Source organism: Primulina huaijiensis, chromosome 7 (genome assembly GCF_012295235.1).
Source record: "Primulina huaijiensis isolate GDHJ02 chromosome 7, ASM1229523v2, whole genome shotgun sequence".
Classification (NCBI taxonomy): Eukaryota; Viridiplantae; Streptophyta; class Magnoliopsida; order Lamiales; family Gesneriaceae; genus Primulina; species Primulina huaijiensis.
The window spans coordinates 9167829-9233177 of record NC_133312.1 but is presented as its reverse complement, the minus strand read 5'-3'; the positions used below and the strand labels follow the sequence as shown (position 1 = coordinate 9233177).

Here is a 65349-nt window from a genome sequence, read left to right as displayed (position 1 = left end):
TGTTTTACTTTTAGTTAAACAATATTGCATAAACCAAGAATAAATCCTCGAGCCTTGACAAAATTTATAATTTGTAAACTTCGTTCTTGCATTTGGTAATCTATAAATTAATAAATTTAAACTTAAAATAACCTCTCTGTGGATCGATCTCGTACTTACGAAATATATTACTTGCAGACAACCTACACTTGGGTGAATTATAATTTAAGTAGTAGCACACGCTTCAGGCATTTTACGACATCATGACTTTGTTCAATTTGTTTCTTTGGAATTATAATTCGAGCAGGAGCATTTACAGCATGTATATATGATATAGTTACCCTTTTTGTGTCTGCAAATTAATCTGGTATTTTATTTGCTATTCTTTGCAAGTGCACAATTTGCTGTACATCTTTTTCACATTGTTTTGTTCTTGGATCCAGATGTAACAATGATGATACATACCATGTAATTTCCTTTTCGGTATGTTTCTGTTCTCCCCCTAACATTGGGAAGATTTCCTCATTAAAATGACAATCAGCAAAACGTGCTGTGAACACGTCGCCTGTCTGAGTTCAAAATATCGAATGATTGATGGACTATCATAACCGATATAAATTCCAATCTTTCTTTGAGGTCCCATTTTCTTTCGTTGCGGTGGTGCAATAGGCACATGCACCATAAATCCAAAAATTCTCAGATGAAAAATTTCTGGTTCTTTACCAAATGCAAGCTGCAATGGGGAGTATTTATGATATGCACTTGGTCTAATGCGAATTAATGTAGCAGCATGTAAAATTGTATGTGGGGCCTCTTTAATTTTAACAAACAACTCGGGTTCTGCCTGAATCATAAATACTCTTACAGGTTGAGTATCTACCACAAAATCCAAACCAGAAAGACAACATTCTTCTACTAGATCAGATACACTGCTAGTGATCAAAGACATATTACATACTTTTCTGCTCAAAGCATCGGCTGCTGCATTAGACTTGCCTGGATAATATTTTATTTCGCAATCATAGTCTTTCAACAAATCTAGCCAACGTCTCTGTCTCATGTTCAGCTCAGCTTGTGAAAAGAGGTATTTCAAACTCTTATGATCAGTGAATATTTCAAATGTCTCCCCATACAAGTAGTGACGCCAAATCTTTAAAGCAAAAACCACTGCTGCTAGTTCCAAGTCATGCACTGGGTATCTAGACTCATGTGGCTTCAACTGTCGTGAAGCATAGGCAACAACACGTCCATGCTGCATTAATACACAACCCAGTCCTTGATGTGAAGCATCAGTGTGCACTGTAAATCCTCCTACACCTGATGGAATAGTCAGAACTGGAGCACTAGTCAATCTCTTCTTAAGTTCAACAAAACTATCCTCACATGCTTGTGACCAAATAAATGGTGCATTCTTTTGTGTCAGCTGGGTAATTGGCCTCGCAATCTGTGAGAATCCTTTAATAAATCTGCGATAATATCCTGCCAAACCCATAAAACTACGTACCTCAGGAACTGATGTCGGTCTAGACCAATTGATGACTGCCTCAACTTTACTCGGATCAACTGATATACCTGCACTTGAAATCACATGTCCAAGGAAAACCACTCTATCCAACCAAAACTCGCATTTGGATAATTTAGCATACAACTTTTCAGTTCTCAAAATCTGCAAAACAGCCCTCAAGTGCTTGACATGCTCAATTTCAGATTTTGAATAAATAAGAATATCATCAATGAAGATCACAACAAATTGATCTATATACCGTTGAAAAACACTGTTCATCAAATCCATAAATACCGCAGGTGCATTGGTCAACCCAAAAGGTATAACCAAAAATTCAAATTGCCCATACCTGGTACGAAAAGCAGTCTTAGGCACATCTATCTCTCTGACTCTTAACTGATGATATCCGGATCTTAAATCAATCTTAGAATATACTGAAGAACCCTGCAACTGGTCAAAGAGATCATCAATCCTTGGCAAAGGATATTTATTCTTTACTTTGGCTTTATTCAACTGTCTATAATCAACACAAAGCCTCATAGACCCATCTTTCTTCTTTACGAATAAAACCGGAGCACCCCAAGGTGAAACACTTGGTCTTATATATCCTTTAGCCAATAGATCCTCAAGTTTTTCCTTTAGTTCCTTCAGTTCAATTTGCGCCATCCTATAAAGAGCTCTAGAAATAGGCTGTGTACCTGGCATCAACTCAATGTTGAAATCAACCTCTCGAACTGGAGGAAATCCTGGAATTTCATCTGAAAATACATCTGAAAATTCACTAACAATTGGAATATCTGCCAATTTAGGTACTGACCTTGAAATATCAATTGCATAAACCAAGAAACATTCTGCTCCTTTCTGCAACAAACGAGTCATGGACATAACAGATATCAAGGGAATCTTAGCTCGAGAACCCTTACCATAGAATGTCCAGTGATCTATCATATCAGGTCTGAATTTAACAATCTTCTGAAAACAATCTACAGTAGCCATGTATCTTGTCAACATGTCAATACCAAGTATGCAGTCAAAATCAGACATCTCCAACACAATACAATCAAGCTCAATGACATTATCCTCATAACGAAATTCACAACCACTTATCATTTCTGCTGACCTCATCACTTTGCCCAGTGGAGTAGAAATAGATAATGTAGATGATAATGGCATAGAATGCAGTGAATGCAATGAGACAAAGTGCTCAGCTATGAAAGTATGTGATGCACCAGTATCCATCAAAACATAAGCAGGATAACCTGAGAGAAAACAATTACCTGCAATGACATTATCTGGAGCATTATGTGCCTCATCCTCCGTGAGTGCAAAAACTCGACCCTGTTGTCTAGGTGGCTGTCCTACCCTGTGGCTACCACTCTGTTTGTTCTGATCTGATCGGTTTGACTGCTGATAGGAATGAACTGTAGGGTTCTGACGATTCTGGTGAGGTGTCTGTCTCGATGATCCCCCACTCTGAGACATATCACTGCCACGGTTAGGACACACTCGAGCATAGTGTCCCACCTGGTTACACAAGTGGCAAGCTCCCGAGATTCCTCTACACTGATCGGTATAATGTCTACCACCACACTGACCACAAGTCGGACTTGAATAACCAGTGCTCTGAACTGAACCAGACTGTCTCGATCCACTAAAACTCGAAAAATTACTGCCATGCCTCTTAAATTGCTTGCCTCTAGCCCGAAACTGCTCTCTTATGTTGCCACTGTTACCGCCGTTATTACCCTGTCTGAACTGCTGTCTATAATGTGGCTGTTGGGGTCGTTGCATATACTGAGAACCTCTCTGCCTAATAATTCCGGTTTCAGCTCCCTTGGCTCGATCAAGAGCCTCAGCAAAAGTTTTAGGCCTTCCAGTATTAACCAGGGTAAAGATATCAGAATTAAGACCATTTATGAAGTGATCGGCCTTAGCTTCTTCATCAGATGCTACATGAGGAGCAAATCTCAGTAAATTCGAGAACTTAGCAACATAGTCCTCAATATTCAAATTTCCCTGCTTTAAATTTGCAAACTCGGCTCCCCTATCTTTCCTGTAAGAGGTAGGAAAGAAACGCTGATAAAATTCAGATTTAAAGATATCCCAGGTAACAATCGTACCTCGACTCTCTAAAGCTTTCTTGGTCATGATCCACCAACTTTTAGCAACATCCAATAACTGATGAACAACTAACTTGATTCTACGATCATCTGGATACTCAAGAGATTCAAATAATTGGTCCATATTCTCCAACCAGTTCTCACAGTCTAATGCATTCTCCGTACCCTTCAACATCGGTGGGTGCAAAGACTGAAATCTGGCTAACAGTATCTCCATCGGAGTCGGAGTTATATCCATCTGAGTATGAGTAGCACTGCCCTGATCTTGTGCCACTGGTACGTTCTGTCTATGTCTACCACGACCTCTACCTCGAGTAGCCATGTCTGATATACAATAGATCAACCACAGATAAAATCACAAAATCACAATCATCTCAATCTTGTATCAATCATCTCTGGCTCTCGAGACTCAACAATCTCAAAAATCTCGAATAAAGCTCAACAATATAATTTCTCAATTTAAATCATGTATTTCACATTATGGCACAATGAAAATGCTAACAAATATATCACATGATCAAGCAATTCGAACTGACTCGATCTACCCTGTTCCCAAATATCTTACGCTCTGATACCACCTAATGTGGGGCCCCGGGTCCGATATCTAATACTAATAATTATAATTGTCACACACCAAATGATTGAGTAAAATACATAATTTGTTGTTCACAAACTTACATAAACATCGTCAAAATAATTTAATTGTCTCAAATGTTTGAAATATAAATTTTCAACATGCCAACATGAAGTAGTGAACCAAAGAAATCCAAACATCATCACATAGCTCCTAAGACCCGAGAATCCCACTCTAACTCGTATCTCCTCGCCTTGAGCTGGACTCTGGCATCCCAAGCCTCGCCTCACCTACCGTCAAGCACATGAAAACAAGAGGTACCGGACATGCCGGTGAGTATAAACCCAGTATGATACAATCAATCACAAATGAGAGTTAAATTTTCAAATATTTCATATAAATTCATAAAGATGCAATATAATGCAATGCATGATCAGAAGCTGTGGGCTATCAATAAATCTCAAGATCAAGTGAATCATCTGGTCATAGGGTACCCAAGGGAATAGAATCACCCAGCAACATCCACCGACTCATCCGCTCGGGGTGGGGTGCTGTGTTCTACAATCCCAGGACTATGGTGCGCCTATAGAGAGTGTTCAGGCCATAGCAGCGACCTCCGCATACACTATGCCAACTCAACTATAGCCCCATACGTCCAACAAATCAATATATCAAGGCGACCTCCGCCATATCAAATCTGAATCAACAAGTGGCTCAATATGCAATGTCATGATGCAAATCAATATCATCATTTCGATATCATAATCAACTCATCTCAATACAACAATCATCATCAAATCACCAATAGTTCATCAAGCCATAGAGTTTTCAATTTAAAATAAAAATGATACTTTTACCTCGTATGTTATCGACCGTAACATACCTTTCCAATATTACCAAATGAAGATCGAAATGTGTAGATGAGAAGTCTTGAACCTTTGAATTCTACTATAACTCAAGGACTTTGATCATCTATCAAAACAGAGTAATTTCTGTTCAAAATTCATAATTAGTTCAATACTGCTTTGAATCAAGATCCGTAAATTTCTTAACCTTAATATGCCATAAAAACATTCATTGAATCATTTCATCAAACACATAGCATGCGTGCTAAAGAAATTAGCTCCTATACTTTGCCATTGGCTTCAATTCCATTTTAAATTCAAACCAACACAATTTCAACATCTCCAACATCTCAAATATCAACACAAATATCAATTCTAAACTTCATCCCATTTCCAAACTTGAATAAAAATATAACATACTTACACCATCTTGAAGATCTTGGAGAGAGGATCACAAATCTAACTTCATTTCATAATTTTCTTGAACAAATCTCCCATAGATTGAAGAAGAAATTAGAAGATGAAAGGAAAAATGAAGAACCCTAGCTCTAAACCGATGGAGTAGGAAAAAGAGAAGAGAAAATGATACAAAAATCATTCCCCAATCAAATATATACCATCCAAACCTCAAAACATGTTTTTTGTACAAGTGCTGGGCGCCATGGCGCGTGATTTTGGCGCAGCCGCGCGCCCCTTGCTGCCCAAACACCAAAATTTCAGCACTGCACGCGCTAGGGCGCCGGATCCTGCGCAGGGGCGCACAGTATTCTGCCAAGAACGCATTTTTAACTTCAGAATTTGCGAAAGTGGTAAACTACAAAGTTGTAGCCCTATGTCTTGGCTTGCATCTCCAATTAGTCTCATGTCATTTGAAGATCTGAGTAAAAAGTTATGCTAAATCTCCCAACATGTGTCATTGTAAGAACGACGATACGCACGACACACTTCGGGGTGCTTTTGGCTCGTCTTCTCTAATGATTTGAACAAAACTCAAAACATGAAAGTTATAGCGTTATGTCATATCTTTCTATTGGAAGTAGCCTCACATCAATTGGATCAATATACAAAACATTATGCTAAAAAACCACAATTACTGCCACATTTTTCATACCGTTTCTGCACTTCCATCACCTATTTAGCTCAAATTCAACCTTTGATTCTACCCATCAATTATCTATTCCATTCTATAACATTCATTACCATTTATACCATAACATAAAGTCATAAACCATCACAACTAATGCCACAATATTTCAAAATTCGGGCATTACATTGTATGTGCCCATATAGAAATAGGGAGCTTTGTTTTCATAATCATTGGTCTAGCAATCATTTGCAGACGTTTAATCATCGATTCAGCAAATCCATTCTTTGTATGTACATGAGCAACATGATGCTCAACGATGATTCCCATAGACATATAATAATCATTGAAAGTCAGGGAAGTAAATTCACCAGCATTATCAAGTCTAATTTTCTTGATTGTATAATCGGGAAATTGATTCCTCAATTTTATTATTTGAGCAAGTAATATTGCAAATGCAACATTTCGAGTTGACAATAAACATAAATGTGACCATCTGTTGGAGGCATCAATCAATACCTTAAAGTATCTGAATGGTCCACATGGTAGATGAATTGGTCCAAAAATATCACCCTGAATATGTTCAAGAAACATTGGTGAGTCAGTTTGGATTTTGGCTGGTGATTGTCTTATAATAAGTTTTCCAAGAGAACATGCTTTACATTGAAACTTATTATTCTGAAAGATCTTCTGGTCTTTCAGCGGATGACTATGTGTATTTTCTATAATTCTTCGCTTCATTGTTGAACCAGGATGTCCTAATCGATCAAGTCAATTGGTTAATATTGAAGAATTATCAACTACCATGTTTGATTCAATGAGACTTATATGTGTATAATGTAATCCAGTAGGGAGGATTGGTAGTTTTTCAATCACATATTTCTTTCCTGATTTATATGTGATAAGACACATATATTTCTCATTCCCTTCATTCATTGTTTGAGTATCATACTCATGGGAATATATTTCATTAAAATTCAACAAATTTCTTTTCGATTGTGGTGAATACAAAGCATCATTGATAAAAAATTTTGTACCATTAGTTAACAAAAAATGTGCTTTACCACATCCTTTAATCAAGTCTACAGGACCTGATATTGTATTCACCATTGTTTTTGTTGGTTTTACTTCCAAGAAATATCTTTTATTTCGAAGGATAGTGTGCGTTGTACCAGTATCAGGTTTGCAAACTTCAGCTTTGTTCATAGCATTTTCCATATTTGAACTTCAAAAAAAAATTGCAATGAAATAAAATTACTGACAATATTTTTATAGAAATAAAATAAAATACAATACATATGTAAAAATATAGCACACGATAAAACATTATCATATGAGTACATGAAAAAAATAAAATATTTTACATATCTATTCCACCAGCAAATTGATCATTATCCGAGAAATCAATCAGAAAATCTCCAGCATCAAAATGAGTTGAACCACTCAAAGGTTCACTGTGTTCAATAAAGTTGGTCTCCTTTTCTTTCCCCTTTATTGATTCTTTATAAAGTTTACAAAGGTGCTCAGGGCTCGACAAATACAGGACCAATGTCCTGGAGTACCACATCTGAAACAAGAACTTTCAAATCTTTTTGAGTTATTTTCATTAGCACTCATATTCTCATGATGCCTTTTCAGTGGATGGTTTGGGACGCTCTTTTGAGATGAGTTATGTGAGTAACTATCTCGATTATTTTCAAAACCACGGTCGCGTCCACGACCACGACCACGTCCACGTTCACGTCCACGTCCACGACCACGACCTCGATTTTGTCCTCGACCAAAATCTTGTCTATAACTTTGATTTTGGTTTCCAGGTTTAAATTCATTTTTGCTTACAGCATTTACTTATGAAAATGCTGTTGACCCAGTAGGTCGGGACTGATGATTTCTCATTAATAGCTCGTTGTTCTTTTCCGCCACAAGAAGACATGCGATGAGTTCATAATATCTCGCAAATCCACGCACTCTATATTGTTGTTGTAGAGTTATATTTGATGCGTGAAACGTGAAAAATGTTTTTTCAAGCATTTCTGATTCTGTTACCTCATGTCCACAAAATTTTAATTGTGAGATTATTCGATACATCGCCGAATTGTAATCATTTACTTTCTTAAAATCTTAGAATCTCAACATATTCCATTCATCACGGGCGGTCGGAAGTATAACTTCCTTTATATGTTCAAATCTTTCTTTTAATCCTTTCCACAGAGCCATGTGATCTTTTTCGATGAGATATTCACATTTCAAACCTTCATCAAGATGTCGGCGCAAAAATATTATAGCTTTTGATTTTTCTTGTGATGAAGATATACCATTTTTTTTAATAGTCTCGCTTAGACCCAATGACTCAAGATGCATTTCTACATCGAGAGTCCATGTCATATAATTTTTCCCCGTAATGTCGAGTGCAACAAATTCGAGCTTTGTCAAGTTTGACATGGTGGTACTAAAAAAAATTATGATGCATTTTATTAGTTAATGAATATTGCAATACAAAGTAATGGATAAACAACAAATACAAGCATTCGTAAAAATAAAGAAAACACATGAGGAGGATATTCTCCGATAAGTACAATATTCGTGAGTATTATAACCAAAATAATTAAAAATAACTTTGTGAAAGCCATCTTCTTTTTTCTTCAAAAATTTGATGAAGAATAATTTTAGAGAAGAAGAGAAAGTTGGAGTGATTGAATATGTTTGTGAGATCATATTTATAGGGCAAAAACTAGCCGTTTTGTTACCGTTTATGACCGTTGGTGTACAAGAAAATAAATATATGTATTTGTATAATTTTATGGTAATAATATGGTGTATACAATATTAGTCATGTTTAAATAATTATGTATATCATATCACATTATTATAATGAGGTGTCATAAGATATTTTGTTTAAAAATCTTATAGACTTTTATACTTGTCGTATCCCTTACCGGGAGTGTGGAATGTCGTCTTAACATCCTATCAGGATTTATAACAAGTTTTTGAAAAATTTATTTTATTATAAAATTATATTATATATTAAGTATATACACAATAAATAAATAAACAGTAAAATAAATATTATTACTTTTGTTACCTTTTTCTTCTGTTTTGGATCTTGGAAAAATATGGAAGACTTTTAGAACTTCGTGCTGATAACGTGTTGTGAAAAAGTAAAAATTTATGATAAAAAGTAAAAATCTCAAACTTTCAAAATTATCACACTACATACTTTATAATATTTTTCTCTCAACTCAATTGTGATTTTCTTCAAAAATGAGATATCTATTTATAGAAAATATTTACAAATAATCCAAAAATAAATTACATCATTACCTTCATCATCACACACAAATTTCAATATTCAACACCTAATTTTACCTAATTTTCAACATTCAAATATTCAACATTCAAAATTCAAATATTCAATATTAAAATATTAATTTTCAACAGGTACGATAATAATAGGATAATATTATTAACAATATATCAAAAAAGTATACTTAAGACGTGGAGTATCGAGATTGAGAGTTGAATTGATTAAGTAATTAGATAGCCGTATTTATGGGAAAAAAAATTAATTAATTAAATTAATTATCGTATCAAACAAAACCGGATTAAATCAGATTCGGATTCTCTTTCAATCAATCCAATCAGATTTAATATTAGTGTCAGACTTGGTTCAAGCCAAAGCGATTATATCGGTTCGAATTAAACCGAATAAAAACAGACCAGTTGCTACATTTATTTTGTAATAGGTATTATCCTTATATTACATATATATATTCTATAACTAATTTAAAACATTTTAAATTAAAATTNATAGATTCACGATTAAAAAAAAATACAAGAAATATTGAATACGAAATGTAAATGTCAAGAAATGAAATATAAAATATTATATTTTGTGGCGTAATTTAATAATTTAAGAGCATATTTAATGTATTTTTTTTAAATGATAAATTAATATTATAGCGATTCTTTTATTAAAAAAATTTATATTTGGTTACAATGAATTTTTAGTAGCGTTATTACTTTGGTTTACTTAGAATGTACATGTTTTTATAGCGATTCTTTTATTAAAAAAATTTATATTTGGTTACAATGAATTTTTAGTAGCGTTATTACTTTGGTTTATTTAGAATGTACATGTTTTGTATGTGATAACTTGTTGGCCTAGTTCCAGCTTATTAATGTTTCCCAGTAGTACTTTTTAACTTCACGTTTGTCTTTAAACTCATTCAATAATCTGAAACGAGGGGAGCAGCCTAATTCCGCTTGGAAGTTGGACCCTTGAATGATTCAATAGCCAAGTTTTCTCTAAAATAATCTTTTTATTGCCAATAATTTTTTGATCCAATCCCAATAGCTATCCCTGTCACAAGCCATTGGTAAAATGTCAAGTTTATATATANTGTGTAGATAATTTTATCGTGTGCAGAATTATGAAGTTCGAAATTAAGATGGTATTGATTACGTTGCAACTTGAAATTTTGGGATGAATAAATATATCACAATCCAAGAAATTTAATAAAGAATTTCGAATATAAGCAGATAAAGATTGAAAATTTGAGTTGATTTTGAGAATTATGATTAATAAACTGGTTTTCGGCTTATACTATGCTACGAGGCTGGTTGTTTTCAATTGTGTGATTGTTAAACGACACCGATGTCAAATCTCGAGTTTCGGAGCGTGACATTTAAGTGGTATCAGAGCTGCCAGGTTCATAATCCGAGTGGAGGAATCAATTTTCGAAAAAAAAATCGCGAAATTCCTTCGTTTAGGCCTCCGAAACCCCGTTCTTGCCGTTTTAGGAAAGTTTCGTAACCCCTATAACTTTTCATAGGAAACTCCGAATTCGATTCCGTCAACTGTTTTGGAATCCTCTCAACATATGCTTTGAATCCATATGTCTATCTCAAAACTTTCCATTTTTGGAAATTTTCGAAAATTTTTAATTTTTCGGTACCCTACTCTATTTGTTCCTGATATTTTATTCTGTCACATTCTGAGCATTTCCTTTTTTTTGTTTTTTTGTTTTTTTTCAGGAAATGGCTCCACAGTTCCGCACCCGTGCCCAAGCTGCCATCCACATGAAGCAGCTTGCCCTTGATAATCAGTCGCGCCTAATAAAGCGACTTAGAGCCAGGTTAGGCGAGAGAAAACGGGAGATTACGGCCCTAACCACAGAAAAAGAGGAAATACAGGCCCAGCTGAACAACGCAATCTATCAGGGAGAGCTGGTGAGAGGAGATAGCATGGATTTGAGGGATGACATCGAGCATGGCCTGTATCGAGAGAGGAAGCTGCAAGAAGATGTCGAGCGGTACCGTAAAAAGTTGGAGGAAGAAAAGCAGCTAAATACCAGGAGCAAGAAAAGACTGGAGAATTTAAGCGAGGCTATGAGCAGCCTTGCAAATGTGAGCCAGCATCTGACTCAGCAGGTTAACACTCTGAAGAACAAGAGCAAACAGGATAAGGCAGATCATGAGCAGAGCCAGCAGCATACCAGTGATCTGTTGGACGAGGCAGAGGCAGATATTCAGGAGTTAAAGACGCAGGTGGCACAACTTAATGCCGAGAATGCCCAGCTCACTCAGATGGTAGAGCTACTTCAGGAAGGAGAGCTGGATGAGGAGCCGAAAGAGGAAGAGCCTATAGAGATAGAGGAGCTTACAGCAGCCATTGGAGATGGGGAGATAGAAGATTAGACTAGTTAATGACTTTTTCTTGTTCTAGGAGTTATTTTTTTTTCATTGTTGCTACGTTTTTTTTTTCAAAATTCAGCACATTGATTTATTTTCTTTAGATTGGTCATGTCCATTTTAATTCTTTTGAGAAATCAATAAAATATTTTATTTGTTCCATTGATTTCAATTTATTTCCGCACAATCTGTTGCATGAACTCTACTCGTACAAAAAATTCTTAGAACTTGTAATTGTAGGAAATGGCCGGCAGACCCCCGAGACAGAACCGCAACCCGTGTTATGCTAATACCGACCGTGAAGGCAGACAGGAGGATGGACAGGGAAATGGAACCATGCCTGCAGTCAACCTAAGTCGAGCTGATCTTATGGCCATAGCCACCATTGTGGCGACAACACTGCAAGGGTTGGGAAACCAGAACGCCAATCAGCCACCACCACCTCCACCACCAAATGAAATCAAGTTCCACTATGAGTCACTCCTTAAGAACAGGTGTCCAACCTTCAGTGGAGATGCAGACCCTGAAATCAGCTAGAGCTAGCTGAAAAGTGTAGAGACTCAGCATTGACTATTGGAAGTTCCCGAGGCACTGAGAGTGGACGTGACTATGCCTTTCTTGGAGGATAGAGCAGGTAATTGGTGGGAAGCAATCTCGCCAGCCATGACAGCTACAGGACCAATCACATGGCAGCAATTTCGAGAAGCTTTTCTGAAACAGTATTATCCAGCCGAAGTCAGACTGCAGAAATTGAGTGAGTTTGAAAATCTCACTCAAACTCCGGATATGTCAGTTGTAGAATACACCTCCCAGTTCAATGCCCTTGGATCTTATGCTCCGGCAATCATGGCGGAGGAAGTTTTGAAATTACATCGCTTCAAAAAGGGATTGAACAGCAGGATCCAATCAGCTCTAGCAGTCTACCAACCCGCCAACTTTTCAGACCTGATGGGCGCAGCTATCCGAGCTGAAACCGACATCCGCCGAAGAGAGGGAGAAAATAAGAACAAGCGTCCTCATATCTGTCAGTCTTCTCAGAGTGGTCAGAAGCTCAGGAAGCCCAATCAATCAGGCGGACCTGCTTCAGGGCAACCCTCAACGGCCAACTATCAAGGACCCAAGCTGTGCCCAACGTGCCATTTCAAACACACAGGGGAGTGCCGAAGAACTAGTGGTGTATGCTTCGGATGTGGGAAAGCGGGGCACCGAATTGCCGAATGTCCTACTACTGCAAACCAAGCAGCCGGGCCCAACAAGGGAACTGGGACAAATACAGGAGCTAACCTTAACAAGCCAAAGGAAAGCAAACCTAACGCCATGGTCTTTGCTATGACTCAAGAAGTGGCCGACGACGCCAATGAAGTTGTGTGAGGTACCATCCTAATTCAAAAAGTACCTGCTTACACGTTATTTGATTGTGATGCTACGCATTCCTTTATGTCTAAAAGATTTGCTAAGAAATTAGGACTTAAGCCCGAATCACTAGCCGAACCTTTTCGAATAGCCACACCTGCAAGTAAGACCATCGAAACTCATGATATTCACAGGGACTGTATGATCAGTATCGGTAATCAGACTTTCAGCGCAGACTTAATACAATTAATTTTGGCCAACTTCGACATCATTCTAGGAATGGATTGGTTAGCCAAAAATAATGCAATGGTGGACTGTAAAGGGAAAAGAGTTAAACTCCGAACCCCGAATCAGGAAGAGATCGTGTATCACGGTAAATCCAAGGAACGAAAATCACTCCTTTCCGCTTCCCAAGCATGGAGGGCCATGAAATCCGGAGAAGACTTCTACCTAGCAATGATCAGCGAAGTGCAAGGAGAAGTCGAACTGAGAATAGAAGACATCCCAATAGTATGTGAGTTCCCGGATGTTTTTCCAGAACAACTCCCAGGGACAGTCCCAGACCGCGAAGTTGAGTTCGAAATTAATCTGGTTCCTGGTGCAGCACCAATTTCTAAAGCACCTTACTGGATGGCGCCAGCTGAACTCAAGGAGCTAAAAGAGCAACTCCAAGAATTGCTGGACAAAAAACAAATTCGACCTAGTGTGTCTCCATGGGGAGCGCCAGTACTCTTTGTAAAGAAGAAAGATGGGAGTATGAGATTGTGCATTGACTATAGGGAACTGAACAAGATCACTATTAAGAACAAGTACCCTCTACCAAGGATAGACGACCTATTTGATCAGCTGAAGGGAGCCGCAGTCTTTTCTAAATTGGATCTGAAGACAGGATACCACCAATTGAAAGTCAGGGCTGAAGATATCCCCAAAACAGCTTTTCGAACAAGATATGGGCATTATGAGTTCACAGTGATGCCTTTTGGGCTGAACAATGCGCCTGCAGCCTTCATGGACTTAATGAATAGAGTGTTCAAGCCATTCCTAGATCAGTTTATAGTGGTATTTATTGACGACATCCTCGTCTATGCTTCCAATGAGAAAGATCACGAAAAGCACCTCCGCCTTACACTGCAGACGTTGAGAGAGAATGAGCTCTATGCTAAGTTTAAGAAATATGAGTTCTGGCTAAAGAGTGTATCCTTTTTAGGACATGTGATCTCTGAAGCAGGGGTATCAGTGGACCCCAAGAAGGTCGAGGCAATTACAGAGTGGCGAAAGCCTAAGAACGCCACCGACATCAGGAGCTTCCTTGGACTGGCAGGTTATCAATCGCCATACCACTGACTAAACTCACTCAGAAGAATTCTAAGTTCGTCTGGGACGAAGGTTGCGAGAAAAGTTTTCAGACATTAAAAGAAAAGCTCGCATCCACGCCAGTACTCATCCTACCCACTGAAGATAAGGAATTCACCATCTACAGTGACGCATCTAAGGAAGGCTTGGGATGCATACTCATGCAAGAGGGAAGAGTGATCGCCTACGCATCAAGGCAGTTGAAACCGCACGAGCAGAACTACCCTACGCATGACCTGGAGCTTGCAGCAGTTGTCTTTGCCTTAAAAATTTGAAGGCACTACCTCTATGGCGCCAAGTGCGAAATTTTCAAAGATCACCAGAGCCTCAAGTACTTGTTCACCCAAAAGGAACTTAACATGAGGCAAAGACGATGGATCGAACTCCTGAAGGATTACGACCTGACTATTAATTACCATCCGAGTAAAGCGAACAAGGTGGCCGATGCTCTGAGTCGGAAAAAAGAGAGCAAGATCACTCTGGCCTCACTCTCCGCGAGGCTATGTCTGCAAGAGACCGTCAAGTTAAACCAGGACCGAGACCCTGAGCTAAAGAAACTTAAGGAACAAGTTGAAAGTGGGAAGTCTCAAGATCTACAAATCGATGACAAAGGAGTCTTATGGATGAAAGGATGACTGTGTGTACCAGACTGCGATAACCTTCGCCAAGAAATACTGTCAGAAGCACACAAGTCCAAATTTTCAGTCCATCCAGGGAGTACAAAAATGTACAGAGATCTTAAGAGCAATTTTTGGTGGAATGGAATGAAAAGGGACGTGGCAGAATTTGTCGCTAAATGCCAAGTGTGTCAACAGGTCAAAGCAGAGCACCAACGACCTGGAGGATTATTGTAGCCGTTGGAGATACCTGAATGGAAATGGGAACATATCTCCATGGACTTTGTGGTAGGGTTACCGAAGTCGAGGCAAGGTCAGGACGTAATATGGGTAATTGTTGATAGGCTTACAAAATCCGCACACTTCCTACCCGTCCGGATGAACTACAATCTGGACAAGTTGGCCACACTGTATATGGACAATGTTGTACGACTTCATGGAGTACTAGTGAGCATCCTGTCTGACAGAGATTCAAGATTCGTCTCACGTTTCTGCAACATCTTTCAGGGGGCCATGGGAACGAAAGTGACTCTTAGTACGGCCTATCATCCACAAACCGATGGCCAAACCAAGAGAACAATTCAAACCCTGGAAGACATGCTGCGAGCCTGCACCCTAGAATTCAGTAGCAACTGGAGCAATCATCTACACTTGATCGAGTTTGCCTATAATAACAGCTATCACAGCAGTATTGGGATGGCCCCATACGAAGCTCTGTATGGGAGGAAATGCCGATCACCCTTATATTGGGATGAAGTGGTAGAAAAAGCAATAGTAGGACCCGAGCTCGTACAGATAACAATAGACAAGGTTACAGTAGGCCGAGAGAAACTCAAGGCAGCTCAAGATCGACAAAAGAGTTGGGCAGACCTGAAAAGAAGGCCAGTAGAATTCAACATTGGCGAGAAGGCTTACGTAAAAGTCTCGCCTATGAAAGGAGTGGTCCGATTCAGTAAAGCTGGGAAGCTGAACCCTCGTTATGTGGGACTCTTTGAGATTTTGGAAAAAGTGGGCACGCTAGCATACAGATTAGCACTGCCACCAAGCATGTCTAGAATTCACAACGTTTTCCACGTGTCCCAACTACGGAAATACATCTCGGACCCAAGCCACATGTTGGAAGCAGAACCGCTCATGATCGAAAGTAACTTGGGAGAAGAACTGAAGTACAAAGAAGTTCCCATTAGAATTGTGGATACCAAGGACCAAGTACTAAGGCGACGAGTCATTCCCTACGTCAAGGTGCAATGGTCTAACCACACAGAAAGAGAAGCCACGTGGGAGCTAGAAAAAAGGATGAGGGACCAATACCCGTACCTCTTCATAGACTAAGCCAACCCAAGTTTCGAGGACGAAACTTCCCATAAGGAGGGAGGGATGTAAAACCCGGGATTTTGTACAATCGTGATCATATCTTTTATTAATGTGATTATACTAGGATGGTGTAATCTTGGATATTAATATTTAAATAATTCAGAATATAAAATTTTTAAGGTTATCTAAGTTGTGTAGATAATTTTATCGTGTGCAGAATTATGAAGCTCGAAATTAAGATGGTATTGATTACGTTGCAACTTGAAATTTTGGGATGAATAAATATATCACAATCCAAGAAATTTAATAAAGAATTTCGAATATAAGCAGATAAAGATTGAAAATTTGAGTTGATTTTGAGANTGAAAAATCGATCTCTAATCCATGCCAATAGACTGATTAGCGACCTATTCGATCATTGACAGAAAACGCAACCTGATTGATTCTCCTAAGAGAACTTTCTCCATATTAGAGTATCAGGGATGGAGCCAACCCAAAGGCTAGAGTGGGCCCTGGCCCGAGGTTTATTTTTTTGAAAATATATTTAATTTAATTTTTTTATATCTATAATAAAATTTATTTAACTTAGCCCATGCTTAAAAATATTATTAAATATAAAGTGCAGCCTAGTAATAAAATTACTAGACTAAATTTAACTTGATTTAAATTAACAATTCAACGAGTACATTTAATATAGATAAAGTTTCTCAAAAACCAAAATAAAAAAGTCTATTTTCTCAAAATCCAGTAAATTATGTTAAAATATTTCTTTTATCCTAAGTTTTTGTAATTGACAAAATAATATCAAGTTTTTTCAGGAAATCAGCAGCTATTATATGTTTTTTAGGTTTCCAACCGCTGAGACAAAGTTCAGATGCTATAGTGTATCATTCTTTAGAAGTGGCTGATCATATAAGTTCTGATCGAGCATATTAAATGAAGACCGTTATTATCCAATTGCATTCAAAAAAGAGCAAATCACCAAGGATACAATTTTTTTTCCGACCGTTCTGAAGATTACCATTTTTAGCATGAATAACACTACTTCACCAACTCCTGATGTGACATAATGTTTCCCAAGGTGACCTAATCCAGAATACATTACATATGCTATTTGAGCTAAATCAGAAAAAGACAAGGGGGCATTTAATGAAATTTACTACAGTATACAATTTTGATAGAGACAAGTATAGTTGAGAAGCAAATCAGACCGTTGGAGTTTTTCAACTATATATATGAATGTAGATTTAGAAGAAGAACTCTCGCACATCTTTCAATCTACACTATCACAAAATTTCTGAGAACACTTAAATGATCAGATTTCAAGTTGTTAACTTAGCACTAGCCTATCAGAACATATCAGATCATTCAAGGATCTTTTGGTTCTACTTAACCAACTCATGTCGTTACAAGCTAACTGTTAGTTATTTGTTTAGTTGTCTGGTGAACCAAAAGTTCTTGAACAACTAGATTTGCAAAGTGAACAATAAGAGTTTCAACTTAGGTATTTGTTAAGCCCTAGTTGAAATGAGTTGTTACAAATAATTGTAAAACTTGATCAGCTCTCTGATAGAAATGATCAGACAAAAGATAACAAATTCATAGTGTCATGCGGAATTTTTAGAATATCAAAGATGAATCCCAAAGAATCTCTAAATGACATTGATGAAAGATTCAGTAGTATCATCATTGAGTTTGGATCTCTTGGAAAAGAGTACACCAACAGGAAAGTAGGCTTGAAAGTTATGAGAGTCCTTCCAAGAAAATGAGATGTAAAGACAATTGTTATGAGAGAATTGAAGGTTCTAACAAGTTGGAACTACATAACTTTTCTGCTAACTTAAAGGCATACAAGTTTGAAATGAAACCAGAAGCGGAGAGGAATCTACTTCTAACCATCCAAAGAAAGCTCTTACATTCACCACTATTGAACCCATCCAAAAGAAGACTTGTGAACTACTAAAAAATGATGCAATGTCATTGTTTGTCAAGACGTTTTCCAAGTTCATGAAGAAGAACCACAATATTTCAGAACCCTAATCGGAATTATAAGGAGTCGCCATCTTGTAACATGGTGTGCTTCAACTGTTAGAAGACTGGTCACATCATTGTTGATTTTCCTGAGCCAAATAAATATGATTATAAAAATAAAGGGTAGAAAAGAAATGACAAGAAGTGTCGCAAGAACCATACGACAGTGGTGTCTGAAGAGAGTAAAAGTAAGTGGAAAAATTTTAGTTTTGATTCAGAGAATGAATCCAGTGACAGTGATGTTGAACAAGTTCAGCGTCTCATGTCCGATGTTGATATGGACATGAATACTGATGAGGTATTCGATTTTTACTAAGATGAATTTACATGAGCATATTTTGTTAAAGCAATACATGAAATGGATGAGGATTAATTGATGCTTTACCAAAATTATGTATTAAACGATTTCTCGAATTAATAAATCTAATTGAATCTAATAGTCCAATCATTCTTAACTGAATTTAAATAGATTCAACCTCATAAAGTCGCTGTGAAATTCAAGTTTTTCAACCTAAAGTCGCACACTGAAATCGAATACTATTTCTANAGAATTTCGAATATAAGCAGATAAAGATTGAAAATTTGAGTTGATTTTGAGAATTATGATTAATAAACTGGTTTTCGGTTTATACTATGCTACGAGGCTGGTTGTTTTCAATTGTGTGATTGTTAAACGACGCCGATGTCAAATCNATTTAACTTAGCCCATGCTTAAAAATATTATTAAATATAAAGTGCAGCCTAGTAATAAAATTACTAGACTAAATTTAACTTGATTTAAATTAACAATTCAACGAGTACATTTAATATAGATAAAGTTTCTCAAAAACCAAAATAAAAAAGTCTATTTTCTCAAAATCCAGTAAATTATGTTAAAATATTTCTTTTATCCTAAGTTTTTGTAATTGACAAAATAATATCAAGTTTTTTCAGGAAATCAGCAGCTATTATATGTTTTTTAGGTTTCCAACCGCTGAGACAAAGTTCAGATGCTATAGTGTATCATTCTTTAGAAGTGGCTGATCATATAAGTTCTGATCGAGCATATTAAATGAAGACCGTTATTATCCAATTGCATTCAAAAAAGAGCAAATCACCAAGGATACAATTTTTTTTCCGACCGTTCTGAAGATTACCATTTTTAGCATGAATAACACTACTTCACCAACTCCTGATGTGACATAATGTTTCCCAAGGTGACCTAATCCAGAATACATTACATATGCTATTTGAGCTAAATCAGAAAAAGACAAGGGGGCATTTAATGAAATTTACTACAGTATACAATTTTGATAGAGACAAGTATAGTTGAGAAGCAAATCAGACCGTTGGAGTTTTTCAACTATATATATGAATGTAGATTTAGAAGAAGAACTCTCGCACATCTTTCAATCTACACTATCACAAAATTTCTGAGAACACTTAAATGATCAGATTTCAAGTTGTTAACTTAGCACTAGCCTATCAGAACATATCAGATCATTCAAGGATCTTTTGGTTCTACTTAACCAACTCATGTCGTTACAAGCTAACTGTTAGTTATTTGTTTAGTTGTCTGGTGAACCAAAAGTTCTTGAACAACTAGATTTGCAAAGTGAACAATAAGAGTTTCAACTTAGGTATTTGTTAAGCCCTAGTTGAAATGAGTTGTTACAAATAATTGTAAAACTTGATCAGCTCTCTGATAGAAATGATCAGACAAAAGATAACAAATTCATAGTGTCATGCGGAATTTTTAGAATATCAAAGATGAATCCCAAAGAATCTCTAAATGACATTGATGAAAGATTCAGTAGTATCATCATTGAGTTTGGATCTCTTGGAAAAGAGTACACCAACAGGAAAGTAGGCTTGAAAGTTATGAGAGTCCTTCCAAGAAAATGAGATGTAAAGACAATTGTTATGAGAGAATTGAAGGTTCTAACAAGTTGGAACTACATAACTTTTCTGCTAACTTAAAGGCATACAAGTTTGAAATGAAACCAGAAGCGGAGAGGAATCTACTTCTAACCATCCAAAGAAAGCTCTTACATTCACCACTATTGAACCCATCCAAAAGAAGACTTGTGAACTACTAAAAAATGATGCAATGTCATTGTTTGTCAAGACGTTTTCCAAGTTCATGAAGAAGAACCACAATATTTCAGAACCCTAATCGGAATTATAAGGAGTCGCCATCTTGTAACATGGTGTGCTTCAACTGTTAGAAGACTGGTCACATCATTGTTGATTTTCCTGAGCCAAATAAATATGATTATAAAAATAAAGGGTAGAAAAGAAATGACAAGAAGTGTCGCAAGAACCATACGACAGTGGTGTCTGAAGAGAGTAAAAGTAAGTGGAAAAATTTTAGTTTTGATTCAGAGAATGAATCCAGTGACAGTGATGTTGAACAAGTTCAGCGTCTCATGTCCGATGTTGATATGGACATGAATACTGATGAGGTATTCGATTTTTACTAAGATGAATTTACATGAGCATATTTTGTTAAAGCAATACATGAAATGGATGAGGATTAATTGATGCTTTACCAAAATTATGTATTAAACGATTTCTCGAATTAATAAATCTAATTGAATCTAATAGTCCAATCATTCTTAACTGAATTTAAATAGATTCAACCTCATAAAGTCGCTGTGAAATTCAAGTTTTTCAACCTAAAGTCGCACACTGAAATCGAATACTATTTCTAGTCAATTTAACCATGTGCTGATTGATGTATGAAGCAAATATTAATCTATCGCCTTCCAGTTTTAAATTAACCAACGAATATTCAATTTAATTGGTCAGATTAAAAGAAAACATGATAAACGACATCAATCAATGAATAAAAATAAATAATAGAATTGAATCAAACTCAAAAAATCAAAAATAATTTGTCTCGGTCCTTTCGTGGCCTTAGTCTAAAAAAATCTATTCCATAAATTTAAAACAAAAGTGCAAATCTATGTTTAAATTCAATAAAAAAATACATAATTAAGAAGGAATGAAAAGAATTCTCAATGATTTGGCGTGCGTTGAGGAATTCCTCCAGCTTCTGCCTTTTATCTTCCTCCCTTCAATTCTTCTTCCTCACTGTTGCTGCTTCACTGTAGCCTTCTGTTCCTCCCTTTTGTTCTGCACTTCTGTCTTATCTTCCTTCATCTGCTTTCTTTTATGCTCCTTTTATCTTTCTTCTCGTATGTGCTTCCGTCTTCTGTGCCCTTTGTTCCTCTGCTTCACACCTTTTTTTATCCTCTTCAATCGGCCTCACCCTCAAATCTTTTTAAGCCCATGTCAAGTTAAAAAATGTAGATAAGATTGTAGATGTTTTATTTTCAAGTGTGAGGCTTTATCTTCATCAAGATTGATATCCAATGGATGAGCCCATCAAGATTAGGCCCAAACTGCCGGCCCATCTCTACGGCCCACAGATGAAGGGCCCATGAGCAGCCCAGGTATTCTCCTATAAATACCAAGTTTGAGCGTATGATTATTCATTCACTATATTGTTTTCAACAGCACCCTTAGCTGCTCCCTCATATATCCTCAGTCTCTGACTTGAGCGTCGGAGGGGCTACGCCAGGACATCCTCCTGGCCCCCTTCTAACGGTCTTATTTGTGATTTCAGGCTCAGGACAATTTCAAACCTGCGTCTGGATTAGTGACCCTCGTCGGAATCGGACTCTGAATTTCCCGTGAGTATCACTTGGCGCCGTCTGTGGGAAATCTTGAGTTGAGACGTAGAGATGGTAGGCAAGAAATGAAGTAGAAGAGCTACCTCAGCATCATCGCGTCCTCAGAGGGAACCCGAATCATCTCATGTGGAGACGAGACAGGAACAACCTCGTCAAGAGACAAGAACCGAGCAGCCCCTTCACGAGACAAGGGTCGAACAAACCCGTCCTAATGAGAACGTGGGGAACTTGACCCTGGAACAGCTGGGCCAATTTATCGCCCGGACAGTGGATGAGGCCATGAAAAGGAATCAAGAGTCTGTGTTTGTGGAGGAACAGGCAGCCCGTCAGGAGCGTGAGGAAGATGTTGAGGGCCACCAGAGCAGGGTTGAAGAGCCACAGCCCCACCAAAGGGGGGAGATTAGTGAGATGGGAGAAATGTGGAAGGAAATACAGATGTTGAGGCAGCAGTGGGGAAGCAGAGCGCCGGCACCCAAGAGAGGAAGTCTTTTTTCACTATCCATTTTAGAAGAAGGGCTTCCTCCAAATTTTCGACAGTCGAATGTGGGTGAGTACGATGGACATACTGACCCCGAGGAACACTTGGGGAGGTTTGAGAATGCGGCCCTGTTACATCAATATTCAGATGGGGTCAAGTGCGGGGTGTTTCTGGGCACGTTGGTGAGGTCAGCCCAGCAATGGTTTAACACCTTGCAGCCCAACTCCATACGATCTTTCGAGGATTTTTCCGCTGCTTTCTTGCACAGATTCGCTAGCAGCAAAAAACACCAAAAAAACTATTTGAGCCTGTTTGTGGTGAAACAACAAGAAGCTGAAACTTTGCGAGAGTTTGTCCAGCGTTTCAACAAACGCAGCATTGGAGATACCAGCGGCCACTCCTGACATCATGATAAGTGCCTTTACCCAGGGACTTAGAGGAGGAGAGTTCTTTAAATCGTTAGTGAAGAAACCTCCATCAAGTTATGATGATCTGTTATCTCGGGCATAAAAATATGTAAATCTCGAACATCCCCAACGGCATAAGAGGAAGGAGCAGCGACCTGAGAGAAGTAGAGTTGAGGGAGCGGAAAGAGGAAGTAGGAAGAGAGGCGCGGCCGAGAGGGAGGATGATAAGGCTAGGGGCAGAGGCCAATTCTCATCCCATGTTCCTCTGGATGGGAGTCGGGACAAGGTGATGGAAGTGAGGGAGTCCGGGGGGAGGTGGGAGAAGTCGCAAAGGGTTGAGTGCAGTGCTAGATTGCCTTCGCGGGATAAACGAGAAGGATCCTCATCCAGGAGTCGACAGAGGTCTCGCTCGTCCCCTAGGCGTGGTCAAGGCCTTCCATGGATAAATCAGAGGATCGGGGAGCAGAGAGGGGAAGGTCGATGTCAAGGTGTCCCTCAGGAGCCCGTCGAACCGAGGAGGGGAATGAATGAGGATAACCACCCTACGAGAGGAATGATTCATATGATCTCGGGAGGTGCTACTGATGGAGACTCGGGGCGAGCTCGGAAGGCACGTGGGATAATGCTGGAGAACTTTGAGATATCTAGGGGTGCAGACTTACCACAAGACCCCGCCCTCAGCTTTGGGCCGGAAGACCTCCGAGGTGTTGTGACTCCACATAACGATGCCTTGGTGGTAACGGCCACCATTGCCAATTATGATGTGGCGAGGATATTTATTGATAATGGAAGCTCCGTGAACGTCTTGTTTAAAAGCACGTTGGATCAAATGAAGGTGGAGGGATTTGAGTTTGAGCCGGTCTCCACCCCGCTGTATGGGTTTGCAGAACACGCCATCCTGCCTTTGGGTCTGATGTTCATCCCTCTATCTTTGGGACACGAACCTCTGCGTATAACAAAGATGATGACATTTACCGTGGTGGACACCCCAGCCGCTTACAATGGAATTCTGGGGCGACCAGCCCTAAAGGATTTGAGAGCAGTAGCGTCCATATACCAACCGAAGCTGAAGTTTCCTGTGGGGAAGGGGGTTGGAGTCTTGTGCGGGGACCAGAAGGTCGCGCGTCGGTGTTATGAAAGAATCGTGAAAGAAGAAGAAAAGAGAGGTCGTGAGCATTCGCATGGAAGCTTAAGCTCAGTCTTACAGTTGTAGAGTCATTCGGAGAAGCTTCTAAGTGGGTAACTTTGTCCTGTGGAGGTACAAGAGGAGCAGAGTGGAAAGTTGGAGAATGCGCTGGGTAAGGCTCTAAAGAGGCCCGGGAACGCTTACCACCTTAGAGAATATTAATCTTGACTTTATTTTTGGTGTATTTCGTTTCTGAATTTGTCTTACGTTATCAGTTGAAATTTAATAAAGCCGAGTTTTTATATTAAGTTCGTGAATGTTGTATTATGAGGATAATATGAATTAAATTTTACCTACTTAGGCTGATCCTAGTAGAGGAGTCAGGGGGGGGAAGGTTGAAGCTTGATTTTTCCTGCTAAGGCATCGCCTAGCAGAAAAGCAGAGTTGGGGGGAGAGAAATTTTATTTTCCTGCTAAGGCATCGCCTAGCAGAGGAGCAGAGTGGAGAGGGAGAATTAAATTTTATTTTCCTACTAAGGCATCGCCTAGTAGAGGAGTAAGAGGGTGGAGGGGTTGAATTTTTATTTTCCTGCCAAGGCATCGCCTAGCAGAGGAGTTAGAGGATGGGGTGTGGAATTTTTACTTTCCTGCTAAGGTGTCACCTAGCAGAGGAGTTAGAGGGTGGAGGTGTTGAATCTTATTTTCCTACTAACGCATTGCCTAGTAGAGAAGCAAAGGGCAGGAGAAAATTTTCATTTTCCTACTAAGGCATGGCCTAATAGAGGAGCAGAGGGCAGGAGAAAATTTTCATTTTCCTACTAAGGCATCGCTTAGTAGAGGAGCAGCTTGCAGGAGAAAAATTAAATTTTCCTACTAAGGCATCGCCTAGTAGAGGAGCTAGCGGGTGGAGGGGTTGAATTTTTATTTTCCTGCTAAGGCATCGCCTAGCAGAGGAGTTAGAGGATGGGGTGTGGAATTTTTAATTTCCTGCTAAGGTGTCACCTAGCAGAGGAGTTAGAGGGTGGAGGTGTTGGATCTTATTTTCCTACTAAGGCATCGTCTAGTAGAGGAGCAGAGTGCAGGAGAAAATTTTCATTTTCCTACTAAGGCATGGCCTAGTAGAGGAGCAGAGGGCAGGAGAAAATTTTCATTTTCCTACTAAGGCATCGCCTAGGAGAGGAGTTAGAGGGTGGAGGGGTGGAATTTTTATTTTCCTGCTAAGACATCGCCTAGCAGAGGAGTGAGAGGATGGGGTGTGGAATTTTTACTTTCCTGCTAAGGTGTCACCTAGCAGAGGAGTTAAAGGGTGGATGTGTTGAAATTTTATTTTCCTGCTAAGGTGTCAACTAGCAGAGGAGTTAGAAGGTGGAGGTGTTGAATTTTTATTTTCCTGCTAAGGTGTCACCTAGCAGAGGAGTTAGAGGGTGGAGGCGTTGAATTTTTATTTTTCTGTTAGAACATCGCCTAGCCGAGGAGCTAGAGGGTGAGGGCGTCGAATTTTTACTTGCTTGCTTAAGGTATGCCTACCAGAAGAGAAGGAGAGTTGGATATTTTATTAGCCATTGTGGTTTAATAACATCAAAGATAAATTCATGAGAAGCAGCAAATTCAAATGCAAAATACTCAAGGTTGCATAAAACGAGTTTCATACATGCCAAAAGTGCGCGAAATGAAATAACCAAGTGTAAACATTGCAAAAGTCGCATAATCTTACGGAATGTAAAGCAGTGCAGAAAGGTGTGCTGGCTGGGGGCTCGTGGGTGAGCGTGCGCTCGGTGGGCTGGCAAGGCACTGGGGCGTGCTGCTGGGTGCTCGGGGGCGAGCGTGGCAGGGGGCAGGAAAGGGCGTGGTGCGCTGGGCGAGCAGGAGATGGCGTGTGCTCGGGCGGGCGTGGTGTGGTGCGCCAGACAAGCAGGAGATGGAGGGGCGCTTGGGAGAGCGTGGCGCGCTTGGGCGAGCGTGGTAGCACGGCGTGGGGCGAGCGTGGCGAGAGGATGAGGGGCGAGCAGCAAAAGCCGAGCGTGCTGGGCGAGTGCTCGGCAGGCGATGGGCGAGCATGCTAGCACGGCGTGGGGCGAGTTGGTTGTGCGGCACTCGGGCGAGTGCTCGGCAGGCGATGGGCGCTGTCGAGGCTGGTGGCAGGGCGTGCGCACGACCTGGGCGAGCGGTGGGCGAGCTCGTGGCAAGGGGTCTGCGCGGCTGGGCGAGCGCTGGGCGTTTGTGTGCGCGCCGGGCGAGCGTGGCTGTCAGGGCGTGGCAGGCGAGCTCGGGGCAGAGCGTGCTAGCGAGGTCGAACAAGCTGATGGCAGGGGCGAGCTCGGGGCAGGGCGAGTGCGCGGCCGAGCGAGCTGATGGCAGGGGCGAGCTCGGGGCAGGGCGAGCTCGTGGCAGGGGATCCGCGCGGCTGGGAGAGCTGATGGCAGGGGCGAGGGCGCGCGCTGGCAGGGGCGAGTGCCGGGCTGGGGCGAGGCGCAGCGCGGGACAGGGGCGAGGCGAGGCGAGGCGCTCGGGCGAGAGCGGGGCGGCGCGAGATGGTGGCTGGGCGAGGCGTGGGCGACGGCTCGAGTGAGGCGTGGGCGGGGGAGAGATGTTAAATGAAATTGGAAAGAAAATTACGTAGAGGAGAAGTGAAATTGAAGTAGGGGAGGACCTCTATTTTTAGGGGAGCTCAGACCAAATCTTACCATTCAGGATGAGATTGCGATTTGATTTGAGACTGACGAACGGCAGAATGAAAGTGCACGTCCTCACCCTTGCGATTGATTATTTCTGGAGAGCTTTTGGAGGCGTTGCCCCCAAACCCCCACGACCTGACCGGGCAAGTCGATCCCCGTAATTTTTGCAGCGGCAAACATTGTGCGTTAACGACAAACAAAATTAATTTCTCTGGCACGGTATGTCCTCATCGCCGATAAACTAAGGACAACACAATTAATCGAACTTTGACCCTACGATTCAGTTCGACTCGGGAGGGGGAGACTAGTGATACCCCATGGATGAGCCCATCAAGATCAGGCCCAAACTGCCGGCCCATCTCTACGGCCCACATGTGAAGGGCCCCTGAGCAACCCAGGTATTCTCCTATAAATACCAGGTTTGAGCGTATGATTATTCATTCACTATATTGTTTTCAGCAGCACCCTTAGCTGCTCCCCCATATATCCTCAGTCTCTGACTTGAGCGTCGGAGGGGCTACGCCAGGACACCCTCCTGGCCCCCTTCTAATGGTCTTATTTGTGATTTCAGGCTCAGGACAATTTCAAACCTGCGTCTGGATTAGTGACCCTCGCCGGAATCGGACTCTGAATTTCCCGTGAGTATCAAAGATCCACAAATATTTTTTCAAAAATTTCAATATCATCAAAGAATAAAATATAAAAATATTTTATTTCCTTTCTTTTTATATTTTTTCCTTTGAAGTCTTGTAAATTTATCTTTATCTCCCAATGAAACACTTTTTCACTTTTATTCAAATCCACAATTATTAATTCAAATAATCACACAATTAGGGATAAAAATTCTAGATAAGCACAAATAAATCCATAAATCTCTATCAGATTTAGTCTTATCAATCACCCCCCACACTTAGCCTTTGTTCGTCCTCGGAAAAATCAGAAAATAAAAATATAAACTGAAGAATATTCAATCATTCACTAAAATTGAATTTCATCATCCCCCATCTAACATTTTCAACTTTCTTCTCCTTTCATTCATCTTCCCTTTTTTCTCTTCCTTAAGCTTTTTTCAATCATCAACAACATTCTTTTTTAGTTTTTTCAATCAACACATCATACAATATTCCTTCCTCCTTTCTTTTTTAATTNATTTATTTCTCTCAATTAAGGTAAAAGAATAGTGCATGAGCTAAAATTCGGTAGTTGATGTGAGATTTTGAAGGAATAAGAATGGGAGTTAATTGTATGTCTTTGACACACTCCAATCGATTTGCTAGGCTCAAAAGGGGATACTAGGGATATGAATGATGCATTGGGTAGGCTTGAAAGGCTCAACCAGTCCAAAGATCGCCTAAATCATCTCTAAGTCATTCTCCTCCGTATTTTCGTCTCGTATGATAATCTGACAAGTTCTAGATTGTTTCTTTTTTTTTATGAGCTCACCTCTTGTGAATTCACAATTAATTCATATAAGTATGACTTAAAGTGAATAAATGATGTCTCAAAATATGATACAAAACTAGTTTGTGCTCAAATCCTTCATCTACAACTACAGCTTATCTCAATCAATTTTAGGAGTAATTCATTCTCTTGAGTAATAAAAAATCTAGAGAGTCAAATTAGTGTGTCATGTAATCACAAGTGCAGTTTCTCAAAGAATAACCAGAAAAATTTTTATGCTCGAAGATTACACAATAAAGCACATGCTAAGTGTGGTGACGTGAAACAAAACACTAGTCCCCCCACACTTTAGATTTACAATGCTCTCGGTGTCATGTCATTCAAAAAGAATATAAAACTTGAGTATAGAATAGTAACAGAACACTTCACTGGCAGTGTTGCTTTAAGATCCATGAAGTGCAACATGAAGATCGTAGAATTCCTCGATGATTGTAATACTTTATTTCAACAGTTTAAGCTTTCTAGCATCTGAATCATCTTTCTTCATTACAATATTCCCTACACACACCAAAATCACAGAGGATTAACATAACAAAATGAAAAAGTAAAAATAAAAAATGGAATGACAAGAATTAAAATAAATCACTGGGTTGCCTCACAGCAAGCGTTAAATTTATTGTCTATAGCTAGACAACTCCTTTTATAAATTAGGCCGGATCGTGCAAAGGAGTACTCGGCTCCTTTTGCTCCACAATTCCTTCATGAAAAATTTACAATCGATGTCCATTCACCTTAAAGGGATTTCTAGAATATCCACGGATTTCTACAACACAAATGGAAAAACATCAGTAACAGTAAAAGGCCCAGACCATTTGGAACGAAATTTACCTGGCATGAGTTTCAAACGAGAATTATAAAGAAAAACTTTTTGTCCAGAATCAAATTCCTTATTCACAATCATTGCATCATGCCACTTCTTTGTCTTTTCCTTGTAGATTTTTGCATTCTCATATGCATCAAGACGAAATTCTTCCAGCTCATTGAGTTTTAGAAGACGCCGATAACTTGTAGCTTGCACATCAAAGTTCAAAAATTTAGTAGCTTATAATGCCCTATGCTCTAGTTCAACAGGAAGGTGACAAGCTTTTCCATAGACCAAACAAAAAAAGAAAGTTTCTATAGGGGTTTTGAATGCTGTTCTATATGCCCACAATGCATCATCCAACTTACTAGTCCATTCTTTTCTCGAAGATCCAACGGTCTTCTCAAGAATTTTCTTAATCTCCCTATTTGACACTTCTACTTGACCACTAGTTTGAAGATGATAAGGTGTTTCCACCTTGTGCATGACCCCATACTTAGTCAAAAGAGATTAAAAATGGCGATTACAAAAATGTGTTCCCCCGTTGCTAATAATGGCTCTAGGTGTGTCAAATCTTGTAAAAATATTTTTCTTTAATAATTGGATCACCACCTTAGAGTCATTGGTTGTACAAGCACTTGCTTCCACCCACTTTGATATGTAATCCACAGCTACCAAAATATATTTATTTCCTAAGGAATCTGGAAAATGCCCCGTGAAATCAATTCCCCACTCATCAAACAATTCAAAGACTAAAATATTATTCAATGGCATTTCGAGTCTCCTTGAAATATTACCAACACGTTGGCATTAATTGCAATTCAGAACATAAGTGTGTGCATCCTTGAACAGTGTAGGACAATAGAATCCAGCTTGAAGAATTTTTGTGGCCGTTTTACTTGCACCAAAATGTCCTCTAGTTGGACCACTCTGACAATGAGCAAGTATAGAACTTACCTCCTCCGCTGGAATACATCTACGAATAATGCCATCTGCAAAAATTCTAAACAAAAGAAAATCTTCCCAAAGATAATATTTTAAATCCGAAAAGAACAACTTTTTCTAATGATATGTAAGATGAGAAGGAATAAATTTGCATGACAAATAATTGACAAAATCAGGATACTATGGTAAATTAGAGATTATATAAAGTTTATCGCCAAGAAATTCATCTCTAATTACATTTTTTACCTTCATCGTGCTTCTCCAATCTCGATAGATGATCAACAACTTGGTTTTGAGTCCCCTTGCGATCCACGATCGCTATGTCAAATTCTTGGAGTAGAAGGATCCATCTTATCAATCTTGGCTTGACATCCTTCTTGTTTATGAGATACTTCAAAGCGTAATGATCCGTGTGGACTATCACTTTACTCTTTACAAGGTATGACCGAAACTTGTGCACAACAAACACAACAAACAAAAAATATTTTCTGTAGTAGCATAGTTCAATTAAGCTCCTGAAAGTGTCATGCATGTATAGTAGATTACATGCAAGAATTTGTCCCTCTCTTGCCCCAAAACAGCCCCTAAAGCAATATCACTTGCGTCACACATGAGTTCAAAAGGTAGATTCCAATATGGTGCGACAATGATCGAGGTGGTAGTCAAATTTTGCTTTAATACCTGAAAGCTTGTAAAAAATCCTTAGAAAAAAACAAACGGAACATCTTTCATTAGCAGATTAGTTAAAGGCTTAGCAATACTTGACAAATCCTTGATAAATCGCCTATAAAAACCTGCATGCCCAATAAAACTACAAATTCCCTTGACATTAGTAGGGGGAGGAAACTTTTCTATGATATCTACTTTAACTCTATCCACTTCAATCCCTTTTTCAGAATTTTGTGACCAAGGACAATTCATTCCCTTACCATGAAATGACATTTCTCCCAGTTACGTACAAGATTCGTTTCTTTGCATCTCTTTAGGACTTTTGACAAATTAATCAAACAAGAGTCGAAAGAAGAACCAAAAAACAGAAAAATTATCCATGAAGGCCTCAATATACTTTTCAACCATATCATGAAATATCGCCATCATACAATGTTGAAAAATAACATGAGTATTACACAAACCAAACAACATTATTTTATAAGCAAAAGTACATAAGGACACATAAAAGTTGTCTTATCTTGATCTTCGGGGTTTATGGGGATTTGCATATATCCAGAATAACCATCTAGAAAACAATAAAAAGCATGACCTACCAAACGCTCTAGCATTTGATCAACAAACGGTAAGGGAAAGTGGTCCTTTCTTGTGGAATAATTCAATTTGCGATAGTCAATACAAACACGCCACCCAGTCACAGCTCTATTAGGGATTAACTCGTTATTTTCATTTTGAACAACAGTGATCGCCCTTTCTTATGAATAACATGCACATGACTTATCCACTTGCTATCGGATATAGGAAAGATCATACTTGCATCACGGAGTTTGATTACCTCCTTTTTTATGACATCATGCATAGCTGGATTTAGTCTCCTTTGGGGTTGAGTAGCGAGGGAAGGCTCTTTTTCCATTAAAATTTTGTGCATGCACATGGATGGACTAACCCCCTTGATGTCAGCTATGCTCCATCCAGTGGCGCATATATGGTCGCTCAGCACTCTCACGAGCTTATATTCTTCATCATCTGTCAAGGAAGAAGAAACAATTACCGAAAGTTTATCTTTTTCTTTCAAAAATAAATATTTTAAATGAGGAGGAAGTGGTTTGAGTTCGAGAAATGGGGGTTCTTCTATGGAAGGTTTAAGTGATTTTGGAATATGTCCAAGCTCCCCAATCTTCAAATTTACCGACCTTGGCAGAGGCTTTGATACCTCCAAGTAGTTCATACACTCTTCCACCTCTTCTCTGTTTGATTCCATGCACTTTGGGTTCACAAAAAGCATCTACAGTGGGTCTTCAATAAAAATATCATGTAGACTACACTCAACAATGTCATCAATAGCATCTGTTTTATAACAATTAGAAGATCCAACAGGATATTTCATACTACGAAAAAAACGAAAAGTTACATTCTCATTATTCAACCTTAAAACTAACTCACATTTTGTACATCTATGAGAGCTCTTCCAGTGAAAAGACGACCTAAAATTAGGGGGATCTCACGATCCTCTTCCATGTCTAGCACAACAAAGTCAACTGAAAATATAAATTTATCAATTTTAACCAAAACATCCTTTATAACCCCTAGGATATTTAATAGATCTATCAGCAAGTTGAGAGGAAATAGTGGTTGGTTTAACTTCTCTAATCCATAATTTCTCAAAACAAGAATAAGGTATAAGATTAATGCTAGCACCAATATCACAAAATGCCTTGTTAAACTTAGAATTTCCTATAGTGCAAGGAATGGAGAAACTACTTGGATCCTTAAGCTTTGGAGGTAATTTATTTTTAAAAATAACTGAACACTCCTCAGAAAGATTAACAGTTTCAAAATCAACAGGTTTCCTCTTTTTAGTCAAAATATCTTTCAAGAATTTAGCATAAGAAGGCATTTGAGCCAAAGCCTCTGCAAAAAGAATATTTATGTGAAATTTCTTAAAAACTTCAAGAAATTTTGAAAATTGATGATCCAATTGCAGTTGCCTTTCTCTTTGAGGAAAATGAAGTGTATTAATATCAATATTATCATTAGAATCAAACTCTTTACCTTTCTTACCTGTCTTCCGTGTAGTGGTGGCGAGTGTTCTGTTCCTTAGCATCTTTTGTATTTGATTTCACTCATCCATCATTATTTTCCTCCACATCTGTAGATTTCTGCTTCTTTGGTTCCTCTTCCTCGGCCTTGATCACTGTAATCATTGCATTCACTCCTTTCGGATTTTTCTCAGTATCACTTGGTAATGTTCCAAGGGGTCGATTTGCTAATTGGTTGGCTATTTGACCCATTTGAGCTTCCAATATTTGCAAGATTGCACCAAGATTTTGTAGCCTCGTCTCCATCCTCACAGCGTGTTTCATTAAAAAATCCTCATAAATTGGTCTTCGATCTCCTTGCTTGAATCCAAGAGATGCTGGTGGTACCAATAATCATTGTTGTTTCACTTGTTGAGGATAAACAGGAGGAATATGTGTTGGATTAAGGGAATTCTCATTTCTCAATATTCTTCCAAGATAAATTAGGGTGATTCTTCCATCTTGGATTGTACGTGGAACTGTATGGATTGGATTGTTGTCTCCATTGATTCCACACGAAATTCACTGCTTCTTCATCAAAATTAGGTTGTTCCTCGATGACTATTCCTTGAAATTGATTTGCTTGATTCAGTTGTAGCTTAGAGAATTTATGGGTCAACCCATCAATCTTAGCAGTAATTGCATTCAATACATTCATTTCAATGACTCCAGCCTTCTTTTCTCATTTAATGTCTAGCGAACCTGCACTATTTTAATCAATATTTGAATTATTTCCAAGGCAACTTGTGGAGTCTTCCTGTAACGTCTGAAAAACCAACTTACGTAAACCGCATGCATGCAAATTATTTTAATTTCTTAATTGTTTTATTTAATTGACTTTAAATGTTAGCATGATATTTATTATATGAATGATTGCATGATTAAATGATTATATGACATGATTACATGAAATTTGAAGATTTTCCCGAATAATCTATAATAGGCAGAGGAAAGGAGACCAGGGGCGTCCAAGACAAGAATATGTATTTTTCTTTAAATAATGGCAAGGCTTCCTAATATGATTTAAAAATGATTTAATTTCCTAAAAATGCTGGAATTCGAATTATTTTACAAGTCGAGCTCGATTTTTCCCGGGAAGTCGGTTTTAGGCAAACAAAGAGTTTTAAAAGATGAAAAATATTATTTTTGGGAAACTAATTTTACAAACTTTTATGTTCTAATTAAATATTTGTTATTAGGCCCAATTTAATTTTTTAAAGAAGACCCAACCCTTAAACTTGCAAGCCCAAAACTCAAGCCCATTAGCATGTGATTAAATCTATAAATAGGACTCCTAGGTCTTTTTAAACACCAAAATTCCTTTTTAATTCAGCCGAAAACACACTCACACACACCATGTAGAGCCCAAAACCAGTACACGTAAAACCCATGCATTTATTTAATTATTAAATAATTTATTTAAATTTAAAATGAGTTTTAGACATGCATGATTTATTTAAATGCATTATTTTCAATTATTTATGTTTGGGTGATGCATGTTAAATGTTTTTCGAGTTTCATGTTTCTGGCGATTATTCGAGGCGGGATCGAGGAAAAGACCGGCGACGATTTTTGGCAAAATTTTTATTGTGGTATTTTATTTTAAGTTAAGGATGGGGCATTTTAATTAATTTATGAGGTGTTAGTATTTTAAATCCTAATTTAATTATTAAGTAATTTTATGATTTTAAACTTTTAAATATATGGTACTTGGACATTTTATTGTGTTAATTAGGGGATTTGTAAAGTTAAGGATTTGGTTAAATTTTTTTTATTAAGTTGTTAATTATCTATTTTGCAATTTTCCCCCTAATTAAACTCACTCACCCACATTTACTCCCTAACACACGCACACACCCACTAAAACACACAACACACACATACACAAGTTATTTTCAATTGTTTTTCAAAAAAAAAACCTAGGGTTCTCCTTCCCAAGAGCAGCCGCCCACTCCTCTGTATAATTCACAGCAATTTTTGTGAGTTTATCTCAATATAATCGAGCCACGTTCGTCGCGGATCAAGCCTCGCTCCGTTTCCGCTTCGGTATCGCCGGTTCGGTAAAATTTTCATATTCAAAGGCACGTATATTCTATTTCTTTCTGCATCGATCATGTCATAGTACGTGTTGCGTTGTTTTATGCGTAAAAATACATGTATGATGTGCAAGGTTTGGGCAGAAACATGTTGGATCGATTTTGAAACGTTTTTAGATCTAAATTTTCCAAATTTACTGTTCTTTTGACAACTGCGATTTTTCGGTCGTGATTTTGTGAAATTTTTCAACATATAAAACGTAGAACTTTTTGATACCTTCTATTTGACAGTAAATTCAAATTATTTGGATAAAAATTGAGTGAGTTATTGTGTTTTTCGTGGGACTGCTCAAACTGCGTTTTTTTGAAAATTATGTATTGATGCATTCTTGAAGTTTTATTGTTGCAGGCTTCGTTGGGGATCGACGGGTGGTCGTTGCTGCGTATAGGTATGCTTAGTATGATGTTGGGTTGGTATTTGGATTACCGGTTAGCGTCGATAGGCGCTTGAATTCATGAGAAGTCAAAGGAAGCGATTTGGTGCCAATTGCCGTGTTTTTGAATTGTATGTGTCGTAGGTTGCACGTTGTTGCTTTGGTGTGTTTGTACGAGTTTTGTTCAATGTTAGGGTATGCTAGGATGGGTCTCGAGGTGTCGGTTCATGGTCCATAAATCGAGTCTAGAATGATAAGCATCGCAGCATTGAAATTTCGTGGGTTACAAGTCTCGCAGGCACACGGACTAGGACTGCTAGGGTCCGTGCCTTCATTTTCTTCTTGGTGTCATTTTTGTGAGCCAACACGGACCCCCACACGGACCAAGGCACGGGGTCCGTGCCTTTTTTTTCTTCGAAGTACCATTTTCCAGTGCCTACACAGACCTCTAGACGGACCCTAGCACGGGGTCCGTGTCCTTTCTTCTTTTCGGTAGGTCTTGTAGCGAACCTACACGGACTCGTAGCCGGATCTTGGTACGGGGTCCGTGTACCACCTGTTTTATGAAAAATGTATTGTGTTCTTGGGAGTTTCACGTCATGGTTTAGTACGATGATTTAAATGAGGTCAAGTCCCGAGTATTTTAGAAGGTCTTAAGTTATTTATTGAATTGGGTGGTGAGAGCGTATAACTACGTCTAAGTTATGCAAGCTAAGTATGTAAACTCATGTTAGTATGTTGCAGCAGCAGCCCAAAAAGAGATCCAACGAATCCCTCAACGCCAAGTAAGTATGTTCGACGTGCCAAAGAAATTACTTTTAAGTTTTTGGAGGTATGCTAAATGTCTTGTGACCAAACTATGAAAGGGTTTGGAAGCGGGAGAACGTGTCCGAGAACCTCTCCAACTATGAATGGGTTTGGAAGTCGGTGAACGTGGCCGAGGACCTCTCCACCCCGTTAAAGCATGAACGGGTTTAGATCAGGATTGGAAAGCATTAAATCATGAACGGGGACCAATCCGCCCGTTAAAGCATGAACGGGGATCTCATGTATGTGGCAGTGGATTCGTCCCAGTCAGCCCAGTACTGTGGTGTAGTCTGATCAGGCGATTATGTTATGGGTCACTTGCTTTGAAACATGCCTCTACGCAAAATTATGTTATGTATGCTCATGTATGTACGAAGCAATCATGTTTATGAAAGTTCTACGTTGATGGCACGTCTATGTACGTATGTACGTTCAAGTTTTGATGTATGTTCAATTTCAGTATGTACGCCATATTTTAACGTTGCATGTGGTTTTATTATGCATTACTCGTTACTTGCAGTTTATACGTGTTGAGTCTTTAGACTCACTAGACTTGATCGATGCAGGTGAGGATGATTTTGAGGAGACTAGGGGTGGGGACCAAGGAGCTGGCTTGGAGTTAGCAGGAGGCTAGACCCGAGGACCGCCCATGTCATTTTAAGATTTTACGAAAGTTTCAAATACTCTGATTTCATGTTACTGATTATGAGTTTTAAACAAGTACTTTTTGTAAATTTTATTTGAGATCTTTTGTTGCAACAACATTTGGGGATAAACAATTATTTTATCGAATTTTGAAGGTACGCCTTTTATTTCAGAAAATTTTTAATTTTTCCGCAAATTTTAAATAGTTAAAAAGTACGGTACGTTACAGCTGGTATAAGAGCGATGTTCTTGTAAAGGGTTATGCCTACTGCCAGTTACGAGAAGCTCACGAAGTCACACCCCAAGTCTGTAAGTTTTCATGTTTTGAATTATGTTATGTAGTAAGTACCATGTCATGATTTCAGCATGTGCATATTTAAATCCAAATTACGTGCATCTTATGCTATTAGTATCATGTTCATGCATATTGGGTTTACGTGTTGGGTAATTATTGGAACAGTATGCCTCCTAGATGCATGATTAATCGGGAAGCAAGGGCTGAGGACAGAGAGGCCCGAGTTGAAGAAAGGGTCACACCTCCTCGTCCACCACCGGATATGCAGGCGCAGATGCTTGCAGGTATGACACAGTTCTTCGCGCAGTTCACGGGGAACCAAGCTGCAGCAGGGGGTGCAGGGGTGAGGCCCCAACCGGAGGCGGGGTATTAAAGATTTAGGAGGATGAATCTGAAAGAGTATTCGGGGACCACAGACCTGATGGTAGCAGAAGGATGGATTAAGTCCATCGAAGTAATCTTTGATTTCATGGAGCTGGCAGATGTAGACCGTGTCAGGTGTGCTAAATTCTTTCTATCAGGGGACGCCAAGTTATGGTGGGGAAGCGCGTCCGCATCAGTAAATCTGCAGACTTTGACCAGGAATGGGTTTAAGGAAGTGTTCTACTCCAAGTACTTCACCGAGGAAGTACGATCCTGGCTGACCAGAGAGTTCATGGCGTTGCGTCAAGGGGACAGCAGCGTTGCAGAGTTTGTGAGGAAGTTTGAAAGGGGCTGTTACTTTGTGCCCCTAATAGCTAATGATGCCCGAGAAAAGTTGAGGCATTTCATGGATGGATTGCAGCCGATCTTAAGCCGTGACGTCCGAGTTGCTGGTCCTAGTACTTACGCAGTTGCCGTGTCAAGAGCTTTGGTGGCAGAGCAAGATCAGAGAGACATTGAGAATGACAGGCAGGGAAGAGGCCCTATCAAGCTCCACAGCAGCAGCAGCAGCAGCGACCTCAATTTAAGAGGCCGTTCCAAGGGCAACCAGTGATGAAGCCCTATCAGGGACCACCGAAAATCAAGGGTCCTATCCCGCAGCAGAAGGCTCCGCAGAGGCCCGGTAATTTCCCAGTGTGTCAGAAATGCAATCGCCAACACCCGGGATAGTGTCTATGGGGATCAGGGAAATGCTTTAAATGTGGAGCCAGTGACCACATGCTTAAGGACTGCCCACAGGGGGTGCAGCCGACCCAGGGCAGGTGTTCGCCATGCATGCACAGGCGGCAAACCCAGACACGACGCTGTTGACTGGTAAATTATTTAATTCAGTACAGTATTAAATTGTTGCCTTGCATGTTTGTTTTTTATTTGGAATTTCTAGAGTGCTAGTTGGCATTTTGGTGTCTTTTGTTGCATAAGGCTAATAATAGAACTTTTGGGATATAAGTTGTGTTGTGCTAACGTCTCTTAGGAAATATTTTCACTAAGAGATTAGCTACTAAGGCCTTGATAGATTCCGGGGCCACTCATTCATTCATCTCAGAGTCGTTCGCTAGTCATTTAGACATCAAGTCTATCGGCTTTGACGTGAACTACTCGGTGACAGTCCCATCAGGGGAAGAACTGTTAGCTACCAGTGTGGTCAGAGATATTGATCTGGAACTGCAGGGCCACCTGGTGTATGCCCACCTGATAGTATTGTCGATGCCAGAGTTCGACATTATTTTGGGAATGGATTGGCTGACGAAGAATAGATTTTTGATCGATTTCCAGAAAAGGTCAGTGTTAGTGAGACCTATGGGTATGGAGCAGTTTCTCTTTGAGCCAGACAGATAGAGAAGTTTCCCTCGCATGATCTCTTGCATGCAGGCACAGAGACTTATTTCTAAGGGGTGTCAGGCTTTCTTGGCCAGCGTTATTTCTGCACCTGATGCGCCCACTCCATCTATATCAGATGTGCCGATAGTAAGAGACTTCCCAGACGTCTTTCCTGACGACGTCACAGGCCTTCCACCAGATAGAGAGGTGGAGTTTTCCATTGATCTTATGCAAGGCACAGTGCCAATCTCCAAGGCACCGTCCCGATTAGCTCAAGCTGAGATGCTAGAACTTAAACAGCAGATACAGGAGCTTCTTGACAAGGAATTTATTCGCCCTAGTTTCTCGCCATGGGGCGCGCCAGTGATTTTTGTAAAGAAGGATGGGAGCATGAGACTGTGTATCGATTACCGAGAGTTGAACAAGGTAACGACCAAGAATAATTACCCTTTACCAAGGATCGAGGACTTGTTCGATCAGTTTCAGGGAGCTACAGTGTTCTCTAAGATATATCTTCGATCGGGGTATCACCAGCTGAAGGTGAAAGATGCGGATGTGCACAAGACAGCCTTCAGGACTAGGTATGGGCATTACGAATTCTTAGTAATGCCATTTGGACTGACGAATGCTCCAACTTTTTTTATGGACCTCATGAACCGAGTATTTCAGTCTTACCTTGATCAGTTCGTCATAGTGTTCATTGACAATATTCTCATATACTCGAAGAGCCACGAGGAGCACAGTAAGCATTTGAGAATAGTTTTGCAGATCTTGCAGAGTCGCAAGCTGTTTGCGAAGTTCAGTAAGTGTTAGTTTTGGTTGGAGAAGGTAACATTTTTGGCTCACATAATATCTAGCAGTGATATTGAGGTAGATCCAGCCAAGGTAGCAGCAGTCAAAGAATGGCTTGAGCCGAAGAATGCGTCTGAGATTCACAGTTTCCTAGGCTTAGCAGGCTACTACAGGAAATTTGTTCAAGGGTTTTCTTCGATAGCAATGCCACTCACTTCACTGACAAAGAAGAATGAAAAATTCGTGTGGAGTGATGAATGTCAGAAGATCTTCGATACTTTGAAGTGAGCTCTTATTTCAGTGCCGGTATTAGCCATGCCATCAAGGCAAGGAGATTTTGTGTTATAAATCGATGCATCTAAGCTCGGTTTAGGCGCAGTTTTGATGCAGCGTGGTCGGGTTATAGCTGATACCTCCAGACAGTTGAAGGTACATGAGAAGAACTACCCGACTCATGATCTTGAGTTAGCTGCCGTTGTCTTTGGGTTGAAGATATGGAGACATTATTTGTACGGCGTGAAATGCCAGATATTCACTGATCACAAGAGTCTCAAGTACTTCTTCACGCAGAAAGAATTGAAAATGAGACAAAGACGGTGGTTAGAGTTAGTGAAAGACTACAATTATGAAAGTAGCTACCATCTGGGAAAGCTAATGTTGTGGCAGATGCCTTGAGCCAAAAGGTTGCAGTCGTAGAACAGTTGTCAGTGCAGAGATCTCTTCAGTCCGAGATTCAGAGATTTGGGTTAGAAGTTTATTCTAAGGGCAGAGCTCCTAAGCTGTCTAATCTGACAGTCCAGACTTCTTTGTTTGACCGAATCTGTAGAGGTCAGCCTTCAGATGAGCAGTTGCAGAAATGGAGACTAAAGGATGAGGCCAAGGGCAGTGTACTCTACACACTGTCTGATAATATTGCGAAGTACAGAGAGAGAATGTGGGTGCCTAGTGTTGATTCGATCAGAAAGGATATTCTGACAAAGGCACATGCATCTCCGTATTCTATCCACCCAGGAGGTACTAAGATGTACAAGGATTTGCAGATCCTGTATTTGTGGCAAGGTATGAAGTGGGACGTCCGCCGATTTGTGTCTGAATGCCTCACTTGTCAGCAGGTGAAGGCAGAGCATCAAAGGCCATCAAGAATGCTTAAGCCGCTCCCTATCCCCAAGTGGAAATGGGAGAATATTACCATGGACTTCGTTGTTGGTTTGCCGAGGTCAGTCAGAGGATCCAATGCTATTTGGGTTATAGTAGATCGACTTACCAAGTCGGCACACTTCTTTCCAGTAAAGATGACTTTCTCCATGACGCAGTATGCGGAGCTTTATATCAGAGAGATAGTTCGATTGCACGAAATCCCAGTTTCTATTGTGTCTGACAGGGACCCGAGGTTTACATCGTCCTTCTGGAAGAGCCTACATGCAGCCAAGGGGATGAAGCTGCAATTCAGTACAGATTTTCACCCGCAGACAGATGGCCAGTCTGAGCGTGTGATCCAGATATTAGAGGATTTGTTTGATAGCCTGTGTGATCCAGATGGGTGATCATGTCTTTATAAAGATAGCACATATGAAAGGTGTTATGAGATTTGGGAAGAGAGGCAAGCTAAGTCCGAGATTCGTTGGACCTTTCGAGATTCGGGACAGAGTTGGGATTCTAGCCTTTCGTGTTGCCCTTCCGCCGAATCTGGCCGGGGTACACAATGTGTTCCATGTTTCGATGCTGAGGAAGTACCTAGCGAATCCTTCGCATGTTCTGAGCTATGAACCGTTGCAGTTGGCTCCAGATATGTCATATGAGGAAAGACCTGTTCAAATCCTAGAAAGACAGGAGCGAAGACTTCGGAACAAGGTGACAAAACTCGTCAAAGTCCGGTGGCTAAACCAATCAGTGGAAGAGGCCACTTGGGAGACTGAAGCAGATATGAGGAGTCGCTATCCAGAACTATTTGGTAAGATTTAATTTCGAGGACGAAATTTTTATAAGTGGGAGAGGAACTGTAGAGTCCAAAACCAGTACACGTAAAACCCATGCATTTATTTAATTATTAAATCATTTATTTAAATTTAAAATGAGTTTTAGCCATGCATGATTTATTTAAATGCAGTATTTTCAATTATTTATGTTTGGGTGATGCACGTTAAATGTTTTTCGAGTTTCATGTTTCAGACGTTTATTCGTGGCGGGATCGAGAAAAAGACCGGCGAGGATTTTTGGCAAAATTTTATTGTGGTATTTTATTTTAAGTTAAGAATGTGGCATTTTAATTAATTTATGAGGTGTTAGTATTTTAAATCCTAATTTAATTATTAGGTAATTTTATGATTTTAAACTTTTAAATATATGGTACTTGGACATTTTATTGTGTTAATTAGGGGATTTGTAAAGTTAAGGATTTGGTTAAATTTTTTTTATTAAGTTGTTAATTATCTATTTTGCAATTTTCCCCCTAATTAAACTCACTCACCCACGTTTACTCCCTAACACACGCACACACCCACTAAAACACACAACACACACATACACAAGTTATTTTCAATTGTTTTTCAAAAGAAAACTTAGGGTTCTCCTTCCCAAGAACAGCCGCCCACTCCTCTGTATAATTCACATCAATTTTCGTGAGTTTATCTCAAGATAATCGAGCCACATTTGTCCCGGATCAAGCCTCGCTCCGTTTCCGCTTCGGTATCGCTGGTTCGGTAAAATTTTCATATCCAAAGGCACATATTTTCTATTTTTTTCTGCGTCGATTATGTCATAGTACGTGTTGCGTTGTTTTATACGTAAAAATCCATGTATTATGTGCAAGGTTTGGGCAGAAACATGTTGGATCGATTTTGAAACGCTTTTAGATCTAAATTTTCAAAATTTACTGTTCTTTTGCAAACTGCGATTTTTTGGTCGTTTTTCTGTGAAAACTTTCAGTATATAAAACGTAGAAATTTTTTATACCTTTGATTTGACAGTAAATTCGAATTATTTGGATGAAAATTGAGTGAGTTATGGTGTTTTTCGTGTGACTGCTCAAACTACGTTTTTTTGAAAAATTATGTATTGATGCGTTCTTGAAGTTTTATAGTTGCAGGCTTCGTTGCGAATCGGCGGGTGATCGTTCTGCGTATAGGTATGCTTAGTATGATGTTGGGTTGGTATTTGGATTACCGGTTAGTGTCGATAGGCGCTTGAATTCATGAGAAGTCATAGGAAGCGATTTGGTGCCAATTGCCGTGTTTTTGAATTGTATGTGTCGTAGGGTGGACGTTGTTGCTCTGGGGTGTTTGTATGGGTTTGGTTCAATGTTAGGGTATGCTAGGATGGGTCTCGGGGTGTCGGTTCATGGTCCGTAAATCGAGTCTAGAATGATAAGCATCGCAAGTATTAAATTTTCGTGGGTTACAAGTCGCGTAGGTACACGGACCCTGGCACGGGGTCCGTGCCTTCGTTTTCTTCTTGGTGTCATTTTTGCGAGCCAACACAGCCCCCCACACGGACCAGGGCACGGGGTCCGTGCCTTTGTTTTCTTCGAAGTACCATTTTCCAGTGCCTACACGGACCTCTAGACGGACCCTAGCACGGGGTCCGTGTCCTTCCTTCTTTTTGGTAGGTCTTGTAGCGAACCTACACGGACCCGTAGCCGGACCTGGGCACAAGGTCCGTGTACCACCTGTTTTGGGAAAAATGTATTGTGTTCTTGGGAGTTTCACGTCATGGTTTAGTACGATGATTTAAATGAGGTCAAGTCCCGAGTATTTTAGAAGGTCTTAAGTTATTTATTGAATTGGGTGGTGAGAACGTATAACTACGTCTAAGTTATGCAAGCTAAGTATGTAAACTCATGTTAGTATGTTGCAGCAGCAGCCCAAAAAGAGATCCAACGAATCTCTCAACGCCAAGTAAGTATGTTCGACGTGCCAAAGAAATTACTTTTAAGATTTTGGAGGTATGCTAAATGTCTTGTGACCAAACTATGAACGGGTTTGGAAGCCGGAGAACGTGTCCGGGGACCTCTCCAACTATGAATGGGTTTGGAAGTCAATGAACGTGGCCGAGGACCTCTCCCCCCGTTAAAACGCCAAGTAAGTATGTTCGACGTGCCAAAGAAATTACTTTTAAGATTTTGGAGGTATGCTAAATGTCTTGTGACCAAACTATGAACGGGTTTGGAAGCCGGAGTACGTGTCTGGGGACCTCTCCAACTATGAATGGGTTTGGAAGTCGGTGAACGTGGCCGAGGACCTCTCCCCCCCGTTAAAGCATGAACGGGTTTAGATCAGGATTGGAAAGCGTTAAATCATGAACAGGGACCAATCCGCTCGTTAAAGCATGAACGAGGATCTCATGTATGTGGCAGTGGATTCGTCCCTGTCAGCCCAGTACTGTGGTGTAGTCTGATCAGGCGATTATGTTATGGGTCACTTTCTTTTAAACATGCCTCTACGCCAAATTATGTTATGTATGCTCATGTTTGTACGAAGCAATCATGTTTATGAAAGTTCTACGTGGATGGCACGTCTATGTACGTATGTACGTTCAAGTTTTGATGTATGTTCAATTTCAGTATGTACGCCATATTTTAGTGTTGCATGTGGTTTTATTATGTATTACTCGTTACTTGCAGTTTATACGTGTTGAGTCTTTAGACTCACTAGACTTGATCAATGCAGGTGAGGATGATTTTGAGGAGACTAGGGGTGGAGACCAAGGAGCTGGCTTGTACTTAGTAGGAGGCTAGATCCGAGGACCGCCCATGTCATTTTAAGATTTTACGAAAGTTTCAAATACTCTGATTTCATGTTACTGATTATGAGTTTTAAACAAGTACTTTTAGTAAATTTCATTTGAGATCTTTTGTTGTAACAACATTTGGGGATGAACAGTTACTTTATCGAATTTTGAAGGTTCGCCTTTTATTTCAGAAAATTTTTAATTTTTCCGTAAATTTTAAATAGTTAAAAAGTACGGTACGTTACACACCACTTAATTTCGAGAATATCAAGGAAAAGAAAAGCTTGGGTTCTTCGTCGTCTGGTTGCCCAACGTCGCACCCTCGCCAAAAATCGTATATTCGATCGTTATAAATGCAAAGGCACGTTTCCTAAACCTTTTTTAAACATCATACAAATCATAATATGTTTGATTTAATTGTTTGTGCATGAAAAAAATAGGTGTTCAATAACTTTTACGGTAGAACGTTTATTTTCAAAAATACGACGTTTTTACGCTTATATGAAAAAAAATGTTATGATTCCCAACGAGTACGTTGCCAATACATGATAAAATATGAACAAAACTTGATAACTTTTTAAAGAAAACAAGCTGGAAACTGTGGGAAAATACAAAAGAGGACCATGGGGTTGGTTGTGGTTTTCTTATGGTTCAAGTTTCGGTTTTTATGCATGGGGGAAGTGGGCTTGGCCAGGTCTTGCTCGGGCTCGAGGGGGTCATGGGTGAGCGCCTGGTAGAGTCCTAGGTATAAGGGTTGGGGAGGAGTCCACGAAAGTTGGGACTCTCCCCAAGCAACTCCCTATGGGCAGCGGCCAAAAAGGCTTGCAGTTGGGGCATGGAGGCTCGTGGTGGGTCCTATAAGGTCTAAGGGAGTTGGACAAGGGCTGGGCCAGGGGGTGGCATGGTTGGGCTCATCGCTGGCTCGACCTCAGCGGGAGAAGCTCAAGGGCGCACAGGTTTCTATTCTGGATTCAGGTGGTTCGCTGCTGGGTTCCAGGGTCTGGGCTGGTCTTAGCTGGGTGTGGGCATTGTCCAAGGTTGGTTATGGTCAGGTTGGTTCAGTGGTGGCTTGGCTGGAAGAGTCGTAGTGTCACTATGAGTCTTTGAGCGTGAATAGCCAACCATGCGCAGCTTTGGGTCTTGTTCGAGGATTGTTTGAGCAAGCTAGAGTCTGGTTCTATGGGCTAAGCTTGGTCAGTAGGGTGCCTAAATGGGTTGGCTTGGGTTTGGCTCGAGGTAGCTCGACCATGGCCCGAGTAATTTAAGAGATGACTCGGGTTGTTCACATAAGGGTCAAAAACCAGATTAATAAGAATAAAATTGTAACCATGGGTTCACGGGTGTGGTTCATGGCTCACAAGGGCAGATTAGGTAATAAAAAGGTTATTTTTAAAATTTGAGGTCAAAATATTAAGTTTTGAATTTATCCGAGATTTAATCGCCTCTCGAATAATTAATTAAAGAATTAATTGAAATGCCTCGAATTAAGCCGAATAAAATTATGAAAAATTATATTTAAGCTTAAATATTTATTTGGAATAAACTCATGTCATTAAAAGTAAGAAAAAGATAAAATCGAGAATTTTTACGTCTAGGAGCAAAACGATAATTTTACACTTGTAAAATAAGTAAATGCTTGGCAGCGTCCCGAATGATCATAATGCATGTTAAATGATATTTTATGATTTAAAATGATGCTTTTGATGAAAATATGATATTTTATGATTTAGGGATATTTTATAATTTATGGCAAAAGCTGTGCAATTTTCACTGTCTAAAATGCTATTTTTGGAAAGTTATGATGATTTATGATTTTAAAAGAAAAGGAAAAAATATTTTGAGAAATGTGAATCGACTGTGACAAATGATATATGATTTTGTGGAGATAACGTGAGGGTCAGGGCCCCACAAGGAGCCCATATTCGGGCCAAAGCCCCAGAGGGACCCCGTCTATGAGAAAAAGCTCCCGAGGGATCCCGACGATTGTATTTCCATGGTGGAGCCTAGTGCCCACCCCCATGGACCATGTGGAGCTAAGACTGCAGTCGACCGAAGGATAACAGCTAATCGTTTCCAAGGATCAAACTTTATCCAAAATGATAAAAGATTAAAAGCTTTACGATTAAAATGATTTATGATATATGATTTATGCTTAAATGATTTTTAAACGGTTTATTTATGCTTAAAAGTTATTTTAATTAAAAGTATGATTGTTAAATGCATGTGAATGTATATGTACTATTTGCTACTCATGTTTAGAACGTGTTGAGTCATTAGACTCACTTGGTTTGTATGATGCAGGATTTGATGATTTATGGGAGGTGCTGACGATTGAGTGGATTGAGTGTATCAGTACACTCTTTTTGGAACTTTATGTTTCCGCACTAGCTTGATAGATAAAAGATTTATGTTAATGATTTTATTAAAGATATTTTTATGTTTTAATTTTATGTTAGTTGATCTTTGAAAAGTCGACGTAGGATTTTTGGTCAGTTGACGTTTTACAGATTTATTTTATGCACTTGAGATTTAAATGTTAAGTTATTTTAATTAATATTTTCAAGTTTACGATTTATGATTAGAAAAAAAAAAGTTGAGGTCGTTTCAGTTGGTATCAGAGCCATGGTTTTCCCCAAAGGGTTGTGTAATGTCACTCCGAAAAGCTCAAGAAATCACACCTCAAATATGTGAGTTTGTACTGCTTTATATTTTATATGCTAAAATTCTTTTAAAATACTTTTATGATACATGATATAAATGTTAGTTGCATGCTGCATGGAAAATGACTAAATGCATGTTGGTTACGTGGTTGGACGACGTGTACAGAGATGCCTCTAGAAGGATTTTTCGTAGGACTGATGAGGTTAGACATGAGGAGAATATTCCATAGCCTCCACCTAATCAAGATGCTAGTGCACGTTTGCTAGCCGGTATGGCTCGTTTACTAGAGCAACACATAGGAAATGGAGCAAGGGTTAGACCAGAGGCTGCTTATGAGCGATTTAGGAGGATGGACCCCGAGGATTTTCATGGCACTACTGATCCATTCGTTGCTGAGAGATGGAATCGATCTTTAGAAGTTATTTTTTGCCACTTGGACATGGCGGACGCTGACCGAGTTGGCTGTACCATCTATCTGTTGAAAAGCGACACTCCCTTATGGTGGGAGGGAGCAGAGCGAAGAGTGAATATGTCAACTTTAAATTGGGAAGAATTCAAGAGGGTGTTTTACGACAAATATTTCACATCTGATATTCGATCGAGACTTAAAAGAGAGTTCATGAGTCTATGTCAGGGGATTGGTCTGTTGCTGAATTTGTGCAGAAGTTTGATATGGCCTGTCACTTGGTGCCCTTGATTGCCAATGATGCTACGGAAAAATTACAACATTTCCTAGATGGTTTGAGGCCGACTATCCTTCGTGATGTGATGCTCAGCGATCCTACTGACTATACTACTGCCGTTTCCAAAGCTTTTAGAGTCGAGCAGTCACTTAAAGATATAGATTGGGAGATGCAGCAAAAGAGGAATCGTGTTCAACAAACTAGTCAGACTCATAAGATGCCTTATGCAGGACCACCTAAACAACCAGAACCACTAAATCCACAAGAGCAACCACCTAAGAAGAACATCCCGAAGGCTGATGAGAAACCACTATGCAAGGAGTGCAATCGTCCACACAATGACAAGTGTCTGTGGGGCACCTACAAGTGCATCAAGTGCGGAGAATTAGGACACAAGGCTAAGGTTCGGCCAAAGTTCAAAGAACCCACTGCTTGAAGGGTCTATGTGATGCAAGCTGAGGAGCCTGAGACAGAGCCGACACTACACTGATTTCTAGGTACCTAGCTGTTTAACATTTTTCGATGTTTTTATTGCATGAAATGTTAAATTAGGTTATGGGAATTGATGGGGATAATGAAGATTAACAAAGAGAATAATAGGTTGCATGCACTACTTGAGCTGGATATTAGGATTCGACATTGGGAATTTTGGGTTAGAAATGAAATTTTCAAGATTTCGAAAACCGAACTAAAAAGTAAGATTTAAGTTAGAGGTTAAGTTTGAGATGGATAAGGGAATCTAAGCTTTGCAATCATCAAGTCAAGGAAAATTTCAAGGAAGAAATTATATTTAAGGAGTGGAGAATTGTAACTTCCGAAAAACCAACCTACGTAAATCACATGCATGCAAATTGTTTTAATTGCTTAATTGTTTTATTTAATTGACTTTAAATGCCAGCATGATATTTATTATATGAATGATTGCATGATTAATTGATTTTATGACATGATTACATGAAATTTTAGGATTTTACTCGAATAATCGATAATAGGCAGGGGAAAGCAGACTGGGTGCGACCAAGACAAGAATATGTATTTTTCTTTAAATAATGACAAGGCTTCCTAATATGATTTAAAAATGATTTAAATTTTCCAAAAATTTTGTACTTCGAATTATTTTACGAGTAGAGCTCGATTTTTCCTGGGAAGCCGGTTTTGGGCAAACAAGGAGTTTTAAAAGATCAAAAATATTATTTCTGAGAAACTAATTTTATAAATTTTTATGTTATAATTAATAAATATTATTGGGTCGAATTTAATTATTTAAAGAAGGCCTAATTACTCTTAAACTTGCAAGCCCAAACCTCAAGCCCATTAGCATGTGATTAAATATATAAACAGGACTCCTAGGTCTTTTAAACACCACAATTCCTTATTGATTCAGCCGAAAACACACTCATACACACAACATAATTTCGAGAATATCAAGGAAAAGAAAAGCTTGAGTTCTTTGTTGTCCGATCGTCCAACAAAATGCAAAGACACGTTTCCAAAACCTTTTTTAAACATCATAAAAATCATAATATGCTTGATGTAATTGTTTATGCATGAAAAAAAATATATGTTCAATAACTTTTACGGTAGAACGTTTATTTTCAAAAATACGACGTTTTTACGCTTATATGAAAAAAACGTTACGATCCCTAACGAGTACGTTGCCAATACATGATAACATATGAACGAAACATGATAACTTTTTAAAGAAAACAAGCTGGAAAATCGTAGGAAAAATACAAAAGAGTACCGTGGGGTTGGTTGTGGTTTTCATATGGTTCAATCGTCTCTTTTTATGCATGGGGGCAAGTAGTCTCGGCCAGGTCTGGTTGGGGCTCAAAGGGGTCATGGGTGAGGGCCTGGTAGAGTCCTAGGTATCAGGGCTGGGGAGGAGTCCACGAAAGTTGGGACTCTCCCCAAGCAACTCCTTATCGACAGCGGCCAAGGGACTTACGGCTGGGGTAGGGAGGCTCATGGTGGGTCCTATAGGGTCTAAGGGAGTTGCGCAAGGGCTGGGAAAGGGGTTAGCGTGGCTGGGCTCGCCGCTGGCTTGACCGCAGCGGGAGAAACTCAAGGGCGCGCAGGTTGCTATTCTAGATTCAGGTGGTTCGCCGTTGGGTTCAAGGGTCTGGCCTGGGCATGGCTGGGTTTGGGCTTTGTCCAGGGTTGGTTATGGCCAGGTTGGTTCGGTGGTGACTCGGCTGGAAGTAATTTATTTTAAGAATTAGCCATGAATAAAAGAAAATTACTATCCTAAATTAATTTATTATTTCACTAAAATACATAATAAGTGTTTAAAACTTTAAATAGTTAAAATTCAAGAATTAAGCAATATTTTACCCCATTTTAATTGCAAAATTTCGGCCCCCTTAGAATCAAATCCTTGCATGATTGTCAACTCACTATTTTTATTCTTTTCCTTATCCTTTCTTGTTAAGATAATTCCCTCACTTTTAATCAACAAAAATTTTTAATTAAGAAATATTTCTACCCTTATTTGATAGCAAGAAATCGGCCACTCACTCCTTCAAATCAAATCACATCACACCTCATTTCCTTACCTCTCCAACTTAAGGATTGTAGTGCCCAAATTCTGTACACGTATAACCCATTCATTTATGTAAATATTAAATCATTTAATTAATTTTAAAGCGAGTCCTGTTAGTGCATGATTTATTTAAATACATTATTTTAAATTATTCATGTTTATGTGATGCACGTTAAAATATTTTTCGAGTTTCATGTTTCAGGCGATTATTCGATGCGGGATCGAGGAAGAGACCGGTGACGATTTTTGCAATTTAAAATGTGTTATTTATTTTAAGTTGAAGATGTGGCATTTTTAAATAATTTATTCAGTTTAGTATTTTAAAAGTCTAGTTTATTGATTTTAGTGATTTTAGAATCTTAAAACTTTTAAAATCTATCACTGATGCATATCATTTTTTTTAATTAAGGGATTTTAGTGAAGTTAGTCTTTGACTAAGATTTTTCTATTAGCATTTTCTTTGCATTGTGATTAGCAACTTTTAATTAGCCTTATTAACTCCTAATTAAACAATATTCTCCCTTTATTATATTAATATACACGACACACAAACATATATCCCACAATACACACAAATACACATCTATTCATTCATACTTTTTTGAGAAGAAACCTAGGGTTCATATCAATACAGCATCCACCCCTTTTCTCTCAAATTCCAGCAAGGTTTTGTTGTGTTTTCTTCAAAGAAAATCGAGCCACCATCGTCCGGGATCAAGCCTCGCTTCCTTCCCGCTTCGGTATCGTCGTCACGGTATTTCTAATTATCAAAAGGCGCGTATAATCTGTTATTTCTGCATCGATCTTGTCGTAGTATGCATTGTGTTGTTTTTTATCTGTAAAATATATGTATGACATGTAGAAGTTTGAGCAATCATGTTTAGATAAATTTTGAAACGATTTTGGATCACAAATTTTACGTTTTTGTTGTCAATTCAAATACTGAGATTTTTCGGTCACTTTTCTGGAAACACTTTCAACTCAAAAATTGTATAACTTTTTGATACCTTCGATTTGATATAAAATTCGAGTTATTTGGATAAAAATTGAGTGAGTTATGGTGTTTTTCGTGGGACTGCTCAAATTGCGTTTTCAGAAAATTACGATGTTGATGCGTTCTTGAAGTTTATTTGTTGCAGGCTTCGTTGAGAATCGACGGGTGATCGTTTTTGCATCTAGGTATGTTTAGTTCGATGTTGGGATGACTTTTGGTGTCTCTTTTTGTGTCGTTAGGCACCACGTTGAATCAAGAGTCGAGGGAGAAAATGGTGTCGAACTTCGAGTTGTGTCGTTAGTTGTTGATTGTCACACTTGGGAACAATTATAATGGCTTACTTGAGTTTGGTACAATGTCGTGACGTCCTAGGACGGGTCTCGTGGTGTCGATTCATGGTCCGTTCGATCGAGTCTAGACTATTAAGCAAAACCTGTTCAGAATTTTCGTATGTTGGCTGGTCCCGCAGGTACACGGACCCATGGACGGACCCTGGCACGGGGTCCGTACCTTTGTTTCCTCGTCAGTGTCATTTTTGCGTGCCGACACGGACCCCCACACGGACCAGGGCACGAGGTCCGTGCCTTTGTTTCTTTTCGGTGTCAAAATTTGCGAGGCTACCCGGACCCCTACACGGACCATGACACGGGATCCGTGTCCACCCTTCTTTTCAAAGTCCTTCTTACCCGAACCTACACGGATGTAGGCACGGGGTCTGTGTCCTTCACATTTTGGGAAAAATTTATAGTATGCTTTGAGGGTGATGTCATGGTTTAGTACGATGCTTTATAAGGTCGAGTCATGGGAATTTTAGAACGTTCTAAGAAATTGAATGAGCTCGTAAGTAAGTATAATACTTACGTCTAAGTTATACAAGTTAAGCTTTGAATTCACGGTAGTATGTGCAGCAACGGCCCTAATCGAAGTCCAACGAATCCCTCAACACCAAGTAAGTATGTATGACGTGCAAGAAAATATTTTAAGTTTTTGAGGTATGCTAAATGTCTTGTGACCAAATTATGTTTAGGTTTGGAAAGCGTTAAATTATGAACGGGGACCAATCCGCCCGTTAAATTATGAACGGGTTTAGATCGAGAATGGAAAGCGTTAAATTATGAACGTGGACCAATCAGCCCGTTAAATTATGAACGGGGATCTTATGTATGTGGCAGCGGATACGTCCCTGTCATCCCAGTACTGTGGTTTAGTCTGATCAAGAGTTTATTATGTATGGGTCACTTGCTTTGAAACATATCTCTACGCAAAATGATGAAGTTATGTATGTTCAAGTATGTTCAAGTATGCAGCATGATTATTCAAAATTTAAGTTATGGCACGTCTAATTATGTACGTACGTATGTTCAAGTTCATTTTGCAAGTTCAAGTTTCAAATATGTATGTCCTATTTTAAAGTTGCATGTGGTTTTATTATGTATTACTTGCTATTCAAGTTATATGTGTTGAGTCTTTAGACTCACTAGACTTGATCAATGCAAGTGAGGATGTCTATGAGGAGACAGGAGGTGGCGACCAAGGAGCAGGCTTGGACTGAGCGGGAGGCTAAACCCGAGGACCGCCCACGTCATTTTTAATATTTTTATGCAAGTTTAAATTTACTCTTATTTTATTTTTGATGCGAGATGTGTTGAACAAGCTTTTCTTTTAACAACATTTTTATTGGTGACAGATGATTTCAAAGATATTTTTTTTTTTGCACGATGAGTTGACGACCGTATGAATGTTTACATTTAAGAAAATTTTTGATTTTTCCGCAAATATTAAGTAGAAAAGTACGGTGCGTCACAAGGATAGAAAGATTTTATCTTGCCATTCAATCCCCATTTATTTTGCAACTTCCTCATTCATATCCTAGCCTTCTCTCCTCTCCATTCTCTCATAAATTTCAGAAGAAAACTTCAGAAAAATCGTGACTTGCAAGGGAGAAACAAGAGAGAAAATAAGAAAAGAAAAGGAACTCCGTCTCTGCCGCGTCGTATTCGTCGTATTATTTTGTTTTCTTCTAAACAAAATTCAGGCATATGTATCTTGTTCCTTTCTCTTCAATCAAGTCATATAATTATTTTAAAACATTACATGTACATGATTTAAAAGGCAAAAACCGAAAATATGACAGCAACTTGAACAAAATTCTGCACAGATTTTTCGACCATCCTTTCATGCTTCACGGGTGAATTGTTTTTGTGATTTCAGGGTGTGGCTCGGTTCCAGGCGCTCAAAGCTGCACATAGACACGTACTAGGGTGTGTTAAGATCATGTTGGTTGGTTGATTCCAGCCCATGCATGTTAGGAAGAGACTTGACTACAACTTCCACCATAGTTGCAATATGTGTCTCGAATTTTGGTGGTTTGGATGCCTAAGGTGAGGGTTTGGATTGTGGTTAGCCTAGGGACTGTAACCATGGTTAGAACCCTTCCCTAGCATGACTAGGACATGACCAAGTCAGCATTTCAAGGCTTGGTTCATAGTCCCATCGATTTTTGAAACAAAACAACACAAGTGTCCCTCGGTTTCTTTTTCATTTTTGGGTGAGTGAGTTTTGATTTTATGGTGTTGGGTGGATCTTGGTTGGCTTCTAGCCCTTAGCCATGGTTCACACAATACCTCATGATGTCTAGATCAAGCCATGGTCAATCATATGGCCATTGGAGTGATCAAGACAGCAAGTGAAGCATTACACCCCATGCGTGCGCAGCATGGTTCTCGGGTGGGGGCGTGGTGTTGTTTTGGGTGGTTGCTTGGATTGAGGTTGGCCTAGGGCCCTTAGCCATGATTCACGCCACACCTTAGGATGTTGGTAAGTGGCTCTGGTCTGTGGTTCAAGCCCTAATGGCCATTAGCCTTGTAATGAAGTAAAGCAACAAAGCTGCTGCCATGTTATTTGACAACAACTTTGTCTTCGGTTCAAAGGTCATGTTCGAGTTCTTGGTTGGTTTTTAGCCTGTGGCCTTGGACTCGACAGTACCTCAATGAGTTAGAAAGGTCATGTTTTTGGCCGTTTGTGATTTGGTTAAGTTTAAAAGTCGTACGAGAAATTACGGTGCAATGTGCCAAAGTGACTCTCGAAAGAGCGTTTCATGATTTTGGCCTCCATGCACAATTTTCGTGTATTACAGCCCTAAGGTTATGTTTTCCAATATTTTAGGTGTATTTTAATCATGAGTAAATGATGGTTTGATGTTGGTTCGGGTTGGTACGAAGTCATGGTTGGATACTAAGTTTGTTGGGCGTTATTGTCTCGTTTTTTGTTCGGTTATGAAGTGTTGGTCAAGTTGAGATTATTTGCATGTTTCTCACGTTAGAATTAGGTCGCAGCGATCCTGGGAACGATCCAACTCATTCGATAAAACAAGATTATAATTATATTACGTGCATAAAAATATAAAATGTTTATTTTTGAGATATATGCGATATGTCTTGTGGCCACCTCACGCTTATTGTATTATTGCTTCACCCGGTGACTTACTACCGGTTTATGATTATGTATGGGTATGGATATCCAGTCCAAGGGCTGTGATGATCTCTACCGTCCAGTATACTATGGTTTAGTCTTATCAGGCGCTTACGTTCATGTTATATTACGGGCCACTTGCGTAGAACATTATCTCTACAGAAAAATTATGATATGCTATTTTGTGACAGGGCTCTATCGAGCAAACATTTTACGTACGATTTTTCGATTATGCACGTATATATAATTACTCATGACACGATTTTCACGTTATGCTTTACTATATGATATTTTTAAGTTGCATGCGATTTTATGATATATTTACTTGTTATCCACGATATATGCATGTTGAGTCTTTAGAGTCACTAGACTTGATTGTTGTAGGTACGGATGAGGTCGAGACCGAGGGCGGAGACCAATGAGCTAGCTTGGGTCGGCAGTAGTAGGAACCCGAGGACCTCACTTCTTATCATTTACTATTTATGTTCAACTCAGTTTTTACTTTGACGAATTATTTTTAAGTTGTGGTTTGAAAACGATAATTACTTCCGCTGCTACTTTGAACATTAAATCTTTTTATCAGTTTATTTTATGAATGAGGCATGTTATTTATTAAAGAGAAAAATTTTAAATAACTCCGCAAATTTACAAATACGAAATACGGGCCTCTACAATTTCCAAGGCAACTCGTGGAGTCTTCCTGTATAAACTACCATTGGCTACCGCATCTAGCATGGAACGCACAGAAGGATCAACTTCGTTATAGAAACTCTGGACTTGCTCAGATGAAGAGAAACCATGTTGAGGTCACCTCCTCAACATCTTCCTAAATCTTCCACAAGCTGTATGTAGTATCTCCCCATCCTTTTGACGAAAAGATGAAACATTCATACGCATTTGTGCTATCTTGGTGGGCGGAAAATATTGATTCATGAACATTGCCACCAAACCATTCCATATAGTAATAGCTGGTAGATCTCTAAGTCATTATGCTGCTTCACCATGCAAAGAGAAAAGGAATAGTCTCAATCTTATGGCATCTGTTCTTACTCCATTAAATTTGATTGTGTCACAGATAAATAAAAATCCCTCCAGATGCGCATTTGGATCCTCAGTCTACAATCCTCCAAATCTCACTTGATATTGTATCATTTCAATGATGGATGGTTTCAACTGAAAATTGTTTGTTTCCACAGTGGGACGAGTGATGCTAGAACCATAACCTCCAGTAGTTTGTCTAGTAAGATCATAGACAGTGTGATCATCATCCTCATTGTCCATTGCTTCGATCCCTATTGTTTCATCCTTGTCCTCTAGTTTAATTGTTCTTCCACGTTAGAGTCTGAGGATTTCTCTCTTTGTGCTTTAACATCTACTTTGAGAAGTATTCTCAATCTATGGATCAAAAAGCTCTAATTCCGTGTCTCCTCTAGCATGGCTCATGAACAGCTAGATAACACCTGGAAATAAGAAAAACAAGAAACAGACTTTAGCCTTATGTAAAATCAACAAAATTAAATAAAAGCCTAATCACAAGAAAATAATAAATCCCAATATTAAACATTTCGATCCCTGACAATGGTGCCAAAAACTTGACCGACGATTTTGGTTGGGAATAATTCTAGGAAGCGGACTAGGTCAAGTAATAGTAATAGGATGATGAGTCCTGGTATCGTACCAATAAAGATCGATGTTTAAATACTAGAATATGAATTATTTTCCTAATTTAGGCTAATCAAATTCAAGTGAGATGAAATAAAATACTTGAAACTAATTTAAAAAATTTAAATAAATTAACTGAAAAAAATAATCCAAACTATTAATTTAGACGGAAATTCAAATTATTTAAAAATGACTAAGGCGCACAACGGTACCGAGACAAACTTATAATCCACATGTCAAATTTAAATTCAATAAATTAATTACTTAATTCATGACGAAATTCCCAAAATTATTTATTAAACGATTTCTCGAATTAATAAATCTAATTAAATCTAACAGTCCAATCATTCGTAACTGAATTTAATTAGATTCAACCTCATTAAGTCGCTGTGAAATTCCAGTTTTTCAACCTAAAGTCGCACACTGAAACTGCATTATATTTCTAGACGGTTTAATCATGTGTTGATTGATGTATGAAGTAAATATTAATCTATCGTCTTCCGGTTTTAGATTAACCAACGAATATTTAATTTAATTGGTCAGATTAAAAAACACAAGATAAACGGTATCAATTAATGAAGAAAAATAAATAATAGAATTGAATCAAACGCAAAACATCAAAAATAATTTGTCTCGGTCCTATCGTGACCTTAGTATATAAAAATCTACTCCATAAATTTAAAACAAAAGTGCAAATCCATGTTTAAATTCAATGAAAAAAACATAATTAAGAAGGAATGAAAGAAATTCTCAGTGATTTGGCGTGTGTTGAAGAATTTCTCCAGCTTCTATCTTCTATCTTCCCTCCTTCAATTCTTCTTCCCCAATGTTACTGCTTCACTGTAGCCTCATGTTCCTCTCTTCTATTCTGCACTTCCGTCTTCTCTTCCTTCTTTTGCTTTCTCTTCTGCTCTTTTTATCTTTTATGCTTCAGTCTTTTGTGCCCTCTGTTCCTCTGCTTCACTCCTCTTTTTATCCTCCTCAATGGGTCTCACCCTTCAAATATTTTTAAGCTCATGTCAAGTTAAAAAATGTAGATAAGATTATAGATGTTTTATTTTCAAGTGTGAGGTTTTATCTTTATCAAGATCCAAAAATATTTTTTCCCAAACTTTAATATCATCAAGGAATAAAATATAAGAATATTTTATTTCCTTTCTTTTTAATTTTTTTTTCTTTTGAAGTACTCTTGTAAATTTATCTTATCTCCCAATTTAAACAATTTTCCACTTTTATTCAAATCTAAAATTATTAATTCAAATAACCACATAATTAGAGATAAAAATTCTAAATAAACACAAATAAATCCCTAAATCTCTATAAGATTTAGGCTTATCACCTCTATTACTCACACCTTCTCTAACACATCAGCAATCCCAGAGGCTAATATTGTTCTAGTAATAAAAATTCTCGCAGAATCAGAACAACAATTAAAGCTACTCCCATCTCTTCATTTTGATCTGCTGTTGGCTCCTCCTCTCACATTTTGATTGCTTCTAAACCAAAGGGTGTTGTCATTCGGGACCCCATGCCAGAAAGCACTATATCAGGATGGAATCGTCCCTCCACTACTGGAAAATGAAAAGGAACAATGATTGATCCCATTTTTAAGAAGAACAAAAATAAGAAGACTAAATACATAAATCTTCAGATTGACATACATATGGAAGAAATCGATACTTGTGTTGATCAATAGATTAGTTTATTTGATAAATGGGTCAAGTTTTGGACGGTCACTAGGCTTGCTGCTTATAACAAAAGTTCTAAGTAGCCTGACAAAGCTTTGAATCTTGGAGCCATGTTCTTCTCTCATACCAACACAACAATTGTTGCTAGGGCCATGAAACATCTGCTATTCGTTTTGCTTAAAAAGTACTAGAAATTTTTNTGTGTAGCTCATACTAAACCTCTCAAAAATCTCTCAAAAAGCATAACTAAATAGTCTTAAAATCTTTAACGTAAATCATAAACTTAAATGCGGAAAGTAGAAGCGCTGGTCCTCGGGTTATGTGCACCGACAGTCTAGCAAAGTCACCCATCAAGACCTCCAATATCATAATTATTAATATCACCTGCATTAATCACAGCTAGTGAGTTTAAAAACTCAACACATCATATTCTTGATAAGAAGTAATACATACAACAGAGAAAATTACTTGTACTTAAAATAACATTTTCATAATAATGCGTAAACTTTAAACATAAACATTTTCATATCAACATATTCATATTAACATAATCATATTCGTGTTTGTTCAATTCAGATCGTGATTGTGACTCGTATTCGTATTCGTTTTGAGCGATGGATCCATCTAAATAAAACCACAGTACTGGGCGACGGAGACACCAGCAATACTCTCACCGGTCAACTAAGCCTTGGCCAACGTATTAACATTCCGTTGGGACCATAACCCTCACGATATCTCCAACATATCATTGTATTTAGTCACAATCCCTTCACGTCCTTCAACATGTCGTATTTCTATCACTTCATAAAAACATGCATATAATATTGTTTTTCTTTTAAACCAAGCATGCAACATATCTTTTAAATGTCCAAATTAAACCATAAAAATTCAAGAACATTTAAAAATCATAGTTTAACATATAAAAATTCATAAAGATGTGAAATAATCATATGAGCATATAAAACAGCATTTAGAGCACTGCCATGACGTTTATTAATTTTCGGTGTAAAATGACCATTTTACCCTAGACATAAAATTTCACGTTTTTGACTTTTTCTTAAATTCATTTACTCTAACATATCTCAAATAATTATTTAAGCTTAAATTAAAATTCTCATAATTTTATTTAGCTTAAATACTAGGCTTTTTAATTAATTCGTAGTTAGTCGTTTTGAAGGCGTTTTAATCCCGAAAAATTCCAAACTTTAATATAAATTTCTAAATTCAAAACTTAGACTTTTTATATTATTTTAGCCTTCGCAAACCACGACTCGAGCCCAGTGAGCCCTATTTTGATTTAATTAGCAAGGGTACTTGACCCTTGAAAGTTCCACCCGAGCCATGTCTCGATTTCCTCGAGCCACCCTCGAGCCATGTTGGACCAAACCTTGACCAACCCCTTAGGACACCCTACCGAACTCTTGGAACCCTTAGGAACCATCCCAAACCAAAAACCGAAGCCCCCAACCAAACCTACCTGCTGGCCGTGAACTCCTCAATTGCATGGACTCCATGTTGTGCGCCTAGGACTTAACCAATGAGCTCAACCCCTAAACCAACCTCTCACGCACCTTCCTAGGACTCACCCTAGCCCAGCCCCTGAACCACAGATCGAGCCCCTTCTTCCCTGCAAGCCAGCGCAGCCCTGCTCATGCCTTGAAGACTCTCGGGTAGGAGTACTTGTTGGATAGGACTCCTCCCAGCCCCTGGTGTTCGAGTACTAGCGTGGATAGGACTCCACCCTCGACTCAACCACGTCCCTGGCTAGCCCTAACCACAAGCCAATACCAAGCCAAGCCTCCATGATCGAAGACAGAACCCCCATGATCACTTTGACAGAATTTATGCACCAGCTTGTTTCCTTAGGTTGTGAAGCGTATATGGTGTGTGTCTAGGATTCTAAATTGTGTAAAAACCTTGCTTGATCATGTCCTAATCATGGCAGCCCTCTTAAACACATACGAACATGAATTTGGAGATCAAGAACACAAGTTTAGAACACCTATGGACATAGTTACGAAAATAAAACTTTTGTGTCATGTTTTTCCTTCCAAAATAAGTTTAGGTGATTAATATGGTGTGATAAATGTTGAAGGAAAGAAATATGTGTGTCTTTGCATATTTAACGCACGATTATTCGTTGACGATTGCGAAAAACGAGGACAACAACCTTTGGCTTGAAACCTTGAAGCTTGTTCGAATTTTTTCTCTCCAAATATTGACTGTGTGTCGTGAATTGCTTGGAGAGAATTCTAAAAGTTTGGGGCGTGTGTGGTGTTGCTAATGGGGAGGGTTTAACATATTATATAGTTAATTATTTTACTAACAAAACTTCGGCCTATCAAGTGTTTAATTAGGCTCATTAGTCTTTAATTAAAATTCTAAAAATAGTTTTGTTTAAATAAGTTTGTGAATTTAATAGTCGGGTTGCCCACAAGTTCGTATTTTTGTTGAAAAATCAACACCGATAAAAATTACGTCTCGGCGTATAAAACCACCTCAAAACCCCTTATTTTCGAAAATATAAAAAAAGCATCAACTATATTTTAAATAATTAAAAACAATTAATTAATAAAAATATTTTATATTTCTCAGCCATCGGTCTCTGTTCCTCGATCGCAACTAGAATAATCCTTAAAAATTCATTTTAATGTATGTATGTAGAAAAACTACCAAAACATCATGTAAACATGTCACATAATCAATTTAGCAATTAAAATCATTGAATTACTTATTTTTCATATTTCTTAGATTTGCATGCAGTTAAATTACGCCGTCTTAATTTTGGACCTTACAGGCCATGTCCAGAAGAAACTATATATTGGCCAAAGTAAAGGTGTCAAAGCACAGTGAGACTCTGACTGCTCTTAAAGCTGTTGGATAATTTTGATGCTTAATGAATGAAAATTAAGAAAATCAATCAATGTGTTTGATTGAAAAATTAAAAATTAAGAAGAAAGCTTAATGAACGAATATTAAGTTCGGTGGTTCTGAATTAAACTCGAAACTTCAAACGAGTAGTCGGAACATGTGAGGGACGGAAATCGAAAAAAAAAGGGTCGGTGAACAGTAGCAGGCGCGCGCCTGCGAGTTGTTCTGCACGCGCGCCTGCTCCTACGCGTGTCTGCGCGCAGGCGCTGCCGAGAGCGCTCGGCTCTCGGAAGCACGTACGAAGCGCCCAGTTCGTGTCCCTTCGAATTTTTCTGATATTTTTTCATTTCCTTGGCATTGTTTGATAATTGTGGTTAGTTACGGTCGCCAAGAGACATCCCTATGAATGAAAGATCGTGTCTTTTCACATGCAAAACATTAAATACTTGATTTATTGAAAATCAAACATTACATAAACATCATTTTGCATATTGTTCTTCTTCTTTCTTCAACAAGATAGAGTTCCATTTATTTTCTTGTGATAGAATTTGGATATTTGAGTGCTCATTATTCAAGAATTGTAGTTGTATCTTGGGAGAAGATTGCCACAAACCTGTAGCACATTGTGAGGGACAAATTCTTCTTAAGGAGAAAGTGTTCAACACTTGCCTCTACAAGCCTTTTATTTGTTTCCTTGTTTTCCTCTAAAATTTGAATACCATACACAACAATCTTAAGAAGAATGTCTGGATTTTTATTCATTTGTAAGAAGAATCTCAATGGCATCATCATCTACAACACAACATGCAACCGTTGCACCAGGAGAGAAACCAGAAAAGTTTTCCGGTGCAGATTTCAAAAGATGGCAACAAAAGATGCTCTTCTATCTCAAAATGTTGAGTTTATCAAGGTTCTTGAAGGAAGATCCTCCCACCGTTGCTGAAGACGAGACAGACACCAACAAAAGGGCCGTTTTGGATGCATGGAATCAAAGTGATTTTCTGTGCAAGAACTACATCCTCAATGGACTTGACAATGCTTTGTACAATGTGTATTGTCAAGTCAAGACCGCCAAGAAACTTTGGGATATGCTTGATAAGAAATACAGGGCGGAGGATGCGGGTTTGAAGAAGTTTATTGTTGGGAGATTTTTAGATTACAAGATAGTGGACTCAAAGCCCGTGATGAGTCAAGTGCAAGAATTACAACTTCTCTTGCACGAGATTCATGCGGAAGGAATGAGTCTAAGCGAGTCCTTTCAAGTTGCTGCTTTGATCAAGAAACTCCCTCCATTGTGGAAGGATTTAAAGAATTATTTGAAGCATAAAAGGAAAGAGATAGGATTGGAGGATCTCATTGTGAGATTGAAGATAGAAGAGGACAAAAAGAGCACCGAGACCAAGGCAAGTAAAATGGCAGCAAGGGTGAACATTGTTGAAGCGAGTTTCAAATGAAAGAAAAAGAAATTTGAGAAGCAACCACAATAAGGCCAACAACCATCAAATAATAAGAAGTTCAAAGGCACTTGTTATAACTGCGGAAAACCGAATTACATGGCTAAGGATTGTAGGAAGCCAAAGAAGGGAAATCCTCAAGCCAACGTAGTTCAAGAAAGGTCGGTACTGTAACACCCGAAAATTAGAAGGTCCACGCGAACCACATGCATACGAGTTATTAAATTCCTTGTGTATTTTAATTAATTATTTTAATTGTATTACTTAATTATGTTGTTCATATTGACATGTTTAAAAAATATTTTTCTACATGGTTGCATTAAAATGTATTTTCAAATATTATTCGAGTTGCGATCGAGGAACGGAGACTGAAGGCTGAAAAATGGAAAATGTTTTTATTAAATAATTGTTTTTAATTATTTAAAATATGATTGATGCTTTTTCATATTTTTTGAAAATAAGGAGTTTTGATGTGATTTTATACGCCGGGATGTAATTTTTTTCTGTGTTGGTTTTTCAACAAAAATACAAACTTTTGGCAACCCGGCTAATAACTCACAAACTTAATTAAACAAAATTATTTTTGATATTTTAATTAAGCACTAATGGGCCTAATTTACTTCTTTAGTGGGCCTAAGCCTTGTTAGTGACTTAATTAATAATTTAATGTTCAAAACCTACCCATAACCCTACCATAACCCCACGCCCACCTCCCCAATACAATTAAAACTCTCCACCCACCAGCATATGCATGACACACACACATAATTATTCAAGAGAAGTTTCAAAATATCAAGGGAAAAGCATCAAGGTTCTTCATGGAAATTTAAGCCATCGTTTTCGTGCCATCGTTCTTCGATTCGTCAACGTTTATTCTTGCGTTAAACACGCAAAGGCACGCCATACTCTTTCTTTTACTCATCATCACACCATATTATGTATTTATGTTTGAAATTGCATGAAAACAAGTTGCAAATTTGAAGATTTTCGGATATGCATATTATGTGATTTTTAAAACATGTATTTTGATCCAAAAATCATGAATTTCATGTACCTAAGGGGCTGCCATGATTAGGAAGTGATAAGGGATGGTTTAACACGAATTTATAGGGTCCTAGAACACCCCAATATGCTACAAAACGTGAATAAAACAAGCTGGTACCATCTTGCTGTTTTGGGGAGCTTGGGGCTCGGGTTCAAGAAGTAAGGGCTAGGCTTGGGTTGGGTTGGGACCAGGGCTTGGTTAGGGTCCGTGAGGGGTCAAGGGAAGATTCCTATCCATGCTAGGACTCGAAACAAGAGGCTGGGAAGGAGTCCTAGCTTCAACCCGTGAGCTTCAAGGAGAAGTAGCGCGGGGTTCAACAGCTGGGAAGGGAGAGATGGCTCGGCCTGGAGGCTCTGGGCTGGGCTTGGTCGACTCTTTAGGGTCCTATGAGGGTGCTTGAAGGGCTGGTTCAAGGGCTTGCTCGTTGCTACTACTTAAATTTTAATTCACCCAAGTGTAGGTTGTCTGCAAGTAATATATTTCGCAAGTACGAGATCGATCCACAGAGAGGTTATTTTAAGTTTTAATTTATTAATTTATAGATTACCAAATACAAGAACGAAGTTTACAAATTATAAATTTTGTCAAGGCTCGAGGATTTGTTCTTGATTTATGCAATATTGTTTAACTAAAAGTAAAACAAAAGAAACCACCATAATTAATGGTTCCAAGAAAATTAAATATTTAAACACACACCTAATATAATATAGTTCCCACTATAGAAAATAACGAATTCACAGATATTTTATATATGGTACCTATGATTATATATATAATAACTATATAAATATATAACTGCGTAAAATAAATGTTAAATTAAAACATTATATTTCATTTAGAACAACTGGCAGAGCCACGCTATTGCCTAAATGAAATATATGATTTAATAAGTTAGTTGCGGGAAAGTAAAAGTTAGATGCGGAAAGTAAAAGTTATTTACGATAAACTAAATGTTAGATGCGGAAAGTAAAAGTTAGTTGCGATAAAGTAAATATTTGATGCGGAAAGTAAAAGTTAGTTGCGATAAAGTAAATGTTAGATTGTTAGATATTAGTATTAAATCATAATATTTCATTTAGAACAACCGGCAGAGCCACGCTATTGCCTAAATGAAATATATGATTTAATAAGTTCGATGCGGAAAGTAAATGTTAGATGCGAAAAGTAAATGTTAGATGCGGAAAGTAAAAGTTAGTTGCGATAAAGTAAATGTTAGATGCGAAAAGTAAATGTTAGATGTCGGAAAGTAAAAGTTAGATGCGGAAAGTAAAAGTTAGTTGCGATAAAGTAAATGTTAGATTGTTAGATATGTATGTATAATATAACAATAATAATTGATGAAATATTTATTGTATCAAAATTAAACAACAAATCAAGATAATCACTTCAATGGTATCAAGCATTTGATGTAAAGTGATAACAACAAATAATTCATTTTTATATATACAATAAAAAAAATTAGCAAAATGAAAAGAAATAAAGAAAGAATATACAAAATTTAAACAATCTTACTTCACCAAGAAATAGTTATGATTTTTTACTATATGCTGGTCATGGTGAAAGTAATTTTGTCCTCCATTTGATATTTTCACAATTTGATTATCTCAACCAACTTTTTAGGCAATCATGTCTTCTGCAAAGTTGTAGATAATTTCTCAAGGATTCCAAACATGTTTGAATCACCTCCATTTGAATTTTCTAGCTTGAGTTATCATTATTTTACCAACACGTAGAAAACCTGAAAATAAAACATATTTAGTAAGACATTTAAATATAAACACACAATACTAAAATAACATAATTTTATAATTTTAATGAAACTTAAATTTTATAATATAGGTTTTAACATATAATAAATTATTAATTTTAAGTTTCATCACATACACCCCCACACTATCTTATTACTAGTCCCTTAGTAATAAAATTTATCGAAAAATCACAACATAGATTCTTTATTCCTTTTATATATTAAAATATACAAACATATTCATTTTAAAAACAAGCTAATATACCGATATA

At 38.5% G+C, this 65349-nt stretch overlaps 2 protein-coding genes across 2 annotated transcripts; one reads left to right on the top strand and one right to left on the bottom strand.

Annotated features, from left to right (window-relative positions):
* The first annotated feature begins 15816 nt into the window (after positions 1–15816).
* LOC140981574 (uncharacterized) lies at positions 15817–16452 on the top strand. The gene has a single exon (XM_073448004.1). It carries the CDS (start codon positions 15817–15819, stop codon positions 16450–16452), a length of 636 nt encoding a protein of 211 aa, XP_073304105.1.
* Positions 16453–28727: 12275 nt separating this feature from the next.
* Positions 28728–32808, bottom strand: LOC140981573 (uncharacterized). Its single transcript, XM_073448003.1, has 10 exons — positions 32766–32808; positions 32403–32615; positions 32148–32242; positions 31540–31989; positions 30582–30716; positions 30282–30486; positions 30048–30082; positions 29459–29567; positions 29117–29299; positions 28728–28786 (listed from the first exon to the last, which is right to left on the bottom strand). The coding sequence occupies exons 1-10, from the start codon at positions 32806–32808 to the stop codon at positions 28728–28730; spliced, it is 1527 nt and encodes a 508-aa protein (XP_073304104.1).
* Between the last annotated feature and the right edge of the window lie 32541 nt (positions 32809–65349).

Coding starts and splice junctions, on each gene's coding strand:
- LOC140981574 (XM_073448004.1), top strand. CDS start 15,817: ATGGCCCCATACGAAGCTCTGTATGGGAGGAAATGCCGATCACCCTTA.
- LOC140981573 (XM_073448003.1), bottom strand. CDS start 32,808: ATGCTAAGGAACAGAACACTCGCCACCACTACACGGAAGACAG. Junction 30,717..31,539: donor ATGATGTCATAAAAAAGGAG/GTAATCAAACTC, acceptor ACAAGCTTTCAG/GTATTAAAGCAAAATTTGAC. Junction 29,300..29,458: donor TTCGAGAAAAGAATGGACTA/GTAAGTTGGATG, acceptor TTGATGTGCAAG/CTACAAGTTATCGGCGTCTT.